Raw genomic sequence first — 72,089 nt, 5'->3', positions numbered from 1 at the left:
TCTCTCTTTACAAACTGTCCTAGAGAATTAGGAAAGACGGAAAGTTACCAAATTCTTTTTCTGAGGCTAGACTAACCTTAACACCCAAAGCAGAATAGAAGAAAATAAAATTTTAGGTAATTTCACTTAAGAACACAAATGCAAAATATTATATAAAACGTTAGAAAATTGAATCTAACATTGTATAAAAATGATCAAATAGGGGGCACCTGGGTGGCTCAGTCGGTTAAACATCCGACTTTGGCTCAGGTCATGATCTCATGGTTCATGGGTTCGAGCCCCATGTCAGGCTCTGTGCTGACAGCTCGGAGCCTGAAGCCTGCTTGGGATTCTGTGTCTCCCTCTCTCTCTGCTCTTCCCGCACTCATGCTCTTTCTCTTTCAAAAATAAATAAACATTAAAAAAAAATTTAAGATGATCAAATAGGATTTATAGGAATGTAACAATAACTTTAGTAAACTATTAATATAATTTACCATATTAACATGTTAAAGAAGAAATATCATATGATTACCTCAAAAGATATATTAAAAAGGATTTGGTAAAATGTAATCCTTATTCATGATTTTTTTGCAGTTTTCTTTGGTTAAAACTTTTTTACTTAATTTTTAAGTTTTTATTTAAATTCTAGTTAATTAACATATAGTGTAATATTAGTTTTAGGTGTACAATATAGGGACTCAGCACTTTATTACAACACCCAGTGCTCATCACAGAAAGTGCACTCTTTAATACCCATCACCTATTTAACTCATCCCCCCACCTATCTCCCCTCTGGTAACCATCAGTTTGTTCTCTATAGTTAAGAGTCTGTTTCTTGGTTTGCCTCTTTCTCTTTTTCCCTTTGCTCATGTGTTTTGTTTCTTAAATTCCACATATGAGTGAAATCATATGGTATTTGTCTTTCTCTGACTAACTTATTTCACTTAGCATTATACTCTCCAGCTCCATCCATCCACATTGTTGCAAATGGCAAGATTTCACTTTTTTGATGGCTGAGTAATATTCCATTGTATATATATACCACATCTTCTTTATCCATTCATCAGCCAATGGACACTTGAGCTGTTTCCATAGTGAGGCTATTGTAGACAATGTTGCTATAAACATCATGGTGCATGTATCCCTTTGAATTATTATCATAGGGTAGTTCTATTTTTAACTTTGAGGAACCTCCATACTGTTTTCCAGGGGGGAGGCAGTTTGCATTCCCACCAACAGCACAAGAGGGTTCTCTTTTCTCTACATCCTCAGTAATACCTGTTGTTTCTTGTATTGTTGATTTTAGTCATTCTGACAGGTGTGAGGTAGTTTTGATTTGTATATTTCCCTGATGGTCAGTGATGTTGAGGATCTTTTCACGTGTCTGTTGGCCATCTGTGTGCATTCTTTGGAGAAATGTCTGTTCATGTCTTCTGCCCATTTTTAATTGGATTATTCATTTTTGGGGTGTTGAGTTTTATAAGTTCTATATACATTTTGGATATAACCCTTTATTAGATATGCCACTGTCAAATATCTTCTCCCATTCCACAGGTTGCCTTACAGTTTTGGTGATTGTTTCCTTTGCTGTGCAGAAGAAGTTTTTTTTATTTTTATGAAGTTCCAATATTTTATTTTTGCTTTTGTTTTCCCTAGCCTCAGGAGAGATATCTAGAAAGAAGTTGCTATGACTGCTGTCAAACACAGGCAAATAATTGCCTGTGTTTTCCTCTAGGATGTTTATGGTTTCATGTCTCATATTTAGTTCTTTAATCCACCTTGAATTTGAGAACTTTTCCTTTACAGTCAGGAACAAACTAGGGATGTCTACTCTCACCACTGTTATTTAGCATAGTACTGGAAGTCCTAGCCATAGCAATCAGACAACAAAAGGAAATAAAAGACATCTAAATTGGCAAGGAAGAAATAAAACTTTCACTATTTGCAGATGACGTAACACTATATACAGAAAACCCCAAAGACTCTACCAAAAAATTGGTAGAACTGATACATGAATTTAGTAAAGTTATAGGATACAAAATCAACATACAGAAATGTGTTGCATTTCTATACATCAATAACGAAGCATCAGAAAGAGAAACTAAGGAGTCAATCCCATTTACAACTGTACCCAGAACAGTAAAATACCTAGGAATAAACCTAATGAAAAAGCTAAAAAATGTGTGCTCTGAAAACTATAAAATACTGATGAAATAAGCTGAAGATGACCCAAAGAAATGGAAAGACTGGGGTACCTGAGTGGTTCAGTTGGTTAAGCATCTGACTGGCTCAGGTCATGATCTTGCAGTTCTCAAGTTCAAGCCCCATATCCGGCTCTCTGCTGTCAGCACAGAGCCCACTTTGAATCCTCTATCCCCCTCTCTCTCTGCACCTCCCCCACTTGAGTTCTCTTTCTCTTTCTCAAAAATAAATAAAAATTTTAAAAAAGAAAAAGAAATGGAAAGACATCACATGCTTAAGAATTGGAAGACCAAATACTGTCAAACTGTCTACCCAAAGCAATCTACACATTTAATGCAATCACTATCAAAATACCAACAGCATTTTTCACAGAGCTAGAATAATCCCAAAATTTGTATGGAACAACAAAAGACCTTGAATAGCCAAAGCAGCCTTGAAAAAGAAAAGCAAAGCTGGAGGAATCACAATTCTGGATGTCAAGTTAAATTACAATGCTGTAGTGTTCAAAACAGTATGGTACTGGCACAAAAATAGACACATAGATCAATGGAACAGAATAGAAAACCCAGAAATGAACCCATAACTAGATGGTCAATTAATCTTTGATAAAGCAGGAAAGAATATCCAATGGGAGAAAGACAGTCTCTTCAACAAATGGTGTTGGGAAAACTGGACAGCAACATGCAGAAGAATGAAATTGGACCACTTTCTTCCTTCATTCACAAAAATAAATTCTAAATGGATTAAAGACCTAATTGTGACCCATTCATGATTTAAGAAAAAAACTTCTCAGCAAAATATTAATAGAAGTTCCCTAACCTGATTATTTGATATCTACTAAAAACATACAAACAGCATGCTGAGTGGTAAAACTTCAGAAACACTTTTTTAAAAATACTTTTCAAAATTTTTAATTTTTTGTGAAAGAGATAATGTGGGCAGGGGTAGAGACAGAGAGAAGGGAGGAGAGATAATTCCAAGCAGACTCTGCACTGTCAGTGCAGAGCCTGATGTGGGGCTTGAACTCACAAACTGTGAGATCATGACCTGAGCCAAAGTCAGATGCCTAACCAACTGAGCCACCCAGGTGCCCCCCATTTTTTTTAAATAAATAATCTCCATGCCCAATGTGGGGCTAGAACTCACAACCCTGAGATCAAGAATCACATGCTCTACTGACTGAGCCAGCCAGGTGCCCCCAGAAACATTCCTTTTAAAGCTAGGAGCAAGACAATACTAAATACTATCACTCCAATTTTTCAACACTGTACTGGAGATCCTTGACAATCCACTAGGATTAAAAAAAAAAAAAAAAAAGAATAAGGGGTTCAAAGAGCCAAAATATATTCCTTAGAGTTCTTAGTTACGAGCAATAGATGCTGACTCTGGTTAATTAAGCAGATAAATAGCTTATAAACCAGAATATTTGACAGCTCACAGAATCATTGGGAGAGCTAAAAAACCAGGCTTAAGGCTGAGTTTCCTGAAGTGTCTATATCAGGCTGCAGAAATGGACTGACAAGGAATCCTTTGCTGCCACCACTGAAGCCTAGACATTATTGATAGACCATTATCACTTCTGCTTCTGCAACTTGACTGCAACTGCTACCCCTGCTAACACTGATGTCAGCTCTGCTCCAACACTGCTCTTAATGTCACTGCTGTCACCACTACAGCATCAGTAATGGCTCGTTCCTCAGCTGTATAGAAAGCCGGGAAAGAAATTTGGAATATTTTAAGCTCCTAAAGAGGGAGCAGTCTTTGTCCTACAACTGGACTTGTAAAGTATGAAATTCCTCAAACAGAAAGAGGAGTTCAGATGCTGGGTGGTCAAAACAAAGGATAAAGGTCCATTCAGGAAAAGAAAAAGTAAAAATTGTTATTTGCAGATGCTATAATAATCTACACGGAAAATCTAAAGTAATTTATAGTCAAACTTATAAAATTAATGAAGAAGTTTAATTTTCTTGACATGATACTAACATAAAAATCAATGGCATTTCTATAAGTCAGCATTATGTAAACAATTAAAAAACTAGTAGAAAAAGGATACCATTCACTATAGTAAATGTACTATAAAGGTACCTGGAATAAATCTAACAAAAGATGTATATATTCTTTACGGAGAAAATTGTAACATATTATGAAGGACATAAGGAGGTTTTTGGTTTTTTTTTTAAAATAGAGGTACCTACCATGTGCTCCTTTGGGAAGATGTGATTTCAAAGCATGTCAATTTGATGTATAAATTTAACAAAATTCCAGGTGAGATTTTTTAATGTAATTTGAGAAAATGATTAAAATGCAAATGGGAGAGTAAATATCTAAAAATATCCCAAAGAGTTCTGGAAAAAAAATAAAAAAGAACAAGGAGGTGGGACTTGCTCTTTAAAATATCAAGTCATTATAAAGCTTTAGCAATTACAGAGATCAGTTGATTCAGAAATGTTCAAAGAGATCAGCTGAGGGGGATAGAAAGCCCAGAAACAGACTTCTGCTTTTAGGGGATCTTGATTTATAACAGAGGTGTTACTGACATCTGGGGTAAAAAGATGGATAAGTTAATAAACAATGTCAGAACAATTCACTCTCCATAGAGAAAAATAAAATTAAGATCTCAACTTCAAACAAAACATAGAAGCAAATTTCAGACAGACTGAAGCTTGAAGATAAGAAAAACCCAAAACTTTAAAACCATTTGAAGAGAATACAGGGAATATCTTTGGGATCTTGGGTCATAGAAAATTTCTTAAACTAGACACAGAAAGTATGAATCATAAAGGCAAAGAATTGATATTTGACTGCATAAATGTTTTTTATAAGACAAAAAAACATATAATCAAAGTGTAATGAAAAGCACAAACAACTCAATAGAAAGATGGCCACAGTATGAACAGAAACTGAAGGGATTAGGAAACCCAAATGATTCATCAACATGTGATCAACATCAAGATGCTCAACCTTCCAGGTAATTAGGAAAAAACAAGTATAACAACAACTAGATATCATGTATCACCAATTAAGGGGTGGCATGCAAGTTGGGGAAAGGTAAATCTCTTAAACTACTGGCATAAGTATAAACAGGTATAATCTCTCAGGAGAACAATTTGAAAGGATGTTATAATATTTAAATAACTTCTAAGTTTATAGAAACTCCGGTATATGTACATGTGCAAAGTTGCTCATTGTCACTTTGTAACACCAAAAAAACCCAAAAAACAACAACAAAAAAAACCCCAAAAAACAAACAAACAAACAAAAAAAACCAAAAAGGGAAACAAATGTCCATTACCAGGAAAATGAATGAGTAGAATTTTAAGTAAAATGTGGTAATCTATAGACTCAATACACAATCTACTGAATAGTGGTTAAAAGGAACTAAATAGATGTAAACAGATCAACATGAATTGATGTCAAAAATATAATGTTGAAAGAAAAAAGATGCATAATAATACACACATAATCATTTTTACAAATTGGAAACATGAAACATTGCACATTTTTATGTTTATGTATATAAAATGTTCATTTACAGATATTCATAGAAAAGTATAATAGCCAGAAAGACACAATTTGGTAGCCAACCCCTAAAATAGTCCCCAATGAATACTTCCTCCTAGTCTTCGTGCCCTTGTATAATCTCCCCACCTTGGGTGTGACTGGGGCTTAGTGATTTGCTTGTAATGAACAGAAGTTATGGTGTCACTTTCAAGAGTGGGTATAAAAAAATTCTGACTTTTCTCTTGTTGGCTCTGGCTCTTCTAGCTCTGAGGAAACAAATCACGTGTCGTGAGCTGCTCTACGGAGAGGTCCATGTGCCAAGGAACTGAGGGCAGCCTTTAGTTAAGAGCCATAAAGGAATTGAAGCCCTCAGTCTGACAATCCTCCAGGAGCTGAATCCTGCCCACAACCTCTGAGTGAACTTGGAAGTGTTCTACCCCAGTTGAACCTAGAGATGACTGCAGCCCCGGGGCAACATCTCAACTGCAACATTGTGAGAGATCCTGACCAGAGAGTCCAGCTAAAGCACATGGATTCCTGATCCACAGAAACTGTAAGAAAATAAATGTTTTAAGTAATTTGTTATGCAGCAATAGATACTAATACATCACATTATGTGGGTTATAGTCTGGATTGGGGAGGGAGTAGGAGGGAATGGGATTAGAGGAAAGATGAAGGGGAATTTAAAAAATACTTTTATAGAAATGACTTTCAAAAAATGTGACAGAATGCTAATAACTGTTAAAATCTGGGTTGTGGGAACATGGGTGTTTGGTACATTACCATATGTGCTTTTTTTGTACTTAATTTTTCAAAAAAAAAAAAAAAAAGAAAGAAAGAAAGAATAAATTCCTAATCTCAGACTATGAGAAAAACCTAGGGCTGAGATCTTATCTTCTAGACCTCTAGACATGAGAAATAAACCTTTTGTTTTCAGTTCCACATAGTTGTTGGAGGCTTTCTTAGTATACCATTTAAGTTATTATTTCATTAATTCTCTATAGAGCTAGTTGCAGGGGATAATGGAAGAGTGTACTCATTTAAATTCTAAATTCAAAATCACCACATTTTAGGAATTATGACTTACATAGACAGGAAAAATTAAAAAATGGAAGGGGAAGGGCACCTGGGTGGCCCAGTTGGTTAAGTGTCAGAGACTTTAGCTCAGGTCAGGATCTCACGGTTTGTGAGTTCAAGCCCCACCTCAGGATCTCTGCTGTCAGTGTGGAGTCTGCCTTGGATCCTCTGTCCTCTTCTCTCTCTGTCCCTCCCCTGCTCACTCTCTCTCTCAAAAATAAAATAAAAACATTAAAAAAAATTTTTTTAATTGGGGCGCCTGTGTGGCACAGTAGGTTAAGCATCTGTCTTTGGCTCAGAGCATGATCTCACAGTTCATGGGTTCAAGTCCCGCATCGAGCTCTGTGCTGACAGCTCAGAGCCTGGAACCTGCTTTGGATTCTGTGTCTTCTTCCCTCTCTGCCCCTCCCCTGCTCGTCCTCTCTGTCTCTCAAAAATAAATACAAAAGGTTAGAAAAAAATTTTTTTAATGGAAAGGGAATTGATTTGTTTTTGAAAATCATGTCACTCTAAGTTGAAAATATAAATTACCCAAGAACATGCCAAAGAGGAGTAATGAAACAAGTGTAACAATTATCATTCAGACAAAAATCTTGAAAGTAGCACTGGGATACTTACATTTTTGGTCCTTTCTTCTTTTGACTTTAAGATAAATCAACTTTAAAAATGTTTATTTCGGGGCGCCTGGGTGGCGCAGTCGGTTAAGCGTCCGACTTCAGCCAGGTCACGATTTCGCGGTCCGCGAGTTCGAGCCCCGCGTCGGGCTCTGGGCTGATGGCTCAGAGCCTGGAGCCTGTTTCCGATTCTGTGTCTCCCTCTCTCTCTGACCCTCCCCTGTTCATGCTCTGTCTCTCTCTGTCCCAAAAATAAATAAACGTTGAAAAAAAAAATTAAAAAAAAATGTTTATTTCATGAGGATGTATTTGAAAACTGGCATATGATAAAGTAGGAACTTAAATTATTGGATATATCATTTTTATTACATTTGCTACCTACTCACTACTCCTCATGCATTCTGGTGATCTACTATAATCATACATATTTAAATCATCTGGGTCTATCAAAAAATGTTATTTCTGATAACTTAATAATTATGCAGCTTCAAATGTTAGGTTTTAATTTTGAGGCTCGTTTTCACATTTTATTCCTTTTCTTTAGATTAGCTAGCCATTTTATGAGGGCCATTTTGACTTTCTCTTATTGAAAACCCAGTATATCAGTGTTTCTTTCATTTCATACTGTATGGTACAATTAAGATTTAATTAGAAGCACACTAGGAAGGGAATTGAAAGCTACTCTGAACCTGTAAATGAAATGTTACACTTTTAAATTGCTCACATGTTGCAACCTATCCTTTCTAAAAAGCTTCAGCGTGGAAACTTAGAGATGGAGCTCTTTGAAATAACATGATTGCTTGTTACATTGAACCTCTTCCTTGTCATGTGTTCACCAAAAACCTCATTTTATATAAAGAAGAAAGATTCACAGATGCTTCAAGGAAGAAAAGGGGATTTTCACTACATTTGCTTTACAAAGAACATCTTGTACAAGTATTTAAGGGTGAGAAAACCTTACACTCATTAATGCATGTCCTACCTACTCTTCCCTTTTCATAGCCTTACAAAGAAGCTCATTTGAGAAGTGATTAGTCCATCATAAAATATGAATCAATTTTGAATAAATATGTAGCCTTATATTTATGTATTTATTATTGAAGTATATTTGATATACGATGTTACATTTAGTTTCAGGTGTACAACATAATGATTCAAAAAGTCTATACGTTATGCACTAGAAGTACAGCTACTACCATCCATTACCATACAGTGCTATTACAATACCACTGACTATATTCCCTGTGCTGTACTTTTTATTCCTGTGATTTATTCATTCCATACTGGAAGCCTGTATCTACCACTCCCCTCCCCCCATTTTGCCCATTCCCCCTACTCTCTCCCTTCTCTCAGTCATCAGTCGTTCTCTGTATTTATGGGTCTGTTTCTGTGTAGCTTTATACTTAAACCAATGCTTTAAAATAGTAAGTCTTATTAGAATTTGTGTCTTCATTATTGCTTCTAATCTCATTAACTTATTTTCAAACTTAGATATATCATTTCCAAGACTGAAGGAGAGGGTACATTTAACATTTATTTATTTTTGAGAGACAGAGGGACAGAGTGCAAGCCGGGGAGGGACAGAGAGAGAGGGAGACACAGAATCTGAAGCAGGCTCCAGGCTTTGAGCTGTCAGCATGGAGCCTGATGCAGAACTTGAACCCACGAACTGTGAGATCATGACCTGAGCCGACATCAGCTGCTTAACTGACTGAGCCACCCAGGTGCCCCAGTAGAGGGTACATTTAAAGATGAAGTTGCAATTATGGACTTTTTTATTTGAATTGGGATTACAGTTGACCTGAACAATGTAGAAGTTGGGGCAGTGACCCTTGTGCAGTGGAAAATCTATGTATAACTTTTGACTCCCCCAAAACTTAACTACTAATAGCCTCCTGTTGACTAGAGGCCTTACTGATAACATAAACAATCGATTAGCATATATTTTGTATGTTATGTGTATTATATTCTGTATTATTACCATAAAGCTAGAGAAAATGTTATTAAGACAAACATAAGAGGAAATATATTTATAGTATTGTACTGTATTTATCAAAAAAAAATTCATGTATAATTAGACCTCCACAGTTTAAACCCATGTTGTTCAAGGGTCAACTGTAATCATTTTCTGAAAGGCAAAATGGAAAACAACTTAGTGCAGAGGTTTGAGCCTTGATGAGGTGAGAGAAGTGTTCAAGGCTGCTCAAAATGACCTACTGAGATATCTTGGCTATAGGAAGAGGAGTGGCTTTGCTCCAAAGTGGATTTCAGGTAAACGTGTGTACCACTGCTAAGGGCATGAAAGATCTCTGACAGTGTGGACTACAGGTAGAGAATAAATATTTTAGAAACCTTTCCCATCCATCTTAATTATTTTTTTTTTTTTATTAATTTTATTTTTTTTTTTCAACGTTTACTTTTGGGACAGAGAGAGACAGAGCATGAACGGGGGAGGGGCAGAGAGAGAGAGGGAGACACAGAATCGGAAACAGGCTCCAGGCTCTGAGCCATCAGCCCAGAGCCTGACGCGGGGCTCGAACTCACGGACCGCGAGATAGTGACCTGGCTGAAGTCGGACACTTAACCGACTGCGCCACCCAGGCGCCCCCATCTTAATTATTTTTAAAAAAAATTTTAATGTTTATTTATTTTTCAGAGACAGAGCATGAGCATGGGAGGGGCAGAGACAGGGAGACAGAATCTGAAGCAGGCTCTAGGCTCTGAGCTGTCACCACTGAGCCCAACACAGGGCTCAAACTCACGAACTGTGAGATCATGACCTGAGATGAAGTCGGACGCTTAACTGACTGAGCCACCCAGGCGCCCCCTATCCATCTTGTTCTTCCCATCTGGGTTGAGAAGGCCTAATCATGGAATGAAGCAGAAGAATAAACAAGTGCTTGTGATCATTATGGAGATGAGGACTTTCAGGAAATCCTAAACATCCAAGGTCTTGACATTCACAGGATGATCAAAATTCATGCTCTAAAGGCAGAACATTTCTGGTAACAACTTATCACCCACAATTCTTCATCATTAAGGCATTATACTATCCTAATCAATACATCTTCTAATAATGGGCTAGATGATATTTTAATATATTTTAAGAGAAAAGTAGGAGGATTTTCCAGAGGTCATTATTTTAGACCTTATTATTTTAGAGAGATGCCTAGTTATCTCATGTTTATAGATGTCCAGGAAAGTTGACTTTGGTAATCTTGAACTTTAAATTTCTTTTTCTATAGCCTTTAGAATATAAACAGAATAATAGTGGCCACATATAAATTTACTAAAGTCACATTTCTCCCAGGATGTAATTCATTTACCCAGAATCTATTTAATGAACTATTGTATGTATTATGTATGCATTTGTGTGTTTATGTATATGTGTGTGTACGTATGCGTGCGTATATCTAGATAGATAGATAGATAGACAGACAGACAGACAAATAGATATATACAGAGCTTAGGATCAGCATGGAATAATAGGCTTACTTCCTGCCTTGGTATAATTACAGTATAAACAGAAAATTTTGATGTTTTTTAAGTAGCTTTGCGTCAGGTAAATTTATGATTTCTTTTGGGCTTTATGAAATATTGGAAATAGCTTATGGATCTTTTTTTTTTTTTAATTAAAGTAAGCCCCTTTTAATGTTAGATGGCACAGGGAACAAATTTATTGACACCACTAGATGATCAGTACAGTGAAATATGAAAATGCCTTTATCTCATTTTGTGCCTATTTATTTTCTGGTTATTTATTTGTAATTTACATCCAAGTTAGTTAGCATATAGTGCAATAATAATTTCAGGAGTAGATTCCAGTGATTCATCCCCTATGTATAACACCCAGTGCTCATCCCAACAAGTGTCTTCCTTAATGCCCCTTACCCATTTAGCCCATCTCCCCACCTATAGCCCCTCCAGCAACCCTCAGTTATTCTCTGTATTTAAGAATCTCTTATGTTTTATTGCCCTCCTGTTTTTACATTATTTTTGCTTCCCTTCCCTTATGTTCATTTGTTTTGTATCTTAAATTCTACATATGAGTGAAGTCATATGATATTTGTCTTTCTCTGACTTATTTTGCTTAGTGTATAATAATACCCTCTAGTTCCATCCATGTTGTTGCAAATGGCAAGATTTTATTCTTTTTGATTGCCAAGTAATACTCCATTCTATATATATATATATATATACACCAAATCTTCATTATCCATTCATCTGTCAATGGACATTTGGGTTCTTTCCATACTTTGGCTATTGTGGATAGTGCTGCTATAAACATTGGGGTGCATGTGCCCCTTCGAAACAGCATACCTGTATCCCTTAGATAAATACCTAGTAGTGGAATTGCTGGGTTGTAGGGTAGTTCTTTTTTTAACATTATGAGGAACCTCCATACTGTTTTCCAGAGTGGCTGCACTTTGCATTCCCACCAGCAATGCAGAGGAGATCCTCTTTCTCTGCATCCTTGCCAACATCTGTTGTTGCCTGAGTTAATTTTAGCCATTCTGATTGGAGGGAGGTGGTATTTCGTTGAGGTTTTAATTTGTATTTCCCTGATGATGAGTGATGTTGAGCATTTTTTCATGTGTCTGTTAGCCAACTGGATGTCTTCTTTGGAGAAGTGTCTATTCGTGTCTTTTGCCCATTTCTTCACTGGATTATTTTTTTGGGTGTTGAGTTTGATAAGTTTTTTACAGATTTTGGACACTAACCCTTTATCTGATATGTGATTTGCAAATATCTTCTTCCATTCCATTGGTTGCCTTTTAGTTCTGCTTAATTCTTTCTTTATGTACTCGTAGATGTCTAGGGATCTCAGGCTGTAACCCACTGGTTTATAGGATGGAAATAACTGAGTCACTACTTGTCCATTCTAGTCATTTCAGGCATGATTATATTTGAGTTGAATTTCTACAAAGCTGATCTGGATACTTAACATATATCTCAATTTGAAGATGGCTCAAAATCCAGTAATAAATTTGCCACACTCAACTAAATCTCTTTGTGTAAGAATGGCCCAAATAATGAGCTGTATTTCAAGAAACAATACTTATGGTTTGAATTAAAGAAAGTCACCAAAAACCCAGTTGCCTCAAAAGTTTTCCTTTTACCCAATCTACTTTTTATACCATCCATTTCCTCTTCCTCAACATGGACTCCAGCAAGCTGTGTTTTTTTTTTTTTAAGTTTATTTATTTATTTTTTGAGAGAGAGAGAGACAGAGAGAGAGAGAGAAAGTACAAGTGGGGGAGGGGCAGACAGGTAGAGAGAGAATCCCAAGCAGGCTCCACACTATCAGTGCAGAGCCCATGGCAGGGCTTGATCCCATGAACTATAAGATCATGACCTGAGCTGAAATCAAGAATTGGATGCTCAACCAACTGAGCCACCCAGGTGCCCCTAAGGTACTGTTTAATATCAATTTTCCATTAGGAGGAAAGCGAAGGGTCTTGCAAATGACCCCTATTAAGTTTGACATCAGCTCTCCTTTCTCTGCAAACTTCTCCCTTTCCCCTTATCTACATAGTCACAGGATAGTCTCCAAGCAGCCATGGTTATAAATTATGTCCCCTAATGTTGTTAGATACAGTTTGGACTGGACAGAGATTCAGTCTTGGAAAATTTGGAACGGGGAGTAAGAGATCTGGTCTGTGTTTAGGTTGAAATCTTTAAATGCAGGAGATATAAAAAACATTTTTTGCAGTCCTATTTTCTACCACGAAGATTAGGTAGTTAGATACATAGAGTGGAACAAAGAGAGAATGTCTCATCCCTGAGACATGGCCTTGGTTTCATTCTTATATTTTCCACTTGTTGCTTAAGTTAACTTGAGTTGGTTTCTGTTTCTTGAAACCAAAAGTGAGCCAAGAGATAGACTGTCTTGATAGAAGCCTACCCGTTAGTTCTACAGTCACATTATTGCCTCTATCACTTCAGCTAGTAGTTATTTTCAAACGCACATAGAATCCAGTCTCTGAAGATCTAGGAATACAATCGAGGTGCTCCAGAGGAGTCAAAATGAGATCTGACAAGTCCAAGATTTATATGTATATATATTTATATATAACATAGTATATTTATATATAATATAATATTTATATGCATATATATATTTCTTTGCTATAAAATCAAGTAATTACTTTTTTAACTTTCATCATCATATAATCTTTTTTTAAAGTTTATTTATTTTGAGAGAGAGAACGTGCACAAGTGGGGAGGGGGAGGGAGGAGAGACAGAATCCCAAGCAGGCTCCTTACCATCTGTGCAGAACCCAGTGTGGGGCTCAAACTCATGAACTGTGAGATCATGACCTGAGCCAAGATCCAGAGTCGGACGCTTAACTGACTGAGCCACCCAGGTGCCCCAATCTCTTTTCCTTTTTTTTAAGTAATCTCTACACCCAACATGGGGTTCAAACTCACAACCCCCAGATTGAAAGTTGCATGTTCTACCAACTGAGCCAGCCAGGTGCCTCTCAAGTCATTATTTTATTTTATTTTATTTTATTTTATTTTATTTTTAAAAGTTTATTTATTTATTTTGAGACACAGAGAGAGAACAAGTAGGGAAGGGGCAGAGAGAGAGGGAATCTCAAGCAGGCTATGCACTGTCATTAGTGTGGAGCCCAATGTAGGGCCTGAACTCACAAACTGTGAGGTCATGTTCTAAGCAGAAATCAAGAGTCAGATGCTTAACCAGCTGAGCCACCCAGGTGCCCCTCAAGTAATTAGTTTAAATAATTGTCATGGTCTTTAAAATGTTAAGAGACTAATAAAGGGGACTGGATAGGCAAGCACCACCCCCATGGTACTCTTTTTGTGGGTAATTTCTTTCTCTAATTTTGGGGAGAAAAAAATGATCCTGTCTATAGTTTCATTACTCAAATTCAGAAACCATAGCTCTCCTTTCTTCATAAAAGGCTGAGGTGGACACAGCTGGTTAAACCTGGATAATTAAAGTATCAATCAGAACAGGAGAGATTAAATGACTTTACTTGAATGGAACAATTAGGCAGGACTAAAATTGGAAGAAAAATAAAATCCATTACAAAAGAAATATAGCAAACAATTTGACACTGCCTTCTTTGTAAGTAAGTCACGTTCACTGTGTACATGACAACAGAGGCAGAAGGAAGCAAATGTTACAAACAAGGTAAGTCTATGAATGTCCATGTCTCAGGAAGTTCATGTTGTCCAGTTCACCTATGGCAACATTTGGAGCAAGTCTACTTGTTATCATCCTTCTATGCTTCTTGAAGAATACTTAAAACTTGATTTAAAGAAGGCATACTGTATAGAAATAGCATCTTGTTCATTTCTTTAGCAATCTATATATCCCAACAAATTAAATGGATAAGAAATAATAATAAAACATACTTTGAAACTATCAAAAGATACATAAAATCCATATATGGTTATTAATAAACGTTGAACAATTAATAAGATTTTTTAAGTAGGGCAATCACCTTTCAATATATAATTAAAATATGTCTGTTAGTCAGGGTTCTCCAGAGAAATAGAACCAATAGGATATATAGAGAGAGAGGGAGAGAGAGAGAACTAGATATAGATAGAGAGAGTGGGGAGGAGAGATGGATTGTAAAGCATTGCCTAACATGATTATGGAGGCTGAAAAGACCCAAGATCTACAGTTGGCATGCTACAGACCTAGAAGAGCTGATGTGTAGTTATATTGTGAGTCAGAAGGCCTAAGAACCAGAACAGCCAATGGTTTCAGTTCCAGTCCACAAGCTTGCAGACTTAAGACCCAAGAAGAGCTGATGTTTCAGTTCAAGTCTTAAGGCAGGAAAAAAAAAAAAAAAAAAAAAAAATCAATGTCCCAGCTCAAAGCAATCAGGCAGAAGGAGTCGCCTCTGACCCAGCCTTTTTGTTCTACTTAAGTCTTCAATTGACTCAGTAAAGCTTACCCAAATTAGGGAGGGCAATCTGCTTTATTCAGTGTACTCATTCAAATGTTAGCTTATCCAGAAACATCCTCACAGACAAACCCAAATAATGTTTGACTAAATGTTGGGCACTCCATGGCCCAGTCAAGTTGATATATACAATTAACCATCAGAAAGAAGTCCACCCCTTGTCAACTTGGAACCCATATGCATCTCCTTAAACCAAATTTAATCTCTAAATAATGACAATAACAAGGTCATAATTCTACTTAACATGATATAATAACTTGCATAAACCAAAAACATACTAACCCTTTCCCTTGAAAGGGAGGTAATATTGTTGAATGATGTTCACTCTTCTTGATACCCCATAATTCAAATTCTATAATGTAAAATTAACAATACTTAAATATTATGACATAAAGTCAATATATCTTACATTACATGATAAGGAAATACAAGAGGGAAGAAAACAAAGGTATTTGTGAAATACACGCACACACATGCATAACAAAGTAAGGATAAATACTCATGACAATTATAGTCCTCACTTCTATAACTAGTCACATGGTCATTGCTTGTATTTATAACTACCTTCTTCCACTACCCATTCTGTTTTCCCTTTGTCTTCAGCCAGCATCTCAGGTGGTCATGCATGATTTTTTACCGTTAGGGTGACCCAAATCTTCATTCCTGAAGGATGTGAGCCATTAGTTGTTCTGTCTGGGTTGGGTTGTTGCAGTTTTCCATCGGCCTTAATCACAGGGCATGGTAATACAAAGGGATCCCCTGTATTTCAGACATACTCTTCTTTCCTTCTATGGTGGATGAGTAGTCCAATATCCCCTTGGTAGTCAGGATCAATCACCCCAGCCAGCACAGTAACTCCTTTCTCTGCCTGTTGATTCAGACACATGGGGAACTCAAAGTGGCCAGTCGGCAGTCTTAACTTCCAGTTCAGTGGAATCATTGTTGTATCGTCTGGTAGAAACATTCCTCCCCTTGGAACAAAGACCTCTAGACCAGTGGAACATAAGGTCATGGGGACAGGAAGCAAAATTGTGCTAGTGAATTATTAGGGTTAATAGTGAGATTTACCATTCCCATTGTTACCCCTTGCTTCCTGGACTCATGAATTCTGGCTATAGGAGAAAAAAAGCACCATATGTTATATATCTAATTAACCATGAGTCTTCCTGTTATTGGGAAATGGATTCAATGATCAGAATTTGGCCACTCACAATATACAAATACTGGAGTACACATATTCATGAATATTTCTTTTTTTAAAGTTTTTATTTATTTAGAGAGAGAGGGGGAGAGGGCGAGTGGGGAGGGACAGAGAGAAACAGAGAGGGAGAGAGAGAATCCCAAGTAGGCTGTGCGCTGTCAGCACAGAGCCCAACATAGGGCTTGATCTCATGAGCTGTGAAATCATGACCTGAGCCAAAAACAAGGGTTGGACGCTTAACTGACTAAGCTACCCAGGCACCCCTCTATTCATTTCTTTATTGAGGAGGTATTTATTTAAAAATATATTGATACAAAGTTAAAGTTCTAATAAAATTCATCTAAGAGAAATATGCATTTATAACCAGATAATTTGTCAGGTAAATGTGATTAAACTTCATTGTTTTAAAAATACCCCAATGCAGAGGCTATAAAGTACTCTATTTCGGGGTTGGAGATTTGGGAATGAGATTGGTCACCAGAGTGAATACATGAGACTCTCTGCAAAGTGTAATGAATGAATATGATTTACATGTTCCATGTGTTCAGGTCATTCCAGTCAGGCATGCAAAGTTTATGGACATTAGGAGTTAACTTATTGTGGGTTGTTTTTTTTTTTTTTTGCATATTAGAGAATTTGGAAAATAGAAGTATAAGTTTCTACTGATGTATCAATGGAAAAACCATTTAAAGCAGATGTACATTTGAATTACAATGTAAATTCAATGTAACAAGTGTACTGAGTACTTTACTAAGGCCAGTACTTGAGTATACAAATATAAACAGGACACAGTTCATATTCTCCATGAGGTTATCAGCTAATGGGTGAAGGTGGGGGGCATAAGACACACTCTAATTACTTTACTAAAGAGTGAAGTAAAACAGAGGAAACTGCCATTTAAGATAGCAAGTCGAATACATGATTAGATCTGCTCCTTCCTGAAATCCCACCAAAATGACAATAAAAAGATTTTTGACACACAAAGACATAGAGAGCAGGAGGAGAGAAAAAAAATAAGACTACTGGAAGCTGGAAAGCAACTGGACTAATGACAACTGATTTAGCAGAACTGGAATAGTTGAATCCTAGGCCTACAGTGGAAAAAAAGCAAGTGAATTACATTATAGAATTCTCAAGAAACATGGGAAATACAGGACCTGAGGTATCTTTGAAAATGTAGGTAAACTGAAGCTAAAAGTCTGAAAGTCTGTTTACAATAACCTCCCTACAACTCTGTCCCACCCAGCAGAATACTTAAGTAAGTTGCTGACCTAATATCCGATTACTCTTGAATGCTTTTCTATATATATATTCTATGAATAAAAATATTTTCTTACATGGACACAATATAATTATCAAAATCAGGAACATTATACATTACTACCATCTAATTATCGGATTCTACTCAAATTTCACTAGTTTCCCAATAATGTCCTTTATGTCAGGTGCAGTCCCTCAATCTTTCCCTGACTCTTATAGCCATGCACTTCTGAAGATTACAAGCTAGCTATTTTATAGAGTGAACCTTAATTTGATTTGTCTGATGCTTTCTCATATTAGCATCATGTTATGTATCTTCGGTAGGAATATAACAGAAGTGATGTTGTGATCTTCTAACTACATTCCATCAGGTGGCATACAATTTCTATTTATCCAATTGGATGATATTCATGTTGACCATTTGATTAATGTGGGATCTGACAGACTTATCCACTATAAATTTATCATTTTTTTTCCATTTGTAATTAATAAGTATTTTGGGGGGAGGAACTTTTAAAATATGTAAATATATTATTCCTCATTAAATATTCAATTTATTCATTTATTTAAATACATTAATATAGGCGGGGCACCTGGATGGCTCAGTCGATTGAGCATCCAACTCTCAGTTTTGGCTCAGGTCATGATCTCATAGTTCGTGGGTTCAATCCCTGTTTGGGATTCTCTCTCTCCCCCTCTCTCTCTGCCCCTCCCTGTCTCTCTTTCTCTCTCTCTCTCTCTCAAAAATAAATAAAACCTAAAAAAATGTATCAATATAGGCTTGCGGTTTCCTGTTGTATTCAATGGATTATTACATGTTGACCAATATTATTTTGATGCTCAAAATGTCCCAGGTTTGACCAGGGGGAGCCTATTCAAGCTGTATGTTGTTTTCATGTCCCCATCAATTCTTTTTTTTTTAATTTTTTTAACGTTTATTTATTATTGAGAGACAGAGAGACAGAGCAGGGGAGGGGCAGAGAGAGGAGGAGACACAGAATCTGAAGCAGGCTGCAGGCTCTGAGCTGTCAGCACAGAGCCCGACGCGGGGCTTGAACTCACAAACAGTGACATCACAACCTGAGCCAAAGTCGGACGCTCAGCTTACTGAGCCACCCAGGCGCGCCACCCCCCCCCCCCCATCAATTCTTTGAGCACTTTCTTACTTTCTGGCACAACAACATGATCCAGGCTAAACTTGTGTTTTTCCGCTGCCCCAGTGGTGGAATCAGTTATTTCTCCAAGGATTCTTAGTTTCCTTTAGGGGAGAATAATATTTAGAAGCTACCACCTTGGGCTCAATATGTGCTCATTATTAATGGGGTGCCTCTGCTACCAGGCCTTCTCAGTGGACAAAGCCAGGGAAAATACACACACACACACACACACACACACACACACACACACACACCCATATACAACTATATTTATTTCTATATCTGTATGTATGTCCAGTCACTGATATTGCTAATTCTAATCCAACACTACAGAGTTCATTCTACTGGTCTCTCTTTTCATATTTGTAACTCCCTTCTCTGAGAGTGAGAAACTGGACCTTCATTATCCTTAATATATTTACTTATTTGATCAATCCTTCTGAACATAAGCAGACTCCCACTCACTGCTGCCCCCTCCCCTGCATGGAAACTCTTCTTACCCTACTCATTTAAAAAAATTTTTTTTTAAGTTTATTTATTTTTGAAACAGAGAGAGAGCATGAACAGGGGTGGGTCAGAGAGGGAGACACAGAATTGGAAGCAGGCTCCAGGCTCTGAGCTGTTAGCACAGAGCCCAACGCGGAGCTCGAACTCATGGACCGCGAGATCATGACCTGAGCTGAAGTCGGACGCTTAACCGACTGAGCCACCCAGGCGCCCCTCTACTTACTCTACTCATGATCCAATACCTGTATCAAAGCTGATGCTTTCTCCTTATCCTCTAATGCCCTCTTCCTCTTCTTCTTTTTTTTGAGATAAAAAAAAAAAATCTCTCCACCCATCATGGGACTCAAACTGACAACCCCAAGATTAAGAGTCCCACACTCTACCCACTGAGCCAGCCGGGCACCCCTGTCCTCCTCTTCTTACCTGTTCTCTGACACCCTTTGTTCCAGGAAGGGAAGGGGAAAACGTGATTTCTTTCACATTCTCTTTTAGCCTTTTTTTTTTTTAACTATTAGAAACAATACTGCATTAGTCATGGTGTCTATACAAGGTTAGTATATGTTTAAAATAAATTCCTAGAAGTGGACTTGTTGGGTTACAGAGTATGTGCCTTTGTCATGCTGTTGATTGTGCTACATTACTTTTCAGAGTTTAAACAATTTACTCATGATGATGCCTGAAAGAACTCTTAGATACATAGAAATACACAGAAAGACCTAAAGGTGACAGGATAACATTTGAGAAAATTATGACAACATTTTTTTCTCTTGTTATTTCTCTGGAAATACATTTATCGTTACATAAGTCAAATTTCCTACTAATTCAGTTTCTCGCTAAAGAAAATGGAGCAAAATTTAGCCATCACGAGCAAATTTAGAAATACAAAACAATAACCGAACAGACTGGCTAAAAACTTTCAGAATGCTCAGAAACATAAATTAGCCCCATAAGCTGAATGGGAGTTATTACAGTAGCCCTGCAATTTGCAAGGCAGAAATGAAAGCAGGACGATACAAAACACCAGGAAATATTTTTTCTACCACACGTGTTCGTCAGATACTTGTCAGAAAACCGTTTTCCAAGTCATTAGCTTACATCCTGCAGCCCAGCAGTGGTATCGGCGCTCGTTGGGGTGGCCTCTCCCATGGCCTCGGGCATGTCAGAAATCGGGAGCTTGCAGTTACGTGGTTTGCCCAGGACTTCCCAGGTTTTTGCCCTGGCTGCAGGTTTGTGCTGCACCTCGCGAACCCCTCCAAGTACCAAGCAAACCCGGACGTTAGCTACCCTAGGACCAGGCTTACACTGAGAGAGAACTTGGACCTGCGCTCTCCAACACGGCAGGGCTAGCCGCATGGGACTATTTACATTTAAATTAAGTTCAATGAAAAATTAATTTCCTCGGTCGCCGTAGCTAAGTCACAATCGCTCAGCAGCCACAAGTGGCTAGCGGCTACCGTATTAGAAAATGCAGATATAGAATTTTTCCATTATCGCAGAAAGGCTATTGGACAACGCTGATGTTGACACTTTGAAGTTAAAAGGAAAAAAAAGCTCGGAAGCCACTGGGCTCCCCTACCCAAAATAATTAACAGACGTTATTACTCCTTCCAAATAGGATAAGGGAGGAAATTATGCTAAGAAACCACCAAGCAAAAACCTGCAAAGGCACCTGCCGGAAGGCTTTCTCGGGGAACTCACGTAATTCTCACGGCGGAGGCCGTCCGTCTTTCTGCTGTGTGAAGTAACTCCTCAGACTTCTAGAACGCAGGGAATCCCAAAGCGGTGGGCGACAGAGGGCCAAGAACCCCGAGATTCAGTTGTTCAAAGCGTTGGACGCCTGTAATTCACAGGGTGGGGAGCCTCCGCTCTGCGGTCCACAGCCTGACGCCACCCTCGGTCTCGCATCCCCTCCGTCAGGTGCTTGCAGCCGACCAGGAGCGCGAACCTGCCTTTGTGCGCGCGCTTCTGCACGAGCGCGCGCGCGGCTCTCGGCAGCCAATGGGGCGGGGCGCCGCGCGCCGGGGCGGGGCCATGACGCGCGCGCCTCGTGACCCCGCTCGCGGCCTGCGCCCGAGGAAGCCGGAAGCGACGGCCGTCAGCTGCGCCGGCTCGCGGGGGAGAGGCGGGTTGAGTGCTTTGGGGTTTGTGGACCCCGCGATGGAGCTAGACGCGCCAGTCGCGTGGCGGAGGTCGTTGCTTTTGCGGCGGCTGCTGCTGGTGTCGCTTCTGTGGTCGGGGCTGGTTCTGGGAGCGCTCGCCGTGGTCAGCAGCCCCCACAGGGTCCTCCACGACCTCCTGTCGGAGCAGCAGTTGCTGGAGGTGGAGGACTTGTCCCTGACCCTGCTGCAGGGCGGAAGGCTGGGGCCACTGTCGTTACCCCCGGACCTGCCGGATCTGGATCCCGAGTGTCGGGAGCTGTTACTGGACTTCGCCAACAGCAGCGCAGAGCTGACCGGGTGCTTAGTGCGCAGCGCCCGGCCGGTGCGCCTCTGTCAGACCTGCTACCCCCTCTTCCAACAGGTCGCGAACAAGATGGACAACATCAGTCGAGCCGTGGGGGTGGGTAGCGGAGCACACCCTGGACCTCCGGCGTGGAGGGTTGGGAAAGGAGGATGTAATGATGGTAACTCTGGTCGGGGCGGGGGGGCTCAGTTTTCCTGTTTGTAAGAAAAAAGGGTTGGACTGGGATTGTGGAGTTTGGGGCATCAGAAGAGTGGGTGGCATTATAGGGCTTGGAGTTTCGATTTTTGCCTCTGTAGCTGCTGTTGGGCAGCTTGATACATATTTGCAGATAGGTATGGCTGTTTTTCTTGGGTCTCCTACACCCTTAACCCTACTTTTCCTTTCCCTTCCCTCCTTTACCCTCTTCGCCCCACTCCAGTACAGTTTCTTCCCATCTCTACTTGGTGTTCCCAGAAAGGACCCTTTCCTGAAACTCCAAGTAGAGTGGAGAAACTCTAGTATGGCAGTGGGGTTAGGAAGATTGAGCTTGGTAGCCAGAAAATATCAGATGCACTACTTTATAGCAGCTTGGTCTTGGATTAATTATTTATAGTCTTAGTATGGACTTAGTGTAGTATAGACTTAGTATAGACTTAGTATTAGACTTAGTATAGACCCCTCGGTAAGATGGAAAAAACAGCCGCCTGTTGTGACTGTTACAAGAATTACAAGAGCTGACATATGAAAGTTCATCTTTTAGCCGTATACTCTGAGCAAATTACTTACATTCTCTGTCTGTATTCTTATCTGTAAGATGAAAGGAGCTCTTAGAAAACTAGCACATAGTAATAGTTCTCAGTAAATGGGAGTTAAAATTTTAGGAAATGATATATCTACCCTCCATTCTTGATACCCTTAGTGCTTTTCTGGTCATGTGGTAGGTCCTGTGAAGGGTTTAATAGAAAAGAGGAAGGAAGGAAGAAAGAAAGAGAAAGAATACGTGTTCCTAACTAATAAGAAATTTTATAGGGTCTAGAGTAGGAAAGGATAAGAGTGTCAGGGCTGGTAGGAGTCATGAGGTGTGGGCCGGATATGCCTTGTAAAGGAAAAACATGAGGAATGACATTAGGGTTGTGGAGGGGGAAAGTTCCTCTTGTATTGAGGGGACAAGTAGTCTCACGAAAATGTGATTGGAATTATTTCATCAATCATAGTTGATTTGACAAAAACTTATATAGAATTGCATCCTGCTTTAAGTCAGCCTGATATTCCTTAAGGTAAATCTTTTTTTTTAAACATATATAGGAAATTTATTTGCATTAAATAAATATGAGGTCAATCTTCCTGTAAAGAGCTAGTTTTAAAGGTAGTTGTCAAGTTTGGAAAAAAACAATTAAAACCAATGAATCACCAAAGTAGTAATTAGTAAAATTTATTGTGCACACACCAAAAAAGGCAGTATGAACTGGGAGCACTCAAACCAAAACATGGAATGAGGCTCAGAGATACACTATTATAAAGCAGTTTACATAGTATAGAATGGTGACTGTTAATTCTTCACAGCGTTGGTTACAATATAGGAATTTTCTTTTTATTTTTCATAGGAATTTTCTGAAAGAGAATTGGTTAGTAGTTACCTCATATCAATTTGGGAGAACAGTTTAAGTCTGGCTTATGATTTTCAAAGGGATAAGCAAGAAGTAGCCCAGGTCAAGATAGCTTCACTTGTCTTGCAAAGTAAGCTAAATTAAGTTTTTGTTTGTGTGACTAAACTGGCTTTGCCTGATCAGGGAATATTCAAGTCTGGTCTCCATTTGTTTAATTTTAACATAGTTTAAATTTAGGCTTCAGTATTTTTCAGGCATACTTCTATTACATGTAACAAGGTGGATATCTATCCATCTATCTATATTCCTATGATTTTAAAATATAGCACCCAAGACTCGTCCCTGGCACAATAGCAAGGTATGATATGACATCATATCTGTTTTGAGCAATTAAGTGAGTTGTTTTGTGGCCAAGATGACTGAATCATGATGCAAAGCTTGGATCTTTTGAGGGAGCAAATGCTTTCCTCATTTGTGTAGATACAGTGGAATTAAGAAGAAGTTAAAAAATTACCCCAAACTCTAGTGGTACCCATCACCCATTCTGTGTATGAATTTCCACATGAATTCCTTACTGCCCAAGAGAGACTTCTCAGGTAGGGGATGGCAGAACCTTCCTTCCTTTCATTCATGCCTCTCAGATTCTTTTTTTTTTTTTTTTTTTTTTTTTATTAGGTGCTTCTCAGATTCTACCAGTGGATCTGGGCACCGGACTCACCTCACCCTTGTGTGAAAGGAAGAGAGTAAAGAGATTTAAAAAGGCAGAAAAACCCTTTATCCAGTCTGGAATTCCTAACATCCTAGACCTTGACCTCTTTCCCTTTCCTCAGTAGAGCTGGATGTGCTTTGCCAGCTCAGAAGCATGATTTTTACAGTTCTGAGTTACTTCATGGATTTTAATGTTTATTTATTTTTGAGAGAGAGAGAGAGAGCACGCATGAGCGGTGGAGGGGCAGAGAGAGAGAGAGAGAGAGAGAGAGAGAGAGAGACAGAACAGAAGCAGGCTCCAGGCTCCAGCTGTCAGCACAGAGCCTGACGCAGGGCTTGAACTCACAAACTGTGAGATCATGACCTGAGCTGAGGTCAGACGCTTAACCGACTGAGCCACCCAGGCACCCCACTTCATGGATTTTATAGGCTTCCTTGGATTGGTTCTGGAATTGAATCATCATGTGTAATAATGAACTTCTGGAAAAAAAGTGTTCTGAGTTTCTTATGAGTGAACTGGAAGGAATCAGTTGTTCTTTCTGTGTGTGGGGGGGGGCAGGCACGGAGGGGGTATTTCTCAAGAGTAATGTATTTTCTTTGACTCACATAAACTCAGTCTTTCATTTAAATGAGTTTAATTCGGGACATGGTATTTTTAAATATTGGGCTGGTAAAACGATACAGGAGGAAAAGAAGGATAAGGCCCAAGCTCCAAACTATCAGTTGGAGAGATAAACCTCTTTTGTGAAAAAGAAAAAAGGAAAAAAAAATCATCAATGTGAATGTTATAATTCATACAATAGCAATTTACAGCAGAAGGGTGAAGGAGATACTGAATTAAAGGAGGGAACAGAGCAAGGGGGCATTAATCAGAGAAAACCTATGAGCTGAATTTTGAACAAGATATCCTTTATCATCTCTTTAGGCCAAATCCATGTCCATGGGTTGATTGAGAGATGAGGGGAGTATAACAAGGAGAAAAAGAATCTAAGGTAGAAATTAGCAAGCTGTTTCTCTGGTACAGCAAACTAATTCATTTAACTATAATAGAATTGTCTGATAAGAATTCTGTTTTCTTATCAGTTCCTCTTGGAATTATTGAGACAAGGCCTGCATATGGTTTTATTATCTGAAGGTAAAGAATACAGAACTGATTCCCTCTTCCTTACAGTCAGTATTTTTTTCTTTTAATTTAAATGGATGGTGGTTTCATTGAGCTGTTCAGCATCCTCAGAGAAGTTACCAGGATGTTTTGCCCCCCCCCCCCCCGCCCCAAACTCTGAATTGCTTAGCTCTATCTCATTCTACTTGGTTTGTCTAAAGTGTACATAGATAGACATAGATATGGATAGATATGTGTATTTATGAAGGTGCTAGTGATTAGGGGTATGTATCTGGAAGTGGTCAACATACTTTTTTTCAGTATAGATTAATACACAAATTCTTAAGAATATAGGGGGAGAATCAGAACATAGAATAACATAATAATCTGTATCTTTCATTAGCAATCAGAAAATAATGCTTCTAATGCATTCATTTAAGAAAATTATTGAGTATTATATGCAGGCCAGTGGTAGTTACTAGGGATATAGCTGTGAATGAGCAGACCTTGTAGTCTGGTAGGGAAAACAGGCATTAACTATATTATAATACAAGTAATTACTTAATTCAGGTGTGATAAGTGTTGCCAAGTAAAAAAAAAAAAAAAACCCAGATGCTACCAAAGCATATAACAAGGGAGCTGATCTTGACTAGGGCTGGTGGTAGGTAGAGTGGTCAGCAGTTAAAGCTGATACCTAAAATCTGGGAGGGTGTGGGGCGGGGAAGAGAAGGTATACATCCAAAAGAAGTAACAGGTGTGAAGACTGAGTCTGGTGTGTTTGAGCACTAGAAAGAACTCAAAGTACTATGAGCCAGAAGGAGACCTGTGACCTGAGCCTGAAGAAGTAGGCAGGTACCAGGTCATGTGGGCCTGGTGGGAGCATGTTTAAGGGTTAGACTTTGATGTTGAAGCAGTGTGATGTTATTGAGAGGTTTAATTCTGTAGAATGACACGATGAGATTCGTACATTAACCATCCTGGTTACATGAGAGAAAGTGGAGGAAACAGACTGAGGAGGGTAGGGGAAGAGTAGGTGTGGAGAGGTGAATTAAGAGACTCTTGCAGTGATGTGGTAAATGGTGGCTAGACCATTGTGATGGGGAGAAATGGACAGATTTCAGAGCCATGTAGAATGTAGTCTTGACAAGACTTGGTAGTTAATCTGGGGAGGTTCTTGAAGTCCCAGTGTTTATGGCATTCCCTTACACTTTCTGTGTTCTCAAAACTCCAGGATTCTTACAGTGCCTGGTAAGTAGTAGGAGTTAAATAGCTTTGAAAGAATGAAGGGTCAGCATGACTTAATTCCTTTCTTGGGACAAAGGGGAAAAGGAATAGATAAGGATCAGATAGTTTAGGGACTTGGATTTATTTATTTGCATAGTGTGAGTTTTATTATTCAGATGACCTGTGGAAAGCATATTCATTCTATCTGGGTATAAACTATTTGGGTACAAATTGGATGTGTCACATTGTCTTGTGGATTATAAGATTTTTACACCAAAAGTTGCCCAGAAGGTAAAACTCAAATGTGTGATCATTTACCGAGATTAAATAAATTATGTAAATAATATATGTTCATTGTAGAAAAATTTAGGCAGTGTAAATGAGGCAAAAAAGAAAATAAAAATCACCATATTTCCATTATTCAGAGATCATGCCAGTGCTACATTTTGATGAAAGCCTTCCAGAATTTTTTCCTGTGTGTAAAAAGCAAGAAACAAGACACAATTTGGCCCTAAATGGTTGAGATTGTTTAATAGAAGCAAATATTTATTTAAGAAGCAAAGATTTTCTTCCCTTGCTAGTGAACCTGGTACCAGTAAATATTAGCTGCTTTTATTATGGTTATTAATTATATCATTATTTGCTTATATCAAACAGTTAAAATGCTTCTAATCTTTTAATTATTTTTATGAGAACTTTTGCCTTATGTTGTTGTTTAGGAAGTCTAAAAGTACTCAGATTATATTTTTCTACCTTTTTGTTGTTGTTACAGAATACATCAGAGAGTCATAGTTGTGCCAGAAGCCTCTTAATGGCAGATCGAATGCAGATAGTTGTGATTCTGTCTGAGTTTTTTAACTCCACATGGCAGAAGGCAAATTGTGCAAGTAAGTAATTCTTTCATTTTCATGTTGCAGTTATGGTTCAATGGTATAGATGTCAGATTTTATTTTAGTGAATTTTGAGATCTTTGAAGCTAGATAATACTTTTTATTACCAAGTTTAAATGAACTGCAATTAGCATCATGGTTTATTAGTGGGAATTACTTGGGCAAATATTGAAAGGCAGAAAAGTGTAGCAGTTAACAGGATGAGCTTTGTAGTCAGAGCTGGACTTCACGCTAAGCTCTGCCACTTGCTAACCCTGACTGACTGGCAGTCAGACCTTGGGCATGTAACTTCACCCCTTGGAGCTTCAGTTTCTTCATCTGATTTGGGGGTAAGTTGGGGGCAATAATGGGAACCTACCTTATATGATTGTTTTTAGGATTAAGTGAAAAAAATTATGTAAAGAACTTAGCTGGGTAGCTGGCACGTAGTTAATGTTGAAGAAATGTTAACTGTTTACTATCATAATGATGATGATTATAATCTGTCAAATGGAGGTGGTGGGAGGTGATAACATCTGTTCTACCAGTTTTGCAGGTTTATGTGTATTTGTATAATACAGTGAGATCTATTTTCAGGCACTCTTGGGGAAAATTAAAACCACTGTTTCAATTTGTAAGTGTTTTGAATACCAACTGTGTACCAGGCAGTTTTTGTTTTCCATGTCTTATAATTTAGTGATGAAGAAAGTTATATTTACAGGATAACCCTAAGGTAGATAAATAAATGCTTTAATAAAGTTATCGAATACTTGGGGGATATAGAAAATACATTGGGGAGAATTTGAAATGACTTCTTAGAGTAGGTACCTTTTGATCCTATTCCTTTATGGCTAGGCGTGATTTCAAGAAGTAGAGATGACAGGAAGGACACTGCAGAGGGTGAGGCACCACAGACAGAGGCACAGAGGTGTCAGAGTTGTAGCATTCCAGGGTCTGGAAGCACAATGGGAGATAAAGTTGGAAAAGGAAAGTAGGACCTTGACTGACGCAGTTTATCACCAGTACATTAAGAAATGGTTATATACTATAGTATGTTGGGCATTCACAATACACATGGAATATTAAAGGCAGTAAGGACTACTATAGGTTAAAAAAATTTTTTTAACATTTAACCTAGGACTTTCCAAGCTGTTTTTGTTTTGTTTTCTTTATTTCATTAAAAAATTATTATTGAAGTATAGTTGACCTACAATGTTATGTTAGTTTCAGGGGTGCAACTTAGTGATTCGACAATTCTATACATTACTCAGTGCTCACCATGGTAAGTACAGTCACTATCTGTAGCTTTTTTTTTGTTTTTACTACAAAGACCCTTTATTTTTTCTTTTTATGGAATCCCATTGGAAGAGGAAGAGAGAGACCAGTGAGCAAGTTATTATAATAGTTTAGGCAAGAAGCAGAGAAAACACAAAGTAGGGCATGGGCAGGGGAAATCCATAGGATTTAAAATCTGTGTACCTGTATGTAAGTCATTAATGAGTTTAACTTTTCTAAGGACTTGTCTTTTTGTTTAGTTCATATGAGAAAAACTGTAAATGGCAAAAAGACCCCTGCTAAGTTTTTTTCCTTTTTATTGACTCTCTTAACTTTGTCTCTATTAATTCAGATTTTATGGTAATTTGAACAGAGACTTGGCTGACAGCCTTTTTTAAAGCAAAAGCTTTACTTTTTTAGTGTAAAAATTTCTAGTATAAATATGATTGAACAGAATTTGTATACAGTTGGTATTCAAAATGATTGAACAGAGTTTACTTAACCTATATAGGAGAATTGTTTTTAAGTATTCTTAAAACCTTAAAAAATCCATTAATATAAAAAATATGTTAATTATAAGTAATTTAAAATTAATTAGAGTAAATGGGATACGTATTGGATTTCAATTCTTTTGAATGGTATGACTTAACTTTTATACTTGAGAGGCAAAGCATCTTTTGTTTAAAAGATATTTTGTAACAAAAAAAGATATTTTGTGACAAAGACTTCACTAATGCAAAGCAGCTTTCTTCTCCAGTTAATTAAAAAAGAAAGAAAACATTTTGCTGCATATTTACTTAATATGGTAGTTATAAAACTCTTTAGAATAAATTCTTAGGATACCTTTGTTTTCCTGTGACCCATCCTGTCTTCTAAATATTCCTTAAGTAAACTTCTTTTGAACAACAAGTGAAATGCTTACCTCCTAATTAAAATTTGGCCAAGACATATGGTCAGGTGAAAGAAGCAAGGTGCAGAGAAGTATGACATCTTTTGAGGAATTAGGAAACCAAGAAGACTTAGTTTTCATTGTACTTATATTTGTACCCTTTAGATTTTATGCCATATGCATTTAATACCTATTCAAAAATACATTTAAAAATTTTATCAGAGGGGTGCCTGGGTGGCTCAGTGGGTTGAGTATCCGGCTTTGGCTCAGGTCATGATCTCATGGTTCGTGAGTTTGAGCCCCACGTTGGGCCCTGTGCTGACAGTTCAGGACCTGGAGTCTGCTTCTGATTCTGTCTCCCTCTCTCTCTGCCCCTCCCCGACTCATGTTCTGTCTCTCTCTGCCTCTCAAAAATAAATAAATGTAATAAAATTTTTTTTTTAATTTTAACAGAATGTCCAAATTTAGGGTATTTATATGTTAGATGTAGTCAGTCTTTTTTAGCATTATGCATTAAAAAAATTATCTTCCATTCATTTTTCATTCACATTTTAAACTTTCATTGTAACTTATATTCTATATTTTAAGTGGAAATAAAGTAGTTCTATAAATATGTACTCCCTCAACTGTTTTCTCTTGGACATTCTAAAATAATCATCTTAACTAGAATTGAATAATCTCTACCAAAATTACCTGGAAACTCTTCTAATTATGCTCTTTGCAAATGTATTTAATAAAGATAATGTGAACACTTTCTGAAAATTTTAAGGAATTGTTCAAATAACTTCTAATTTTTTGCCAAAATTTAATAAAGCATTCTTACTTGAGCAGCATAATCTTCTCTTACGAAGTAGTGAGGAAGAAATAGGAAGGAGAGAAAAAATGAGGAGTTAAAGAAGTTGAGCAACAAATTAGCGGTTAATATTTCTCAGGGCGCCTGGCTGGCTCAGTTGGTAGAGCATGTGACTCTTGATCTCGGGGTTTTAAGTTCAAGCTCCACATCAGGTGTAGACATTTACTTAAAAATAAAATCTTAGAAATAAAGTAAATAAATATATGGATAGATAAATAAAATTTCTCGGTTTTGTAGCCCTTGTCTCATTTGAGCTTCACAATAAGCCTTATGAGGTAGAGTGAGGGTTCGGAGAGTATAGATGAACTGCAGATCCAGAGTCTAGAACTAAATTCAAAAGGCTTTAAGATTGTTCATCTGAATAGATGGTGTTTATGAGTTAATGCCTAATTTAGTTTATTTATTTATTTATTTATTTTTATTTTATTTTTTTATTAAAAAAAAAATTTTTTTTTAACGTTCATTTATTTTTGAGACAGAGAGAGACAGAGCATGAATGGGGGAGGGTCACGGAGAGAGGGAGACACAGAATCTGAAACAGGCTCCAGGCTCCAAGCTGTTAGCACAGAGCCCGACATGGGGCTTGAACCCACAGACCATGAGATCATGACCTGAGCCGAAGTTGGACGTTTAACCGACCAAGCCACCCAGGCGCCCCCCTAATTTAGTTTTTTAAAGTAGTGCTTGACAGATTCATTGCACAATCTCTAAGAAATGCAAATATATTTTAATTAGCCCACAAAAGTTTAACATTTATGCTATATACGTGCTTGATATTATGGAAAGCCTAATCTTTTACTAATATAAATGTAAAATACTATAAAGAACAAGTAATACTACATAAAATTAAAACTAGATAATGTGAAAAAATTTTTAATAGAGTTGCACATTTTCCGTGAGACTGATGCACCATCCAGTGCACTAAGAAGGCACCAGCGTTGCACATTTTATAGAAAAGTGTTACTGTTCAGCAATGATCCAGCATCAGGTTCTCATGAAATTGCATCTCTAGCAACCAGATCTGTTAAAACACTAATTTCATGGGATCTTTACTCTTTTATTTTCTTAGTGAATGATAAATAAAGTCTTCCATTTACTTGTTCACTTGAAAGAAAATCTACCTACCTACCTACCCAGTCATTGTTTTTTAAATCATTGACCTTTAAAAATATGTAAAAGAGTACAAGGGGTGTTTACTCTTTTAATAAATGGAAGACAACAGACATGTTATAATTTTAAAGGGATTGCCTGGTCAGAAGTTTGCCTGGATGTTGTAATTTTGTATTGTAGGAGACCAGAATATGCCACCCCAAAATACACCTCTGGCATAAGGATTATTTTGAGCTAATTATTTTGATAAACAGCAGACACAGGAGAAGCTCTGAAGACAGAGTAGAAGTAACCATTTTACAAGGGAAATTTATATTTATAAAGGAAATCTCCATTTGTAAGAGTATTTCCTTCTCTGTACCAAGAAAATGATGACTCAAACTCACAAGAGAATATTAAAAATGGAGAAGACAGGGACATGTATCTGCATAACAAACCTTACACTTGTTTACCATGATTCTCCTGGTCACTTCCTCGTAATTGGCCTCCCTCATACTCTTCTTACTTTGTTTTTAGCTGAAGGTGGCATTTAAGCCTGCATTCTAAGCCATCTCTTTGAGTTACTCATGTTTGCCATGTATATGTGAGAGATACAAGTTAATAAATTTGTTTGTTTTTCTCCTGTTATCTGTCTTTTGTTACAGGAGCCTCAGCTGAGAACTTAGAAGAATAGAGGGAAAATTATTTTTCCCCTCTACAGTATATACATAAAAATCACAATATAAATTCTCAACATTTTTTTCTGGATTATTTACCTTTTTATTTAAATACAAAAAAAAAAAAAGACTGCTCAGTTTTCTCAGAATTTGTGTGAAATTATTAAACTTAAGCCACTAATCCATTTGTTTCCATTACTTTTTTTTGATGATCTAGTTATTAAATTTGCAAATATACCCCTTATAGGTGAGGCCAGCAGTAGGGATCTTTAATGGTGAATAATATGGAGTCTATTTAGTCTAGCACCTAAAAGGTAAAAAAGGAAGGAAAAAAATTACAAAGAGTAAGCAAAAGCTACTGATGTGTTTTAAAAATTTGTTTTTAATGGAAACTTAAACCAGTATATGATCCATTTTGTATAGATGTATCTTTTGATATAAAATGACTATTTCTTCCCCAACTTCTCTGTTAGCAAATGCAAAACTGTAATAATTATATAGGTAAAAATCTTTTTAAGTGAATTTAAGAGGCTATTTTTTAAAAAGAATGTTATTTAAAATACAAAAATAAAAAATTATAAAATCTTATTAAAATGTAAAAATGTAAAAGCTAAAATATTGTTTTAAAAATATTATTAAAATTAATACACTGCCAAAACCCACCTTTCCTTTCTACTTGATCTAGCTCAGGTTGATACCAAGTCTCTGCAGTTATTAGTTGATGAAAGGAAGGCTAGAAACCCAATTAAAAATAGAGTGTCATCCATGTACCACTCCCATCTCTTTTATCTTTAGAATTGCTGTGTCTTTGAATGATATTAGTCTTGGTAGGAAAGATGGTTTTGGAAACAGATGGAGACTCAAAGTGTTAAGAGCTCAGCTCTTACATTTCACATTACATATAACATGGAAACTAGTTCTTGAGGAGAATGTCTGCTAAGTAGTAAAGGAAATATATCAAAATTTCTTGTCTACAGAATTTTAAATATTTCTCTTTTTTTAAAGTATTTATTTTCAGAGGGGGGGGAGAGAGAGAGAGAGCGAGCACGTGCACGATCAGGGGAGGGACAGAGAACGAGGGAGAGAGAGAGTCCCAAGCAGGTTCTGCACTGTCTGCACAGAGCCCAACATGGGGCTTGGTATCACGAACTGTGAGATCATACCTGAGCCACCCAGGCACCCCTCTCCTGTACAGAATTTTACAGCAGTTGTCAGAAGTATATTGTTGATATAGGAATAGCCTTGTTATCAACATGCTTCTTAGTTATCCTATGCATATGACAGTTGAATAATTACCAGGATCACAAACTTTGATGAGACCATTGATTGTTTTATGATAAAGTGTTTTGGTTCTTTGTTTTTTCTTTTTTCTTGTTCAATTTATTGACATGCAATTGAGATACAAGTTTAAGAGGTACAGTGTATTGATTTGATATATATTGGAAAATGATTACCACCATGGTTTAGGTAATACCTCCAACATGTTACATAATTATCATTTCTTTTTTGTGGTGAGAATGTTTAAGATTTGCTCTCTTAGCAACTTTTCAGGTATGTAAATATATGACAGTGCTGTTAACTATACTCACCATGCTGTACACTAGATTCCTAGAACTTACTCATCTTATAACTGGAGATTTGTATCCTTTGACTAACATCTCCCTATTTCCTCTAGCCCCTGGCAACCACCATTCTTCTCTATGAATTAAGCTCATAGCTGACTGTATATGCTGGGGTTTATTTCTGGACTCCGGATTCTGCTCCATTGGTCTCCTTTCCTGTGATAACAGTCAGTCTTAACTAGTTGATGAAATTCCCAGGGAAGGGATTTATGCCAGTTGAGTTTCTTTTGGAAGGTTTGTGTTTAGGCAGTTAAGGGCAGTTCACAGAAAGCTCTCTGTCTGCATTTGCTATTTTTCAAGTGACTTTAGCTCAAAACAATCCTTACAGCAAAGAGGCATATTTTGGAATGGCATATTCTATCACCCTTCACTTACTATGTCTTAATTGTTTAAAAGTCAATAATAAAACTTCATGGTTATCAGAAGGTCAGTTAACCAGACCCCTCTTTTACATATTTTATCTACATGGTAATTTGCTAAGCATTAGACTCACTTATTTTGTATCTTACAATTTAAAATGTCTTTGTTTTCATACTTAAAACTTAATTACGTTACTGAGGCACAAAGTTCTAGGAGTTTATACTATATTTTCTGAAGCTTGCCCTATTTTTCAGAAATTGGTAATTGTCTCTGTTCTCTATAAAACTAGTTTTGTAAAACAGCAGAGATCTTTATACAAATGCCTAATGGATGCCAAATATTTTATCTAAAGGTGCGTAATAATTTCTGTCATGATGATTTAAGTCTCTGTATCTTAACTTGAATCCTCCATACCTTTAAGAATGCCTCTTGAGCTGATGCTTTGAGCCCTCACTAAGAAAGAAGCTATGCTAATCTGTCCTTGATGAGGCTGCATTGATCATCTGAGATGTGGAAAATTCATAATAACCACTTCACTTGGTGCTTATAGGAAGCTTTATTATTACTAATATTCCCTAACTTATTAATTTATAAAATATATAGCTTCTCTCTGCTTATAACATTATGCTTCCAATTCCTACAAAAGCACAAAAGAGAAATTTTACTGGAGCTCCTTTATTTTAAATCAGAAAGTCAGGGCTCTTTAATAATGAAGACATTTTTAACCCTATTGTATGAATGAACTCCTTTGTGCTTTATAATACCACTGTCTAATGATCATTGAAAAAATTTTGATGGTACTGCATTAATGTGGTACTTAACAAGATGACCAGTCTGTATTAGCTTTTAGTTTAATTTTCATGTTATTTTAAATGAAAAGGAATGGCTGTCAGTAAAATAGAAGAGATTAAGTTCTGTTGTTCAGAGAAGCTTCCTTTATAAATTATTTTTTCATTTGTTGTTATTTTCCATAATTGTCCTATAAATTACTTTTTAATAAAAATTATTTCAGTCATGTACTTTGTATCGAAGAAATTGCCACTGCTCTCCCATATTCGTGTGCTTTCTACTGTTTTTGTAGGCAGTACAGGGACCCCCCCCCCCCCATTTATCCCTCTAATGTGTGTGTCAAGTGCCATGACATGGCTCATTAACACAGATGTGCAATTGCTATGGGTGAAATTGTATTCCCTCTGCTCCCTGCAAAATGTCAACTACAAGAACTGAAAACCTGTTTTAATCTCTTGGGCCAATACATTCTGCATGTTTGTAGTTGTGTTTTTTGTATATATACTGCCTCATGCATAAAAGGATTTTGTGATGACACTAAACCAGGATTAAGAGAGGTTTAAGTTATATTTGTTTAAAAAAGAATTTAGTGTGTGAACTTTTTGAAAGCTGACAGATGGAGTAACATTTTTAAGCAGTAAAGAAAGAGTGGTATAATTAAGAGAATACTTAATTAAAAGTTTGAAAGAATATTTTGTATCGCAGTGCCTTACTAACTCAATGTATGATCTTCAGTATATTACTTTATTTCTCTGGCTGTTTCCTAATTTGTGAAGGGATCCCTCAGATTTTTAAATGATAAGGGTGAACAGTCAGAATGGGGCTTACATTCTTGAGAAGATAAAGATGCAGAGAATGTAGAGTGTAGGAGTTCAGAGAGGCAAAGACTCTAGGATTAGGTTCAGTAGCAGGGCCTCATGTATACCAGGTGCACACGAAGCCCTGCACTAGGGGATGAGGAGGTGAATGGGGCTTAATTCCAGCTCAGCTTCTGGAGGCAGGAGTGTGCCATTTTGTAATCTATCTACCCAGAGGGGATGTTTTTCTAATTTGCACAAAGGAGTTTTTTAGAGTGCTGGTTGCTGCCCTGTTCGGCAGATTTGCCGTTCATCACAGTTGCCTAAACTGATCAGTTGGTAGTCACTGCCTGAATCCCTGCGTGGTGTAAGATATCTATTCCTTATGGAAGGAGGAGCAGTGGCCTGTATTTGTTGATTCCCAGTATTGAACTTTAATGGTTTAGAATGTAGATGTGAATATTAATTTCACAGTATTTGAAAATGCAGTCTCAGGAATCAGACTGAGTAGAAATTTCAGGTCTTTACTTACCAGTTTCGTAGCCATAGGCAACTTCCTTAATTCCTCTAAACCTCTGTTCCTTATTTAGAAAATGGAGATAATGATAATGCTTGCCTCTATTAATATTATAAGAATTACAGTACATGCATATATCATAGTGTGTGATACACTAGTGTCTCTTGTAGGGGAGCGAAAAAATCTCTTTACCCATTTTAGGTTCTCTTGCTAGAACTTTGTAGATTAGATCAGGTGAGAACACGTTAAGAAGAGAAAAACAAGGGTTTATTAACATGTATTTTGCACATGGACACATGGGAACACCCCATAAGGGGAGTAACATATGGAAGTAATCCAAAGGGATGGTTAGAATTTAGGCTTCTATATCATGTTAGGTTAATCAAAAGAAAACAGGTTTCGGACTTCTGAGTAGAGGAGGCAAGTTCTGAGAACCAGAAAAGGTATGGTAAACCAGGGTTATTAATGCAGATTTACATCAGAGCCTTCTGCATTGGTAAGTGTTGTTAAGAGTCCTCCTCTTCCTTACACCCTGAGGGAGACATTTTACACATGGAAATTTCCCTCCAAATGTAAATTTCATTTATAAAACAACATGTTCCCTGTTTTTAGAGCTTTTTTTTCCTGCTTCTGTTGGTTATCAGTGACCTTTAGCTCAAAATAATCTATATGCCCCAGAGGCATATTTTGAGGTGACTGTATTCCAGTCACTACCTGTTCAGTTTATCTCTTATCCATTGAATTCTTTCTGTTTGCATTGCTACCTTCTGGATAATTGCAATAGCTTCCTATCCTGTCTCTCCACTCTGAGTTGAGAGACATCATATTAGATGGCCCTGAGTGGGTATAATATATGGCTATCAGTTGAAATCAAGGAGGACAAGAGTAGCATGGAGTAGGTACTAGAGAATAGAAAATATTTGGAACATCCATTGTAGAATAATTGGTAGGGTGCCTATAAGAAGTTTTTGTGGCCCTATGACTAGAATTTAGAATTGAGTCCCTTAATATAACCTTAAGATTTTCTATAATAAAATTTTCTATAATAGTGTGCTACAAAACAGAATTGGGAGTAGAGGAAGTAAACGGAAGTTGTCTAGGGTTGGAAATGTTTGTGAGTGTGTGGAATGTAAAGAGGGCAAGGATTCTCAGAGAGTGAGATTGAAATGGCTGGCCACAAATTTCAGGATATAGAGCCAGGCACTCAAACCTACAACCTAGATACATGGAAACCGAAAGGAATGAACTCGAGCTAATGTTAAGTAAGAGTATTAAGTTGCAGAGGAATATCATTTATTTTAGATTTTAAAAAAACACGTAAAATAATTATCTTTGTTTCCAGACTTTACTTGAAGCCCCTTTATCAGTATTTTTTAGGCAAAATTCTTACCAGCTAGTTTCTCTTTTCCCATAACTCACAATAGATTTGAAAGACCAAATTTATTTATGTATTTATTTTTAAGGCTTATTTATTTTTAAGTGTTTATTTATTTTGAGAGAGAGAGCATGTGTGCATGAGCAGGGCAGGGGCATACAGAGAGGTAGAGAGAGAATCCCAAGCATGCTTTGTGCTGCCAGCTCAGAGCCTGACACATGGCTCGATCATACAAATCTTGAGACCATGACCTGAGCCGAAATCAAGAGTCAGGTGCTCAACCTGACTCAGCTGAGCCACCCAGGTGCTCCAAAAGAACAAAGTTTATTTTATTTTTTATATTATTTTATTTTATTGTTCAAAATTTTATTTATTTATTTTTAAATATAATTTATTGTCAAGGTGGCTAACATATACTGTATACAGTGTGCTCTTGGTTTTGGGGATAGATTCCTGTGATTCATTGCTTACATACAATATCCAGTCCAAAAGAGCAAATTTTAAAAGGTTGATCCTGTTAGATGCAGTGAATGACTCACTAGTGAAGATGGAAGAGACACAGAACTACTATATTTGGCACAAAACAGGATCAAAAAGCATATAAATTTAGATTAAATGAATGTAGGTATGATACACAGTCTTTATGCCTACACAGCACTAAGTGTGCTTATTAAGTCAGTGTTTGATAACTGATGTTCACGATTAAGACTATGTAACATATCAAAAATCAATTTAAATTTTATTTGATGTAGTTTTTTTTTTTTTTAATTTTTAAAGTTTATTTATTTTGAAAAAGAGACAGTGTGGGTGGGGGGTGCGGCAGAGAGAGTGAGAGAGAGAATCCCAAGCAGGCTCCGCAGTGCTGTCAGCACAGAGCCTGATGTAGGGCTCCAACCCACGAAACTGTGAGATCATGACCTGAGCCAAAACCAAGAGTCAGACACTTAACCAACTAAGCTACAGTTGCTCTGGTATATTGTTTTTATAGAGAGAGGAGAATATGTGATTAAGATTTTTGTGAAAATGTTTATGATATGAAAAAATATCTTTTAGAAACTAAAAGGGGTAAGCTCCATGTATGTGGAACACATAATGCTTGTTTGAATAAAGAATTACTATAGTTTGAAACAGAAGATGATAGCTTGAGAGATAAATGACAGTTTATAATTGTTGCTTGAGATATATTAATATACATTTTTGTTTGTTTGACAGATTGTTTAACGAACACAAGTGAAGAATTGTCAAATAGCACGCTATATTTCCTCAGTCTATTTAATCACACTTTGACCTGCTTTGAGCATAACCTTCAGGTATTTTATATATGATACTTGAAATTAAAATGCCTTGTACAAATGAGTAATGAATAATTTTTAAAATGTTTTACCATTAATTATTGATATTTATCTAGACATACAATGTAGAAGAGTAAGTGGACCTGGATATCTGCTAAATTCTTACATTACTAGCCTTTAGGCAAATCATCAAAACTTTAGTTTTCTTACTTATAAGGTGGGAACAGCAAAATCTATCCTGCCTGCCTTCAAGTATTTTGTAGTGAGGATCCAATGAGACACTGAGTATGGAACACAGTAACTTAGGTATGTCATTGTTTAATTAAAACACGATGTTGATCTGACAGTAATTTACCTTGACTTTGTTTATGCAAAAGGTATTATGTAATGCAGTATATGATTCTGTCTACAGGCAGCTTATTCTTTGCCTTAATATTTGCTGAAATATATTTTACCTGCTTTTAAAGGCACTGTTTAGTAAAGTAGCTTTGAATATTGAATTATAATGTAAAAGGTACCCTTTAAGAAACCTACCCTTAGGGCTCCTGGCTGGGTTGCTAGAGCTTGTGACTCTTGATCTCAGGGTTGTGAATTCAAGCCCCACATTGGGTATAGAGAGTACTTACTTTTTTTTTTTTTTTTTGAGAGAGCAAGCGATGGGGAGCTTGATCTCATGACTGTGAGAACATGATCTGAGCTGAACTCAAGAATCGGAAGCTTAACTGACTGAGCTACCCAGGTGCCCCAAAAAATAAAATCTTAAAAAAAAAAAAAGAAACCTGCCCTTATTGGTTTTGTTTTCTGCACCTCTGACCCTTGACTGTTGGTATTGGAACTTTCCTGGTGGTGGTAAGGGGTGACGTTAGATCTCTGATAAAATCCTAGATTTGAAATTTGCTTAGCAGGTAAGTAATCCCCACAAATAGATGTAAACATGTTTAGTATATAGGTATATATGATTCCTCTTTAATAAATGTGATAACACAGAATTATGAATTTCCATGAGAATAAGAACTATTAGATAAGCAGTTCCCAAAATATATTCTGCAAAGTGTGATTAATACATGGCCTATAAAAAAAGGTTTAGTGAGTGTTCTAATAAGGTTAGGAAATGCTTTACTACAGGACTTTAGAACGTTAGTGGACTAATTAATGTATGTTGTAGAATTCCAAATGGTAATTTTTTTTAATTTAAATTTTTTTAATTTACATCCAAATTAGCATATAGTGCAACAATGATTTCAGGAGTAGATTCCTTAATGCCCCTTACCCATTTAGCCCATCCCCCCTCCCACAACCCCTCCAGTAACCCCCTGTTTGTTCTCCATATTTAAGAGTCTCTTATGTTTTGTCCCCCTCCCTGTTTTCATATTTTGTTTCCCTTGCCTTATGTTCATCTGTTTTGTCTCTTAAAGTCCTCTTATGAGTGAAGTCATTTGATATTTGTCTTTCTCTGACTGACTAATTTTGCTTAGCATAATACCCTCTAGTTCCAATCCATGGAGTTGCAAGTGGCAAGATATCATTCTTTTTGATTGCTGGGTAATACTCCATTGTATATATATACCACATCTTCTTTATCCATTCATCCATCGATGGACATTTGGGCTCTTTCCATGCTTTGGCTATTGTTGATAGTACTGCTATAAACATTGGGGTGCGTATGTCTCTTCGAGACAGCACACCTGTATCCCTTGGATACATACCTAGTAGTGCAATTGCTGGGTCGTAGGGTAGTTCTATTTTTAATTTTGTGAGGAACCTCCATCCTGTTTTTCAGGGTAGCTGCACCACCTTGCATTCCCACCAACAATGCAAAAGAGATCCTCTCTCTTCGCATCCTCTCCAGCATCTGTTGTTGCCTGAGTTGTTAATGTTAGCCATTCTGACAGGTGTAAGGTGGTATCTCATTGTGGTTTTGCTTTGTATTTCCCTGATGATGAGTGGTGTTGAGCATTTTTTCATGTGTCTGTTAGCCATCTGTATGTCTTCTTTGGAAAAGTGTCTATTCATGTCTTTTGCCCATTTCTTCACTGGATTGTCTGTTTTTTAGGTATTGAGTTTGATAAATTCTTTATAGATTTTGGATACTAACCCTTTATCTGATATGTCATTTGCAGATATCTTCTCCCATTCTGTCGGTTGCCTTTTAGTTTTGCTGATTGTTTCCTTCGCTGTGCAGAAGCTTTTTATTTTGATGAGGTCCCAGTAGTTTTATTTGCTTTTGTTTCCCTTGCCTCCAGAGACATGTTGAGTAAGAAGTTACTGCGGCCAAGATCAGAGAGGTTTTTGCCTGCTTTCTCCTCGAGGATTTTGATGACTTCCTGTCTTACATTTAGGTCTTTCATCCATTTTAAGTTTATTTTTGTGTATGGTGTAAGAAAGCGGTCCAGGTTCATTCTTCTGCATGTTGCTGTCCAGTTTTCCCAGCACCACTTGCTGAAGAGACTGTCTTTATTCCATTGGATATTCTTTCCTGCTTTGTCAAAGATTAGTTGGCCATACATTTGTGGGTCCGTTTCTGGGTTCTGTATTCTATTCCATTGATCTGAGTGTCTGTTCTTGTGCCAGTACCATACTGTCTTGATGATGACAACTTTGTAGTATAGCTTGAAGTCTGGGATTGTGATGCCTCCTGCTTTGGTTTTCTTTTTCAAGATCGCTTTGGTTATTCGGTGTCTTTTCTGGTTCCATACAAATTTTGGGATTATTTGTTCTAGCTCTGTGAAGAATGCTGTTGTTATTTTGATAGTGATTGCATTGAATATGTAGATTGCTTTGGGTAGTATTGACATTTTAACAATATTTGTTCTTTCTATCCAGGAGCATGGAATCTTTTTTCATTTTTTTGTGTCTTCTTCAGTTTCTTTCATAAGCTTTCTATAGTTTTCAGAGTATAGATTTTTCACCTCTTTGGTTAGATTTATTCCTAGGTTTTTATGGTTTTTGGTGCAACTGTAAATGGGATTGATTCCTTGATTTCTCTTTCTGTTGCTTCATTGTTGGTGAATAGGAATGCAACCGATTTCTGTGCATTGATTTTATATCCTGAAACTTTGCTGAATTCACGAATCAGTTTTAGCAATTTTTTGGTGGAATGGTTTGAGTTTTCCATATAGAGTATCATGTCATCTGCGAAGAGTGAAAGTTTGCCCTCCTCCTGGCCGATTTGGATGCCTTTTATTTCTTTGTGTTGTCTGATTGCAGAGGCTAAGGCTTCCAATACTATGTTGACCAAATGGTAATTTTTGTGTACAGTGTTTACCAAGTCTATTTGACCAGTTAGTTACTCTTTGGTTTAAGAGACTAGTGTTCTGATGAATGTTTTAGGAAAATTAGCATTTTGCTGGGATGTTAGTTGCAAATGTTTTATCCTAGTTTGTTGGGGTTTTTTTATTATATTTTTCTTTTTTGTTACAAAGAAAATTTTAATTTTTATATTATCAGATTTATCAAAAAATTGTAATAGCTTGTAGACTTGGTGTCATATTAGAAGGATTTTCCCACTTTGAGATAATTTTTTAAATTGCTGTGATTTAGTAATTTTATGGTTTCATTTTCTGTGTTTAAAAATTTTTTTTTTTTAACGTTTATTTATTTTTGAGACAGAGACAGAGCATGAACGGGGGAGGGTCAGAGAGAGAGGGAGACACAGAATCGGAAACAGGCTCCAGGCTCTGAGCAGTCAGCGCAGAGCCCGACGCGGGGCTTGAACTCATGGGCCGCGAGATCATGACCTGAGCCGAAGTCGGCCACTTAACCGACTGAGTCACTCAGGGGCCCCTCATTTTCTGTGTTTAAAACATCTTATCTCTATCTGAAATTTATTTTGGTGTGAGATGCGAGGCATAGGTCATTAGTTTTTCCTGATGGCTTCTTAACTGTCCCAGTTAACTAAATAAATCCGTGAGATGAATATAGAACCAAGTTAAAAAAAAAATCAATCATTTTGTGATTTTATTACAATTACATTACATTTTAGATTCATCACTTGGAAAGAATTGGCATGTTTATGGTACTGAGCTTTCCTATCTAGGAATATGGTATATCATCTATTTTTTTTATTATGGTAAAATAGAATATAAAATTTACCATGTTACCATTTTTAAGCATATACTCACATTGTTGTGCAAATATCACCACCAACCATCTCTAGAAGTTTTTCGAACTGCAGGTCTGTACCCATTAAGCAATGATTCTCCATGTCTTCCTCCTCTAGCCTCTGGCAACCACCTTTATTCTCTATTTTTTTCATGCCCTCTAGTAGTTTTACTGATTTATTTAAATTTCATATAGGTGTTATACATTTTGGAAGTTTATTCCAAGGTATTATATTATTTTTGGTGCCATTGTGAATGATATCTTTTCTTCCCCTGCTCCAGATTTTCGGTGGTTACTTTCTTTTAAAATGTTTTATTTTGGAATGATTTTAGATTTACAGAAAACTTGCATCGGTAATGCAAAGAATTCCTGTATATTCCTGACCCAGTTTCCCCAAATGTTAACCCTATGTTACCATGGTATATTTGTCAAAACTAAGAAATCAATGTTGGTACATAGCTATTAACTAAATGCCAGACTTTATTGATTTCACCACTTTTCCCAATAATGTCCTTTTTTCTGTTTGAGGATCCATTCCGGGATAACATGTTGCATTTAGTAACAGATTACTCCTTAAAATTTCTATCATATATATAGCTACATTCCCTTTCTTATTCCAAATGCTGTTTTGTGCAGTTTTCCCCTTGAGTTTTCTTTAGGCTTGTTAAAGGTATGTTCATTTTTGTTGATCATTCTGAAAACCTGTGTTTGGTTTTATTTATTGGTTTCTGGGTTGTTTTTTTTAATGTGTTTATTTTTGCTTTTGCATTTATTAGTTCCTCCTATATTTTCTGTTTAATTTTGTCATTTTTCTAGTTCTTTGAATTGAATGGTCAATGTATTTCTAGCTTTTTTTTTGCTCAACAATAAAATAATTTGCAGATTGTAAGTTTATAACTTTGGTCTTTCCAGTAATAAGATTCTCATATAAAGGCATTGTATTTGCTTTTTATTTCTAAATTTCTAATTTTAATTTTGATTTGTTCTTTGACTTACGAGTTCTTTGGAAGATTATTTTTTTGGGGGCGCCTGGGTGGCTCGGTTGGTTAAGCGTCCGACTTCGGCTCAGGTCATGATCTCACGGTCCGTGAGTTCGAGCCCCGCGTCGAGCTCTGTGCTGACCACTCAGAGCCTGGAGCCTGTTTACGATTCTGTGTCTCCCTCTCTCTCTGCCCCTCCCCCGTTCATGCTCTGTCTCTCTCTGTCTCAAAAATAAATAAACGTTAAAAAAAAAAGTAATTTTTTTTAGTAGGAGTGACATGATTTCTTTGGTTTATTTGCATTTATACATCTCAAGTTTCATTGAAATTGTGACCAGTGCCTGTGTACATTTTGGAACTAATTGAGATATCTTTGTGATGTAATAATCAGTTATTAAAAACCTTTAAAAAATGTTTTATGGGCATTTGAAAAGAATATGTATATAGGATGCAAAGTGATTTTTTTTTTTTTACTTATTTATTTACTTTTAGGTCAAATTTGTTAGTATATTATGAAGAATATAAGCAAAGGTGTCATAACAGAGACCTCAAATAACTATCACAAATAAGAGAATGCAATGGTCCACAGGTAGACGATAGGCAGCTGTATTCCACAAGGTGATTCTGGGACCTACGTTTCTTGTCCCTTTGTGCTCCCCCCTCGTTTAAGGAGTTGTGTTAGGAGGCTTTCAGCCAGGACCCCATTTAATCCTGTGAGAATGGGAAAAGAAAGAAAGTGAAGGGCAAGGAGTTTCCTTTTCAGGAAGTTTCACAGAAATTCCCGTGTCATTTATGTTTTTGTCTCATTGATAAGAATGTAGTCAATAACCATATCTAGCTAGGTGACCAAGTGCCCTGCTGAAACTCAGGCAGGTTCTGTTACTTAAATTTCTATGTGTCTATGTATACTATCCCTAAGTTTCTACATGTGATTTTATTTTGGATGAATTTACCTTGTGCTTGTGAAAGTATTAATTTTATTATTTTGTTGCTGTGTTGTAGGGATTATAAAGGTTTATGAGTGTGATGTCTTTTTAGATTGTATTTTTGTTATAAATATATAAAATATTTATGTAAGATATTTATCTTTATCCAACTGAATGCTTTTGCCTTGAATTCTACTTTAACACTAATGTTGCCACCCCTGTTGTTTTTTGTTTGCATGTTTCCTATATCCCTGTTTATTTCTTCATTTTTAATCTTTTTTATATAATTAAGAAATATTTCTGATATAAGTAGCATGTATGTATGGATTTTATTTTGTATTTGACATAGAGTCTGTCTTTAATAGAGGAATTTGACCAATTCACATGTATTGTGCTATTATTTTAGGTCTAATTCCTGCCACCCATTTTTCTATTTTCTGGGGTTTTTTTCCTTTTTCTTGACTTTTATTGGAATGACCTGTTTCTCAACTTCTTTTTCTCTATTTGTAATTTAAATTTCATATATCTTATTCTGCCATCATAGTGTTTTTCTTTAACTTTTTAAAGAAGTATATTTGAATTTGTAGTTCTCTATCACAATAGTCTTCCTAGATCAAGATAGAATCCCATATCCCATAATTTATATAAATACTCTGCAATTTAAAACTCATTTTTAGGGGCGCCTGGGTGGCGCAGTCGGTTAAGCGTCCGACTTCAGCCGGGTCACGATCTCGCGGTCCGTGAGTTCGAGCCCCGCGTCAGGCTCTGGGCTGATGGCTCAGAGCCTGGAGCCTGTTTCCGATTCTGTGTCTCCCTCTCTCTCTGCCCCTCCCCCGTTCATGCTCTGTCTCTCTCTGTCCCAAAAATAAATAAATGTTGAAAAAAAAAAAAAAAAACAAACTCATTTTTATTAAATTTGAAATATATCTTTTTCAAAACCCCTTACCTGGAACGCTTGTCAAGATGCACCCTCTCCAGGGAGAAGGTGCTAATCATTCTATTAGCAGTTATTCATATTTTACTGTTTCTGTGCTTGCTATCCTTTCCAGGCCTTTCTATATCTTTCCCTTTTTTTTTTTTTTTTTTGAGTTTTGATGTTTGACTAGACTACTACTTTATATATTGTGTTAGAAGGATATGGGAGATGTACTTTCTAAATCTTTGCATGTCTGAAAATGTCCATTTGTTTCCCTTACATGTGAGTAATAGCTTGGCTAGGTTTACGATTCTAGAATCATAGTTCTTTTTTCTCAGTTCTCTATGAATTATTCTCCTTTATCTTTAGTGTTTCAGATAGAAATCAATGCCAATTTGAATTGTTTTCATGTATAGGTAATTTTTACTTAGGTTTTCTTTTACTTTGCCCTATCTGGCCCTTTCTCTCCTTATAATAGTCCTATTACAGATATACTGAATCTTTTGGGTCTGGTTCCTCTATGCCCCTTATCTTCTTTCTCTTAAGCTTTCTCGCTTTCTCCCTTTCTCTCTCTCTCTCTCTCTCTCTCTCTCTCTGGCTTTTCTTTTTGTGTTCTAGGAGAGGTCCTTGTCTGAATCACTAATTATATCCTCAGTGTTGCATTCTACTTTTCACTGCTTCTATATTAATTTCTTCTGTTGTGAGGTATTTTTTAATTTTCAAGAATTTTTATTGCTCTAATAGGTGCTGTTTTTCTTACTGTTTCAAGAATAAGCTATGTTATTTGCTTTATTCTATTGTAGGTAAACATTGGGAAATACAGATGAAAGAAATCAAATGCCAGATTATTTGTAAATATCTCTTTACACATATATTTAGTCTCTCACTTTTACTAAGTATATACTAGTTTAAAGCAATTGTTTTTAATATAGTCTCTTTTACCTTTCAGGACTTCTATTTTTTTCAAGAGGCAGGCTGATTTTATTTTATCTCAGATCTTTGCAGATAAATGTGACAAATGATATGCATTATTTTTTCAGTCTTTTTCTTATGAAAAGATTTAAAACTCACAGAAAAGTTGAAAGAGTGTTACAATGAAGACTCATATCTATCATCTAGATTCAACAATTACCGACTTTTTGTCATATTTTCTTTATATGCAGATATGTTTAGTTTTTTTGCTGAAGCATTTTAAATTAAGTTGGAAAAAAATAAGTTGTAGATATGATGACCTATTATTTGCTTTTTAAAGAGTTTTCAAGTTTTAATTTTAGAATAATAGTAGATTTAGAACAAAATTACAAAGATAGTACAGAATGTTCCCATATACCCCTCATTCACTTTCCAATTCTGTTAACATCTATTGTTATAGTACATTTGTCACAACTGAAAAACCAACATTGGTGCATTACCACTAACTAAACTAGAGTTTGTGTTCGCTAGTTTCTCCAGTAAAGTCCTTCCTTCTCCATCCTGATTTCCAGATTGCATTTAGTTGTTCTGTTTCCTTAAGTGAGTTAGTTTTACAACGCTTCTGATGTCCAGTGTGTAGTGATTTTCCCACACCAACAACTAATTCTCTGATTCTCTGACACCAACTAGGTGTCCTACAATTCGATTTTGATACTAACTACCTGGAATTAATGTCAGACTCCACAGATTTAAAGGCTCAGTCTCACAAGAAGCCCTTATTTCAGATGCCCATCACAAAGTGCCCAGGTTACCTACCCTTGTGTTCGACTTGGCTACAAAGTCAAGGGGTTCCCACAACTTGCCCCCTTTCAAGTTCAATAATTTGCTAAATGACTCACAGAACTCAGGTACACTTTTTACTTATGTTTACTGATTATTACAGAGGATACAAGTCAGAAATAGCCCAAGTGGAAGAGATGTGTAGGCGAAGGTGTGAGGGAGGGGTGTGTGTGCAGGGCTACCATGCCCTGCTGGGGATACCACTCTTCCAGCACATCGCTGTATGCACCAACCCAGAAGCAAGCTCTTGTAACATTGAGGGGTGTGTGTGTGTTTGTGAAGGTTTCATTATGTAGGCATGATAAATTACCTCAGCTACTGTGATTAACTCAGTCTCCAGCTCCTCTCCCCTCCTCAGTGGTCAGAGGTGGGGCTAAAAGTTCCAACACCCAACGTGCTTTGGTCTTTCTGGTGACCAGCCTTTAGCCTGAAGCTATGTAGGGACGCCCAGCCACCAGTCATGCATTAGCATACAAAAGGCTCTCTTATCACTGGGGATATCCCAATGCCAGGAACCAGAGACAAAAGCCAAATACCTATTTCCCATCATACCACACTTAGCTCTTGTGGTCTATGACAGTTTCTCAATCTTTCCCTGTTTTTCATGACTGATAATTGTGAGGAGTACTGGCCACATATTTTATAGAATGTCCCCCAGTTTGGGTTTGTCTAATGTTTCTTTCATGGTTACACTGGGACTATGGGTTTTGGGGAAGAACACTACAGAAGTGAAGTGCCTTTCTCATCACATCCTGTCAGAGGTACATGCTGTCACCATGATTTATCCCTGATTATGTTAATCTTGATCACCTGGACAGGGTAGTGTTTTCTAGGTCTCTTTAACTCAAAGTTACCTTTTTCTTCCTCTTTCCATATTTTATTCTTTGGAAGCAAGTTCCTAAGTGACAAGAATGGGGATGGGGAAATTAATATCTAAGTCCTGGAGGAGTGAGTGTTTGCTTAAATTATTTAGAAATCTTCTATAAGGAAGATTTGCCACTTCTTCCACATTTATTTATTTATATCAATATGGACTCATGGACGTTTATTTCATACCTGGAGCTGTAATTAATTTTTAAAAGTTCTCTCCTATATGCTGAATGAATTCTTTTTCATTAGGGCATTTATTCTGATGTCTAGGTTTAATTTGCACTTCGAATCACTTTATTTGCTTGTTTTTTTTTTAACTTATTTTGTTTTCTTTTTATGTCTAGTGTTAGGCTCATCTTACTTTCTTATGTGCTCATGTGGTCAGTGTGATAAGACGGTTGTACCAGGTTGGGAGGGCTGAGAGAAATCTCTCTCTCCATATAGAGTTTGGTTTCTATAGCTTGACTTTCAGAAATTCCCTCAAGCAGGCACTATGCACTCACTTATTCATTCAACAGATATTTAATGGGCACTGATACGTGCCAGGAGGTAGTGTTCTGGGCACTGAGGATAGAGCACTAAACAATACAGCTAAGATTTCTGTTCTTCTGAACTATGTCCTAGTAGGGGTAAGACTAATAACAAAGAAATGAGATCATGAAGAGTACTGAGTCCTGGAAAGGGGTGTAGTGTGCTACTTTAGAGAGGGTGGGCAGGGAGTACCTCTGAGTAGGTGAATTTTGAGACAATCTAAATTTTGACATAGAGTCAGCCATGGGAAGAATGCTTCCCTTAGAAGCAAGGATAAAGGCCTTGGGAGAGAGAATGAGTTTGGTATGTGCAAGGAATAAGAAGAAGGCCCGTTTGGCTGGAGCACAGTGAGCATATGTGAATGAGATACGGGGAGATAGGCAGAGGCCAAATCTTGTAGAGCTGTGCAGAACAAAGGAAGAAATATGGACTGAATTCTGAGCACAATGGGAAGCCATTTAAAGCAGGAATGTGACATGATATGAATTGCATGTTAAAATAGTACTCTGGCTGTGCTGTGGAGAAACTCAGTTGAACCTGGGCAAGAACGGAAAGGAGGAACTTATTTAGGAAGCTGTCACAGGAGAGAGAGATGGTGTGGACTGGGGTCCTGGCTGTAATGTTGGAGAAACGCAGATTGGTTCAGAATATATTTTGCAAGTATATCTAACAGGACTTGCTGATAGATTGGATAATTCCTGAGATTTGTGGTGGCTGATCAGAGAGGGAAGAAGAAGCAGGACTATCCTAGAGTATCCGAGAGTATGATGGGGCCACTAGAAAGACTGGCTGTAAGGGATTGGGGATTAAGAATTCTGTTTTGAACAAGTTAATACAAAATAGCTATTGAACACCTAAGTTGAGATGTCAAATAACGTTATATGTGAACTTGGAGCTCGGGAGAGTTGTGAGCTGGAGATACAGATTTGGCCATCATCAGATCAGGTACAGATGGTGTTTAAAGTCACGAGACCAAATGTGAATGAGTGAGGCTATAGTGATAATAAAGGGGCCCCAAAGAACTCCGGTGTTTTATAGGTAGGGTGTGTGTGTGCATGCGCCCATGTGTTTAAGAGGAGAAGGGAGCCAGCTTAAGAGTGGTGTAGCCAGGGTACAAGAGCACCTGGCTCCGAGGGTCCCAAGCAGACCAGGGTCGGCCATTTGCTGCTGACAAAATCCAAAGGCAGAGAGACTGATTGGTGATGAAACAGGAAAGGAATTTATTTCTATGAGGCCAATGTCCAGAAGACAGCCGACTAGCATCCCAAAGACTGTCTCCAAAGTGCTGAAAATACTTCCAGGTTTACATAAGGAAAATGTGGGGCAAAGATGGGTGGGTAGTGCAGGCAGGAAGTGAAGGTCAAATTGATCATCCTCCTCATCATCCTGGAGTCAATCATGGGCAGTGTCTTACAGGCTCAGGGCCGCCCTTACTGCTTCAGGGGGTAGTTTAAGTTCCCCTCTGGAGATGCATTGCCCTCAGGGTCTTCTGCCTGAGCCTAGAGACAAACTGGAAAGAACGCAACTAAAAAGTTTGAGGTCAAAAGGGAAGCAGCCTAACTGGTGACATTGTCTGTGGCAGTGGCTCCGCGCTCAGTGCTTGGGTGGGAAAATGGGTTTACATTCCAGACAGGATCCATTTTGGGTAGTAAGCGTTTGCAGGTGGCTTCTCTGAGAACCTGGACTGTCTTGGTGGCTGTGGAAAGGCTCCTTTTTCTGGCTGGGTCTGCAGACAGTGTAGGGCTATTGTTCTAGCCTCTTGCATCTCTAGAGCCCAGTGGATGGCTGGCTGCAGGGGATAGAGGTTCACAAGAGACTGTGGTTCTGGTTAGTTTCTCTGGGACTGGTATAGTAGCTGATATTACAATACAACCTTCCTGTGATGTGAGACTTGCATGTCACACCTTTGTATTTAAGGTGCTATTCAAGTGCCTGGATTTACCTTTCTTTTCTTGAATCTTGTGAAGAAGTCAGGACACAAGGCATGTGCTAGTATCATCCTCTTTCTAGAATCCTACTTCCTCATTCCTTTTAAACACTGTAGGTCTTTTTATTGTTTGGCTATGCCACCGTTTATTCAGTCAGTCCCTATGTTGATGGAGATTTTTGGTTCAGTATTTTACTATTACAAACATGTCTTTTTTGAGTATTTGTATGACTTTAACAGAAGTGAAATTGCTCTGTCAAAAGATATATGCATTTTAAATTTTCATATAAATGGCTAAATTATACTCCGCCATCAAAGTTCTGTGCTCAATTTTTGATTGAACACATTTAGCGAAATGCACAATTGTTCTGTGAAAAACAGGCCATGTGCTAGTTCTTGTGGCAGAACTAAAGGGAGACTTAGTTTCTCTGTTAAATAGATGGTGGGGGGGGGTAACATTGTGGGGGCTGCATCAGTTTCATTCCTTTAATTGTTTCTTTTCTCTTTCATTCCAATATTCAGTTAATATCATTTCTTCAGGCTACAAGGTAATGAATAAGAGAAGAGAAGGCAAAGATGTGAACTGACTGGTTAGCAAACTTGCTCTTGAAAAGACAAGTATCAGTCACGGAAATGGAAAAGATTGAGATTCAACAACATAATAGCTTATATATTATATCCACTGCCTTCATTTTAGGTTATATAATCCTTTGGCATCAGTCCCTTTTTGTTGACTAGAGAGGTCTGGATTACAAACCTTGACATAAGAGGGTTGAGTGGGGATGTAGTTTTGGTGCCTTTTCCTTCCGCATTAATAAAGTGCCTTCTGTCTCAACGAGGCAGACTTCAGTTTTGAAGTCAGCACAGGGAACGTCATATTTGGTTTATTCTGTGAGAGTAGGATAGATAAGAGCAGCCATATAAATGACCAGATGATTTAAGACATTTGGGGGATTTAGACATTAGTAATGTGGCATCGGAGCTATTGTTCTCAGTTACCAGCGACTAGTGCAGTGGTTTTCAAAATTTAAGGGTAACTAGAAAGTGCGAAAATATTTTTCTATGTGCGTGCTTCTCTAATCCTTGAGACCTATAATACAGGTAGTGGTAGCAATATATTATAGATGATAAAACAGGCTCAGAGTGATTTAGTAACCTGTCTAACATCACACAGCTCAGTACTTTAATGTGCTATAGTGTTTCCTGTCTGCTAGGAGGTCAAATAGCTTCTGTTAAAAGAGATGTAATGTTTATTGTGTGTATTAAATGTGCCTTTGATGTTTTAGGTGAGCGTACACAGTCTTATGCAGTTAAGGAATTATTCAGAAGTTTGCAAAAACTGTCGTGAAGCATACAAAACTCTGAGTAGTCTATACAATGAAATGCAAAAAATGAATGAACTTGAAAATAAGGCTGAATCTGGAACACATTTATGCATTGATGTGGAAGATGCAGTAAGTACTTTACTTGTGATATGATGCATATTTTGCAGTGTTGTTGATTGTGCCTTCAGTAGTACTATCCCCTTTAGAGGTATATTGGAATCTGTATATGCTGTCTTCAACCAGAAATAACTAGTTATAAAGTAGTAGAGTTTTAGAATATCCTGATCTGTCAAACTAAAATGAACATTAATCAAGTACTTCATAAATGAGTTGACAATTTGGTACGTTTGGTGTTTTAAGGTTGATGATATGTGTCATTTTCAGAGGCATGGGTGTTGTTATACGTTTACATTTCAGTTTCTTGTGTGCTATTGCTGATTCAAGAAGTCTCTGGTTTTGCTACTATATGTTTCTTTTTTCTTTTTTTTTTTTTTGTAAGCTTATATATTTATTTCCAGAGAGAGAACAGCTGAGGGGTGGTAGAGGCAGAGAGGGAGAGAGAATCCCAAGCAGGCTCTGCGCTGTCAGCACAGAGCCCAACGCTGGGCTCAGTCTCACAAACTGTGAGATCCTGACTTGAACCGAAATCAAGAGTCAGACGCTTAACTGACTGAGCCACCCAGGTGCCCTGCTACCATGTGTTTCTCAAGCCATTTTTGAATTGCTTCCTATCCCATTGCTTTTATTCTTTATATCTGTTATCATCTGAAATTTTTAATTTGTTTACTTATTTACAGTCTGTTACCTCTCACTGAAATATAAGCCACATGAGGAAAAGGACTTCCTGTCCTTTTCTGTTTAGTGTCCAGTATTTAGAACAGTGCCAAGCATATAGTAGGCCTTTAGTAATGTATATTGATTAAATGGTTAACAAAAAAGATTTTTCCTCCATTGTATAGTCGGCCTTCATGTGGGGCACCACTAGATGGCGATCATGACTTTTTATGGGAATATGGTGTCTGAGGGTTGAGGCATCAAAGGAAATAGGAATTACTGGCTAAAAGTAGAGAACTAAAGGTCAGAGTTAATAAACGTAATGGTTGAGAATGATGAATATGAATAGCAGCTCAGAGTGAACTATGGTGGATCAATAATATTCGTGATGGCAAAAAGCACTTATTATCAACTTAAAATGGGTATACCATGGGGATTTTTATTTTTTTCCTGCTCTTTTTCTAATGTCTGGAAGAGTACCTGCTTCTAGTAGGCTCTCAGTAAATACTAAATATTTATTTTAAGAATAATAGTCTATTTCATCATTTTTAAAATGAAGAAGAAAGATGAGTATTGATTCTCTGACAAAGGGTGGATTACATAGGAAATCAACATGACTGCCTGTTTTTAGAACATCCTTCTTACAGTAAGCAAAGCTTACAGTAAACATACAAAGCACCATTTGCAAACCATATCTCAAAATTCAGGCAAGAACAGTTTCCTACATTAAATTTGATAGTTTCCTTATATCACTTACCATGTTTGACAGAAACTGTGAGCTCAATGAAAATGGGGTATTGCTGCCCCTAAATATATCTGTTTTTAATGTATGGTGCTAAATGAAATACTTCCTAAAAAAGTTTCCATGATTCATTAGATATTATGGACTTAAACAATTATTTGCCATATGAATCTTTCATAATATCTTAGGTAAGGTACTAAACATTTCATAGATATCACCTCTTGAAGAACAGCTGTATTTACATATTTAGTTGATGTTTTTATTTTCATTCTAAAAATATCGCAATAAGCTCAGTGAGATTACACATGTAACATAAAAAAAATTTGTTTTTGTGAGCCTTTCCCCCGCCCCATTTTATTGAGATATAATTGACGAATGAAATTGTAATATATTTAAAGTGTTCAACGTGATAATTTGATATACATATACATTGTGAAAGGACTCCCACAGTTGAGTTAATTAACACATCCATCACCTGACATTGTTACCCTTTTAAATCTTCTTTAATGAAGCATGGTCTAACCATATTTCTTTTGATACAAGTTCTCTGAGATCTGTGAAAGGCTGACATTCTTTGGATGGTGTTATGAATTTACAATATGAAATTTCTGTGTGATATAAACTTACACAGTGACTGATTGTAAACTAGCTAATTTCCTGGGCAGAAGAAATTGTCCTCAACTATCAATAGATTTTTTAGGGATGTATATTTAGTTTTAAATTCTGGATGCCTGTTGTTTTACTAATAAAATAATTGTATGACTCGAAGACAAATTAAATGTAAAACAGAGTAATTTTATTTGCTATCGTTCCAGATGAACATTACTCGAAAACTTTGGAGTCGAACTTTCAATTGTTCTGTCCCTTGCAGTGACACAGTGCCTGTAATTGCTGTTTCTGTATTCATTCTCTTTCTACCCATTGTCTTCTACCTTAGTAGCTTTCTTCACTCAGAACAAAAGAAACGGAAACTCATTCTACGTAAGTTTCTTTTTACGACTGTTTATTTATTTAACTAAAACCTGTATTTTAAAAACTTAAGCCTGTTTTAGAAATGATGTATACTCTGAAAACTCAAACTGTATTAGACTAAAACAGCTCTCTGCTTCAAATTTTACAGTAAATACTTACTAATAGGAGAGATATGTAAGAAGTCTATAAGTACAAATAATCAAAAGTCAACATACGGTATCTTTTCAGATGTTTTAACTGAGAGAGCCAGCTCTGGAATTAGGTAGGCAACAACAGAAGAATAGCAACAAAGGTTTTGCAGACCTGAACGGCCATGGTAGGGAGAGGTGGACAGCTCTCAGGCCCATCAGAGCTGTGGCGGAGCCACCTAGAAAGCCACCTAAAAAGGCAGGGAGAAACTATAGTGAACACACAGACAATTTGTTTATGAATAAATTGGAATTGTAGTTGCAAGGACATTACTTCACATACAGCATGTGCTCACACATATTCCCCATCAAATAGGGCAGAGCAGAAAAAGCACTAACTAGAAGTTCCTATTTAGCTGAAGACGAGTGGTTTCTAAGTCTAGTGGGTTTCTTGTTTATGATCAGAATGAAGGTATGGGCTTATCCCTTAATAATTTTAATTTTTAAATAGAGAATGTCTTTTGTAGAAAAAAGTTAGGCTTTTTTTCCTCTTAAATATTATTCCTAGTCTAGGAACCTATGATATAAAATTTCTTTCCTTTATAAATTTCTTTCTAGCCTCTCTTCTTCACAGTTTATTTAACCTCACTAATATATTTAACTAAAAAAGTTACTTACAGATCAGCTTGAACTGAATTTGTAATGTCTTGTCACCTTGAAAAGCTAGCTAATAGAGGGGAAAGTCTGTAATATGAGTGTATTTGGCAAAGCTTTTCAAAGATTGCTAGCATTCTATAAAATATGTAATAAATGAGTCCTAAAAGCACTTACTTACAGTTTTAACAAAATATTGCAGGGACCTCACTATTGAGAAACTTTCTTTTTCAAGGCTTAGTGTACTTTTAAAGTTTAGCATCGTATTTGCCTTGCAAATCAGTTTAACTCTGTGGAAGATACTTACTGCTTCTGATCAGGGTTTTTCAAAGTCACTTTCATCCATCTGCTTGTACAAGCCACAAACCTTGTTATCTTTACTTTCTTAATTCTTTTCTTTATTATTTCCCCATTCCCATATTCTCTTCCCTACCTTTTTTCACTCCATCAGCAAGTATTGACAGCTGTACTTCCAAAAATGTATCTTAAATTATCTTTTCTCTACCTCCACTGATAATACCTTAGCCCAAGCCATCCCATCTCTTATCTGCCCTAATGCAGGAGTCCCTTACCTGGTATCCCTGCTTCCATTTTTTTGGACCCACAACAATCCATTCTTCATATAGTGGGTAGAGTAATTTTTCAAACACAAATTTTACTATGCTTTTCTCCCACTTGAAACCTTCCTGTGTTCCTGTTGCATCTAGAATAAACTCAAAACATATTTCCAGGGTCTGCTTTCTAAGCTATGTGTGACCTGCCCCTCCCGCTCCATCTACCTTTCTAAACTCACTACACCTACTCCTTTCTTTGTTCATGATGCTGTATGTAGGCAGACTGGCCTTTTTGCTCCCTTCAAACACCAAGCTCATTCACACTGCCCCCTTCCCAAAGCTCTTACACTGGCCCTCTCTACCTTCCTTGACTGGCTCCTTGTCATCCAGGTCTTAGGCCAAAGATACTTATTCAAAGATACATTTTATGACCCCCATCCTTAAGACATCCTTCTTTCAATTCTCCTATATCTATCATCTTTCTTTGATGACACTTTTTAACTTAACTTTTTCATTTATATTCTATCTTATTTGCTCTCCTGACTCAACTGGAGGCTCCATCAGAACAAGGATTTTATCTTGTTCACCACTGTATCAGTATCTAGAAAGTACCAGGCCTATATTAGGTGCTCAAATATATTTGTTGGATAAAAGAACGTGTATCTAATGTTAGCATTTCCTAGGGTGTGTTCCTTAAAATAACTAGTCCTGTGAAATTCCTTTTTATGATCTCCATAATGTACCTGAATATAAATTAAAGGTTCTGAGATTATATTCCCAAAACTTGACAGAACTTTTGCATATTACCTGTGATGTTTCATGTTTATGAATTGATTTATGAATTTAAGGAAATGCTAGTGTAAGCAAACAATTCTTGTGCTGTTATCTCATGGACATTGTTTTTTTTTTTTTTATGTCACAATTTTATATGCCTCAATTTATTAAGTCCTGTGGTAGGAATTAGCGATTAAAAAAAAAAAAAAAAAGGAACAAGGCACAATATGTGCCCTCAAAGAACACACTGACCATAATCCAATTATTACAACAGATGTAGTTAAAGGTATACAGTGTGGTTGGCCCACAGAGAGTAAGACCAACTCTGCATTAGGGCTGTTGGAATTCATCCCTAGATCTCTGGGGAAGAATTTCTCTCCTCTCCTCTCCCCTCCCCTCCCCTACCCTCCCCTCTCCTTTTATATCCCCTGGAGTAGAATTTTGAAGGATATAGGGATTTATTAGAGAATAAGGAAGCAAGGAGGTTGTAGATACATGTACTCATCGGCATTGCACCTGGTTAGTTTAATAAACTTGGTAATTAGTGAGAAACTAGATTATTTCTAGTAATTTTAAACAACATAGGAAGAAACCGTCTTGATTTAGTTTGTCTCCCAAACCCACAGAAGCTTAAGAGTAGACTTCTAGCTTAGGCAGTTTTTTAGGTTAAGTTGCCCTTTAGTTTAGCCTGAAGCAATACACTGGTCCAGAAAGTCATGTTGTCATCTTAGAGTGGTGGTTAGCAGAGACCCTGATGGAAACCAGAACACTGGTTTTAATCCTTGAACACATATCAGAATTGTCTGCAGAGCTTTAAAACAAAACATAAAAACAGATGCCTGGGTCCCATTGCAGACCTTCTGACCACAACCTCTACTCTCATGTTAAAAGCCTCTGAAGTAGAGAGATTCCTAGTTATCCAATGTAAGAGACTTTTACTATGGCACAATTGTTTTTCATTTATGGAACATGAGAAACATTCACATTTAACTATAAGCACAAACATTACCAAGCAAAATAGCCATGATTTCCTTTATTAACCCTAATGATTCAGTCCCATTAGCATCATAATCAAAATTGATTGCACATATTTTATTAGCAGCCATATGTATTTGTGTGTCTGTGCACATGTAATATAACTCAATGTAACTTTTTTTTGTAAGCCATTTAAGTTTTTTTCAACTTTTTTTTGACAATTTTTTGACATTATAGAATTATTTTAAGAGAAATCTAGATTTGGATTTCTAACTTAGACTTTTTAAAAAATATTTATTTACTTATTTAATATGAAATTAATTGTCAAATTGGTTTCCCTACAACACCCAGTGCTCATCCCAACAGGTGCCCCCCATCACCCCCCCTCCCCTCCTTCCCACCCCACCATCAACCCTCAGTTTGTTCTCAGTTTTTAAGAGTCTTGGGGCGCCTGGGTGGCTCAGTTGGTTGAGCGTCCGACTTCAGCTCAGGTCATGATCTCACAGTCTGTGAGTTCGAGTCCCACATCGGACTCTGTGCTGATGGCTCAGAGCCTGGAGCCTGCTTCCGATTCTGTCTCCCTCTCTCGCTGCCCCTTCCCTGCTCATGCTCTGTCTCTCTCTCTCAAAAATAAATAAAAACATTAAGAAAAAAAATTTTTTTAAAAAAAGAGTCTCTTATGTTTTGGCTCCTTCCCTCTCTAACCTTTTTTTTTTTCCTTCCCTTCCCCCATGGTCTTCTGTTAAGTTTCTCAGGATCCACATATTTATTTATTTTTGATAGAGAGCAAGCGAGGTGCAGAGAGAGAGAATCCCAAGCAGAATCCCTCTGTCAGTGCAGAGCCTGATGCAGGGCTTGAACTCACGAACCATGAGATCATGACCTGAGCTGTTGGGGCGCCTGTGTGGCTCAGTTGGTTAAGCATCTGACTTTGGCTCAGGTTATGATCTCACAGTTTGTGAGTTTGAGCCCCATGTCGGACTCTGTGCTGACAGCTCAGAGCCTGGAGTCTGCTTTGGAATCTGACTCCCCCTCTCTCTGTACCCCTCCTGTGTTCACGCTCTCTCTCACTCTCTCTCAATAAATAAATGTTAAAAAAAAGAAAAAAGACCATGAGCTGAGCTGAAATGAAGAGTTGGATGCCTAACCAACTGAGCCATCCAGGCACCCTACTAACTTAGACTTTTAAATATACAATTTTATTATTGTACCTTGTAACACTTCCAATTTTTAAGTAGAATACTCTTACCTATATTACATATTTGAGATTGTGATGTTCAAGATGATATAAATTATGTCTGTTTTATTTGGTGCTGCTTCTAACAAAGTCATGTGTGGCTTCAAGCAAAGTTACATTTTTTGAGGTTGGTAGAAAAAAATAGACTTGAGTTTTAATTCTTAGAAGATTGAGTCTATTCTGATTCAAACATAGAATTATTAGATGAATACTATAGTTTACATAAAAATAATGAATAATTACATTTAGAGAATTACATTTGAGTTAAAATATAATACTTTTGATTTATCTAGCCAAACGTCTCAAGTCCAGTACCAGCTTTGCAAACATTCAAGAAAATTCAAACTGAAATCTACAAAACGGAGAATTAACGTCCTGTTCCATGGGTGAATGGTAGGAGATGCAGCTTGGTCCAAAAGAAGATAAACTGATTTGACAAGTCAAGTTCCTAAGAAATGCAAGGACTTCAGATTTATTTTTAAATAAGGATTTTCAATTTTTCTTTCCTTTTTCCTTTTTTAAGGGTTTGGGTATTTTTAATTTCCAGGCCAAGTAATGTTGTCTATTTTAAAGAGTATTTGTTACAATAACAAAAGATGCAAGGACAATCTTTGTTTTGTTTTGTAGGCATATTATTACTATTTGAGACTTCTGGTATCTCCTTATTAATATAGTATTTTAGTAGCAAAGTTTTTGAAAACTAACATTTAAAAATTAATTAATTATAGCAAAGACTTTGAAAAAGAAATATACTTGCCAAAAAGTAGCAGGTCCAAAGATTAATTTAAATTACCATTGCAGTATTATTGTTTTATATATATATTTAATATGTCATACATTACAAATAATATGTAATTCAATCTCTAGTTTACTTTAAGTGATTTTTGAAACCACTAGTTAGAAACCTCCCTAACAATTTTTAGAAGCAGGAAGGCACATTACATTTATCTTTGTAAAAAGATTTACGGTAACTGGTTTCTTACTTAACTTTTATAAATAGTGTTGTATTTTACACCTTATTTTTGCCTTTATTTCCTAAATAATTTGAAATCACTGGACTGCTGTATTATATTCAGGGCAAGATGGATTCTTTTTCTACCAGGGATTTGCATTGTGAATTACATTAAGTTATTTGGCAATTTATAATTTATTACTACTTTAAATCAAATGTAGCATTCTCACAATATGTATTTAAGTTGTTTTTTTTTTTTTTTAATGGAGATTCTCTTGGGATATATGGAGATTTTTGGAGGGGAGAGAGAGGAGGGGTAAAAAAACCTTAAGGTTCAGAAAATAGGGACGTGAGGGGTGCTCACGAGAAGACTGTCGAATGGTTCATGTTGAGGGCATGAGTTAAGATGAGTCTGATACAGAAAGCAGTTAGGTTAAGATGCCTGTTTTTTTTCTAAATTATTTAAATCAGTTAAACGTGATATGATAGAAATGAAGTCAGATATTTCACTATCAGAAAGCAAATTCTATTTTGGGATGTTTGTATCAACCTTTCTAGAAAAAAGCTTCATTTCAGAATTGTTCACAGTTTTTTTCCCTCAGGTTTTTAGTGTTAGGTATTTCATTTGTTAATTCCTTCTTGCTTTCTTGGTGGCAATAGGCTTTGTTCTAAATGTTGAGAATGTGAAGCCTGCTCTGTATAGAAACAAGAATTAGGTTAAATAGTACAAGAATTTTAATCCCTTCATATATAGTAAAATGCTCTATAAAGAGGCAAGAAAGTGTTTTTAATTTTTTTTAATGTTTACTATGTATGTAGAGTTGAAAAAGAAGGCTTATCTTTGGATATGTAACATATCCAAAAGCCGTTACAGTTTTTCTAGTTGGCTGTGATCCATTTAAAATGTGCTGGGGTTTATTCTGTCATTGTCATTGTTCATGCTGCTGATACTAATAACACTGTCTTGATTTGAAGCATATAGTTGAGGGCCATTGAAAGCAATCTTTCATTAATGCAGATAAAACCAGTTTACATATGCAAAGTTACAAAATGGCATATTTGAATCTGTAAGTAGTGACTCTTTGATCACCTTTCAATGTTATGTATTTCTAAAAACCATTGCTTTTGGGTATGGTTGCAAATAAGCACTTTAAAAAAGAAAAGATAGCCTTTGCTATTTTTCTGGTTGAGTCATTGCTCTTTCAACATAGCATCAGCAATAGATTTCAAAAATAAGTATTAAGCATTACACTGAAGTGTGTAAATACTTCATTTTTTAGTCATACAGATAAATTCTTTGCATAGTTTTAAATTCTGAGACACATAAGCATATGTGTGTGCATCTTTAGCTTTTTGACACTTTGAAATAAAGGAAGTAACTTAAAAAAATTGCAGTGCACCATATTTGATTTTTTAAAGATATATTTTTAAAACTTCAGATGTAATTGAACATCACACATCAGTTTTTCAGGCATTGAGTTTAAATGCCTACTTTAAAAGTACCATCTAATCATTTTGTTGTTAATAAAAATGTACTTTTGTATTGTTTATTTTTTTGTTTGGATTTGAGATGTAGAACTAGCATCAGCTAGCTATCTTAAAATGTGACTCTAAATCAATACCACCAGAGTGTAGATGGTAAAGGTTACTTCCAAGGGGACAGCATTTTCTAATGTTTCATGGATGAGCTGTACTTCTACTGCAGTGTACTCCTTATAAACCGAAATGTTTTTCCAGAACGTTATTATTGGGGTTGCATTCCTGATGAAAGACTTGACATCTATAAATAATAGACATCAGCAGCAATGAATTAAAAGAGCAAAATTTACACCAGTAACCTATGTACCTGTTGAAGATAGGAAAAAAATTATGTTCCAAGCACATTGTTTTCTGAGCTACAAGAAACCTTAGTGGTCATCTGGTCACAGACTTCGAGAGCCAGATGGATCCCTAAAGACAGCTGGATCTAACCCATCCACTGCATGAATTCCCTCTAAAAAGTGTATCACTTATTTCCTATCTTCTCAATTGAGGAAGCAGAACATCATGGAGCTCCTTATTTATGACTGAGCCATTGTTTGATAGTCAAATCTAAAATTGAGACTTGAAATACCTAATCAAATGTTTTTCTACTAGGCTCATCCAAAATTCCAAAAAATGATCACATTGATTATAAAAAGAGCTTCGGCCTATGCTGAATTATACATGTAACACATAAAAATTACAACTCTACCAGGGTTGCTTGTTCTAAACTATTACATCGGGTATAATAAATATTAGTCATACATGTAACATACTTAATGACCAGTAGTTTTCTTTGTCTCCTTGGAACTAAAGAGGGCTTTTAGAAGATAATATGACTAATTCATGCTTCTTAAAGTAGGGAGGTTTTCCATAATAATTTTTAAAATCTTTTTCCTGTGATAAACAGATGTATTTTTTAAAACATCCATCCCAGTACCTAAATGCAATCAAAATATTTCAAACCTTTAAAAGGAATGAATGATAAGCCCATCTTTAGCTAGATATTGTAGTAAATCCTCCATTGTCATACCTAAGTACCAGAATTGTATCCAAAAGTTTTGCCCAATAGCATTAGAAGTGAAAAACAATTCAACAACTGTAATTTCTGGAGTAATTGTAGACAACTAGAATGTAGATAGGAGGATTGGAAGTTGTTAGCTTATCTTGTTTTGACTTCTGAAGCAGAAGAGTAAGCAGAAGGAAGTAGGTTTCTGGTCACCAGAATGTGTATCTTCAGAGGCAGAGGCCCACAAGAGAAAGCTTGACAGTCATCCCTGTTTCCAGAGGGGAAGTTATGTCTTCCCTTTCTCCCTCCTATTAGTACTTCATTTTCTATGTTCATTTGAAGTGCTATTGCCAGTAATGTAATAGGAGCTGAGATATAAAGGGCTTGACCGTGGCTTTCTAAAATCCAAATCCTCAAAATAAATAAACAAACAAATAAAATCCAAATCCTCTTTATATCTTGGCTGTTCTTCACTAAACAAGGCAGTGTTTTTTTGTTGTTTTGTTTTGTTTTGTTTTGTTTTGTTTTGTTTTTACAACCTAGGGACTGTTATCAGTCAACCTCCAGCATTTCCCACCTCACCCCCCAACACATACACATGCTCTTTCTCTTGCTTTTCTCCTTATGGGTTTGGAGAATTATGGTGTGGGCAAACAGCTAGCACAGGATGTAAAGAGTGTGAGTGAGCAAGTAGAATCTCCACATTTACTCTTTCCCCTCACACCTCTCCCCTGTGATTCCCAAATATTTATATAGGAGGGACCTAGGAATGGAAATCTCTAGGAGTAGTATTAGATTGTATATTTACTGGGGGAGGCTTTTGGAAAATGATGGACATTGTGAAAGGGCTAAAACTGCTTGAAATTACACTGCTTGCCACACTTTGCCCACCATCCACTCAGAACTTACTCCTGCTCCAACCCAGCATCTCAGGAGAAACATGAAATTGTTGTTTAGCTGCTTTGGCTCCTCCTGCTAGGTTTATGTCCTCTTTTCTTTGTTCGCTTTTCCCCCTGTCTCCTAATACCACAATAGATGGAATCATAGGAACTATCCTTTGTAGTTTAGCTATTATCACCAAATCTGCACCACTCATTCTGTGTCTTTGAAACACCATGGATAGGTGCTTACTTACATGGGTACTGAAATTTTGCTTGTAACCAACCCCACCATGCTGGAAGTGAGTTAGAGAATGCAGTCACTGACCTGGTCAGGCTCTGGAAAACCCTTTTGGGGGTTGAGATCCTTGCTTATTGATAGTCTGCTTTCACGAGGTATATCCATGTCACTTTTGGCTCTCAAGTCCACCCAGCTCCTTGGATTTAAGCCCTGTCATTTACTCTTGTTCCCATAGTGCCACCATTTTTCTTTGTCCCCATTAGCTTCACCAACACCAAAAATTCAAATGACCTGATGGGATTGTGGTAAAGTCTAAGTTTTTCAGTGTTTTAAAGAAATCATTCCTTTGCCTTCAGGATTGCAAAGTTTCTGAAGAGAGTCCTGCTATAGTTCTTGTATTTGTTCTTCTGTATGTAATGTTTTTGTTGTTTTCTGTCTACCTTCAAGATTTCTTCTTAATTTTTGATTTCCAGCAGGTTTACTGTGATGTGTCTGGGTGTATTTTTCTTTGTATTCTCCTAGATCCACTAGATCCTTTAGTGTTTTAATCATGGTTATTTTTATATTATTTTATGTTTTATTTTTTAAGTAGGCTCCATGCCCAGTGTGGAGCCCAACATGGGTCTTGGACTCATGACCCTGAGGTTAAGACCTGAGCTGAGATCAAGAGTTGGCTGCTTAACTGACTGAGCTACTCAGATGCCCCTAATCACAGTTATTTTAAAGTTCTTGTTGGATAGTATCAATATCTGAACCATCTCTGGATCTAGTTCTTTGATTACTTCATCTCTTGACAATACATCATTGTCATTTTCTTCTTGATTTTTAATTCATCTTACAATTTTTGCCTAAATGCCAGACATTGCATGAAAAAGAACAGTAGAAACTGAAATAACTAGTATTCATACCTACAACTGAGCAAACATTTCTATCAGACTATTAGTATGAGGAGTGAGGGTTGAATACCTCCCATCAGTAGTTGATCTGGATTTGAGTTTTATTGTTAATATTATTACCTTCAGTATATCACAGGTCAAATTCCTCCAGTGATGGAATTTGTGCAGCTACTTTGTGTTTGGTGTGTGGCCTAGAATGCCAAGAGAGTTTTTCTCAGTGTTCCTACTTCAACTTTCAGCAGACTGTGTATAACTGTGCTAAGTGGGATCTCTCTCCATGGTCTTGTCTCTTCCTCAGCTATAGGGGTCTCTTGCTTGTTTCTTTGTGCAAGGCTTATGGTAGGGGCAGGCACTGTTTCTCCCCCCCTCTAACCTCAGTTTCATGCAGGTCCTGGGCTCTTGAGCTTTAGGGTGGGCCTCCTTCTCCCCCATGGCAATCGGACACTGCATTGTAATGGGGGAGGTCTTAAATGGGAGTGAGTTTTCTGTCCCTTTCTCACTGACAGTAGACCTTGCTTTGTATCAGGAAGGATCCTGGTAACTGGTAGGTTTCTTGCCTTCCTCCAGCATCTGATGGCTTTTGCTTCAGCTCCTCTTCTGCCACAGCCAACCTTATCTTGGGACCAGGGGGCAAGAAGATTTAGTACTACTACTTTAGTGGCAGATGGCTTTTTCTTTGTATGGAAGATGGACATGAGCCCCATGCCTGTCTCGCATTGGTAGCTGGCCGTCATCTGCATGCCTGTCTCACCAAAGGGAGGCTCTTTCAGTTCTCCTGATCTGCACCCAGTCTTTCCTGTGAATACCCAGGGAGGCCTATGGAAAAGTGCTGGCAAATGGGGCACACACTTTGTATCCATGGCTCCCAGGGGTTCTAAGTTGTCATTCTAGCCATACTTGGTCTTTAAACTTCTGTTAACATTTCGGGTTTTTTACCTTTACTTTTTTGGCTGCTACTCTTCCTCCTGTACTCTTCCCAAAGCAAAATAGTTGGTAGGAGCAGTGTTTACTGGCTTTCTATATCCTAAGTGGGACTAGAACTCGCTGATTGCTTCTTTATTGTCAACTGTTTTTACTTGATGGCAAACTGCTCAACAATTTGTTTAATACATTCAAAGAGGTAAAACAGGCAGTGAGGGCCTTAACCAGTTGACTGGAATTGTGGCTATTGGAGGTCCCAGTATACTGCAATTATGTCTATTATGTCCTATAATGGAGGGGCCGTCATGGCCTTGAAAGGGAAGAACTGTGTGGCTATCGCTGCTGACAGGCACTTTGGGATCCAGGCCCAGGTGGTGACCATGGACTTTCAGAAGTTCTTTCCCATGGGCAATCAGCTGTATATAGGACTGACTGGGCTTATCACTGATGTCCAGACTGTTGCCCAGCAACTCAAGTTCTGGTTGAACCTGTATGAGCTGAAGGATGGTTGGGAGATCAAGGCTTACACCTTCATGAGCATCATGGCCAACCTCTTGTACAGAGATGGTTTGGCCCCTACTACACAGAGCCAGAAATCCCTGGGTTGAACCTGAAGACATTTAAGCTCTTCATTTGATCTCTAGACCTCATCAGCAACCCCATGGTGACTGACGACTTTGTGGTCAGTGACATCTACTCCAAACAAGAATGGGATGTATGAGTCCTTCTGGGAGCCTAACATGGATCCAGAACACTGTTTGAAACCATCCTACAAGCCATGCTGAATGCTGTGGATCAAGATGCAATGCCAGGCATGGGCGCCATTGTCCACATCATTGAGAAGGACAAAATTATCACCAGGACACTGAAGGCTCAAATGGACTAATCTTCTGTTCCCAGAGCCTACTTTTTTTTTTTAAGTAAAATAGTTTTTCTTTCAAAAACAAAACAAAAGGTAAAGAGGTAAAACAAAAAGTAAGATTGGCAATTAGGGAAGCCATTAAAAGGAACCAAATCCCCAAAAATATGGTAGCTGAAATTAACTCAATGGAAAGGTTTTATAGCAAATAAGACATAAAGAGTTAACTCAAAATATGTTAGAAGAGTATCTTCAGAAGGAAACAGGGAAAGAAAAAAGTTTGGGAATACAGATTGGGGAGGGGGTAGGTAAGAGATAGAGGGGGTGCATTAAAAAATTTAATATAAATATAGTTAGAGTCCCTGAAGCAAAGGAGAAAGAAAATGAGATGGAAGCAATTTTTGAAAACATAATAGCTGAGAATTTTCCAAACTGGTGAAAAACATTGCCACAAATGAAGATGCCCAAGAAGAATTTAAAACAAACCAAAACAACCTAGTCACATTCATAGTAGATAAAAACCAAAGAGAAAATCTTATAAACCAGCTGGAGAAAAGATATTACCTTTAAAAGAGCAATAACTAAACTTATTGCTTATTTCTCAAGAGAAAATGAAAGCCAGAAGACAAATGGAATATTTTCAAAGTGCTAAAAGAAAGTGATTGACAATCTAGAGTTCTACACCCAATCAAAAATGTTTTTCAAAATTAAGAAGGAGATAAAGGCATCTATGGACATAAAGACAGAAAATTCTCACAAGTAGGCCTACATATTTTTTTTTTCTTTTTTTTTTTTTTGACAAGCAGGCCTACATATTAAAGGATTTACTAAAGGCAGTTCTTCAGGGAGAAGTAAAATGACCCTAGATGGAAACTCAGGTATAAGAAGAAAAGATTGATGAAAGGGTAAAATATATAGATAAATTTAAATAATAATGACTGGACACAACAATAATATTCTGTGGGATGTCTCTTTTTCTCTCTCTAATATATAGATAGATATTCATATATCTATGTATATGAAAGAATGAATAGATAAAAACAACAATGGCATAAACATCAAGAGGGGATTATTTTTGGAGTTAAAATGTTTTAAGGTCATTGCATTACCTGGAAAGCTTATTTCTTTAGGCTGTTTCTGGAAGTAGAATTGATTTTCAAATAGGTACTAGTAATGAACTTTGTTGTTTTTAAGTTGGACTGAAGATACATTCTGACTCAGATCCAATTCCCCTCCTTTCACTACATCTTTTAGGATTTTCTTCTGCTCTTTCTTCATATTTTTTAAGGAAGCACTTTGCTATAACAGAAAAAACAAGGGCTTTAGAATCAATCAGACCTGGGCTTAAACTCCTGTTTTTCCCCTTATTTGGGCAAGCAATTTACTTCTCTGAGCCTTCACTTTGGGAGGGCTGTGAAAATGGGAAGTAATACTGTTCTCACAAGATTATTGTGCAAATTAAATGAGATTAAGTATACAAAGAGCCTACAGTGCAATGCCCAATATGTAGTGCTTCATATTGCTCAGTAAGTACTAGTTTTTTTCCCTTATGGACTGCATTGTGCAACTGGCATTGGATTATACACCCTCTCACATTGTTTCCTGGGTTCCTTATATTTGTGATTATTATCCCTCCTCTCTTGGCTAGATTGTAATCTTCTCCAGTTCAGGGACTATATATCTCCCTTTTGTATCCTTTGCTCAGTGAATGGCGTTTGGAGTAAGAACAGTACTTGCTTGAGGAAAGCATGTGTGAATGAGATAAGATACATCCCTGCACTATACATTATGTTGAAAGGCGTCTTTGTAGCAGTTCCACCCAGAAGGATATTTGAGACCTTGAAGAAAAGTCCTTCAGCTGCCCATGAGAAGCATAAATGGTGAAAACATACTTAATGGAGAAGAGAGAAATGCCATCTTACCATTCAGGAACACTCCAGTTTAAGCACTGACGATTCCAGGCTGGAACTAGTGCTGAGTACCATGGATCGCTGCCCTTAAAACTAGTATCTTAAGTTGTATATAATAGCTTTTCTGGGCAAGAGTCCCATCTACTTAATCTCTGCTAGATGAGTATACATTAGTTCTGACTGATGAAAAATACCAAGTTAAATCAGACAGTTAAAAAAATCAACATGATGCCCATAACTGGTTTATCTTTCCTTTCAGTAATCCCACATATTACCTACTTATTTGCTGTAATGAACATGCCATTCAGCTAAAATAAGATTAACTGCTTAAACCGAGGCATTACAGGCAGAGAACTTTAATGCCGCTTTGTGTTTCATTATGAAGTTCAGTGGTTAAATGATACGGTGTTGTCGTTTCTTCCTTTGTAATCAAGAGGGTTTCACTTAGGATTAGTGCACCCCAGCCGATTCTCCTGATGGAACATTTGAAGCAGCAAGTTTATATGTCTAGGTTACAGCCTGGCAGCAATAATAACCTTCAGAATCAAACCTGTTGGCTTCATCACCGCTCAAATTGCACTGCTCCTTGTGAGGCTCCCCTCTGCTCTAATGGTGATGGAAATCTCACTTGCCATGCAGATTATGAAAGGCAAATTGGAAGGGGGGTTAGCCATGCAGCTGGAAAATAGCACTGTGATGACCCAGGTGGGATCAGAGTTCAGAATGTTAACCCAAGTTTGTCCCAAGTGAATGAACATTTGCCTGTTCTCTGCATCAAGGTCAAATCCCACTTCAGTGGAGCTTTTCTGGACTGTTCCAGCCCCACTCATCTCTCTTTTCTTTGAACTTTAATTGCAATTCTAGTTCTCCCTAAACAAGGCTATTTATTCATTTATGTGATTCATATCATTGTTCTATATGGGCTAACACCCTCTTCAGTTAGAAGTCCAGGACTAACATCTACATGGTCCTGGGTCCATAAGAGCGTGTTGTTTAACAATTGCTCATTGACTGAAGGAAACACCCTCTGTGTGATGTGACCTATTATGACTCAGCCTGGATAGTTCATAGTGGGGACTATCAGCCTCAGCTGAGCCTGAAATTAGCCCCTATCCTTATCATGCCTTCTCTTCTATGGAGTATATTCCATTTTTGTGGTTCATCAGAAAGTCAGACAAAGAGAGTAAACATGGTGACCAATAGATTTGTCCATCCATTCTTTTTTTTTTTTTTCTTTCAGTAAATATATATGAAATGCCTACTGTGTACCAAGTCTTTTCAGAACTCTAAGAACTGAGAAACTTCTTGCTGACCATTTTGGTGGAGAATGGAGAAAACAGTTTGAAAGAACTTGAAGGAAATTCCTTTCTTCTCCCACAGTATCCTTCAGCCCCAGCTTTTGGGCAGGAGCACCTTCTATAATTCTTCCTTTCCCTGTTTGTTTATTCACCTCTTCTTCCCATTCTCACTTCTCCACCTCCTCAAATCGCTGTGATAGATGGGACTGCTCCTCCCCTGCCTCCCTGGCTGTGATAATAGCAGGCTATTGAATTTTCCTGTGTGAAACTGGTTTGCTCAGGTCTCTGCCAAGCAGGCTGCACTTGCTAGGTTGGATGGATTCCAGTATGCTCCTCTGGATAGGATTTAGTGTGGGTCAGGATTCCTTAGTGGGTAGGAAGAGGGTGGGGAGAGAAGAGGGAGATTAGGTTGGTTCTCTCTCTGCCTAAGGAATTAGATAAATTATTTAATGAATTATAAACAGGGAGCCCTGCCTTGGATCTACTTCTATTGCCAGCCCAATAATTGTTGACCATGTTTTGACCCTCCAGGGTAAAGTCAGAGCCTCAGTTGCCCATGGGATGATCTGAGGCTGGTGTGGGTGTCTCAGAGCAGCTGACATCCAAGCTGTACCTCTTCAGAAAACTTAGGTCACTCTCTTGACAGCTGCAAATCCAATAGTGATGCACCCTATTCCCCTGCTTCCTTCATTTTTCTGGCAGAAACAGGATATGCTAGAATGATAGATTGTTAGAACCAAGAGGGACCTTATCATCCTTTATTCCAGGTTTCCTTATTTCTCAGGTGTAGAAATTACAGCTCGTCAAAGTGGTTTACCCAAGTTGGTGGAACAGTAGTGACAAAGCCAGGGCTATGACCCAGGTCCTGACTCCCAGACTAGAACTGCTATGCCATGCCATCTCTCAACATTCCCTTCCCATCATTTTATTCCCATACCTCCTTTTCTTGCCTCTCAATCAATTCCTTCTCTCTTGACTGACACATCTGTTTTCTTCCTCTTATAATTTCAAAAGCAAAAACTACCAGTGTCAGAAGGAAAATGACAAAAATGAGCAAAATTGGCTTCTTCAACATTCTCCTAACACCTTTGATTTGTCTATAATTTGCTAATAAATATTTCTTAGTTACCAATGTGCTTAAGCATTCATTTCGTTGAATTTACTGTGGACTCTTAGATGTTTATTAAGTCTATTTCTAATAGCAAGAGCATATTATTCAGCTTCTTTTCTTTCTTTCTTTCTTTCTTTCTTTCTTTCTTTCTTTCTTTCTTTCTTTCTTTCCTTCCTTCCTTCCTTCCTTCCTTCCTTCCTTCCTTCCTTCCTTCCAGTTCAGATGTGTTTTGATTACAAATGGCAGAAACCCAACTCAAACTAGCTTATGCTTAAGAGGAGATTTATTGGATTCCATAGCTGGAAAGTCCAGGCAGTGATCTAACTTCTAGTTTGACTGGACTCAGGAACTCAACTGGTTGCCCCATGTACCCTTTGCCCACTTATCTATGTTGCCTTCATTCTTTCCTACTGCAGACAGGTGTTCTCCAAGTAGTGAAAAAAAGAAAGGAAAGAAAGAAAAAGAGAAAGAAAGAAAGAAAGAGAGAAAGGCTGCTGGTACTCCTCACTCACATACTTCCAATAAGCAACACCTCTTCTCCACTCCTGCCTCCTCCCCAACAGCTCCAAATTAAAAAGTCTCAGAAAAGGGCTCTAATTGGTCCAGACTGGCACGTATTGTCCATCCCTGGACCAATCACTGTGCCTAAGAGAATGGAGTACTATGATTGGCTGGGCTTAAGATTCTATGCTTGGCTGCTCCTACCACTAACACACACACTCACATCTCTGTTCATCTGTTAAACAGCAGGGTCCTGCAATTTGGCAGCCTTGCCATAATCATATAGAATGACAGAGGAACAATTATCTACAAAAAGAGACTCTTAAAAACACAAAATTGACAGATTCCTTCTTTAAACTTCTTCTCAGTGTGTCCCCTGAAAACAGTCTATTTCTGAGTCCTTTGGAGTAGATCTCTATCTGTAACCAGCTTCCCATTCCCATTGTATACCTCACTTGTCATTAGCACTGCAGTATCTGTTCACTGGTGTCAACTCCATTCTCTCTCTTGCCTGACCACTTAATACTTTACCAGATTAATATTCTTAGAGCATAATTCTGATCTTATTTGCACATGTACTCAAAAATCTTTATGACACCCAAGTACTATGAATTATGGAGATGGCCACTGGGCAACAGAATGGATTTGCCAGGCATGTGCCATGGGTACCAGCTGAATCCATGTCTGAATGGTTAAAGATAAACATCAGACTGTTTTGCTAGGCTGTCTCTTATCTTTCAGATATAAAATGTATTCTGTGTTTGCAGTTACTGTCAATGTTATATTTATATAGATTTGTGCTCTGATTGTGTATGAGCAATGGTCTAAAAGAAGGTCTACTGATTGCTCATGTTTGGAAACTGATCTGAGCAGAGTTTGAGGTGGGGCAGAGTGAGATGCATGACAGTTTTCCAGTTTCC

General features: G+C 37.3%; 1 protein-coding gene, 1 long non-coding RNA gene and 1 pseudogene across 2 annotated transcripts; 2 read left to right on the top strand and 1 right to left on the bottom strand.

Moving 5' to 3' along the window:
* Positions 1–15,318: 15,318 nt before the first annotated feature.
* LOC123608820 lies at positions 15,319–21,414 on the bottom strand. The gene is made up of 2 exons (XR_006717463.1): positions 21,146–21,414; positions 15,319–16,190 (listed from the first exon to the last, which is right to left on the bottom strand). It is a non-coding gene; the product is annotated as an uncharacterized LOC123608820 (long non-coding RNA).
* Positions 21,415–21,463: 49 nt separating this feature from the next.
* OSTM1 (osteoclastogenesis associated transmembrane protein 1) lies at positions 21,464–63,009 on the top strand. Its single transcript, XM_045499202.1, has 6 exons — positions 21,464–22,006; positions 27,303–27,417; positions 38,855–38,952; positions 52,224–52,391; positions 54,594–54,759; positions 59,366–63,009. Exons 1-6 carry the CDS (start codon positions 21,479–21,481, stop codon positions 59,419–59,421), a joined length of 1,131 nt encoding a protein of 376 aa, XP_045355158.1. The 5' UTR covers positions 21,464–21,478; the 3' UTR covers positions 59,422–63,009.
* Positions 63,010–64,334: 1,325 nt separating this feature from the next.
* LOC123608819 lies at positions 64,335–71,158 on the top strand (annotated as a pseudogene).
* Positions 71,159–72,089: the final 931 nt, after the last annotated feature.

This window comes from Leopardus geoffroyi, chromosome B2 (assembly GCF_018350155.1).
Source record: "Leopardus geoffroyi isolate Oge1 chromosome B2, O.geoffroyi_Oge1_pat1.0, whole genome shotgun sequence".
Lineage (NCBI taxonomy): Eukaryota > Metazoa > Chordata > Mammalia > Carnivora > Felidae > Leopardus > Leopardus geoffroyi.
This window is presented reverse-complemented; position numbering and strand designations above follow the sequence as displayed.

Excerpts from the sequence above, each read along its gene's own strand:
- OSTM1 (XM_045499202.1), top strand. The coding sequence starts at position 21,479 with ATGACGCGCGCGCCTCGTGACCCCGCTCGCGGCCTGCGCCCGAGGAAG. Across the intron at positions 52,392-54,593 it reads GCATTGATGTGGAAGATGCA|ATGAACATTACTCGAAAACT; the intron begins GTAAGTACTTTA and ends CTATCGTTCCAG. Across the intron at positions 54,760-59,365 it reads GAAACGGAAACTCATTCTAC|CCAAACGTCTCAAGTCCAGT; the intron begins GTAAGTTTCTTT and ends TGATTTATCTAG.